Source organism: Melopsittacus undulatus, chromosome 9 (genome assembly GCF_012275295.1).
Source record: "Melopsittacus undulatus isolate bMelUnd1 chromosome 9, bMelUnd1.mat.Z, whole genome shotgun sequence".
Taxonomy (NCBI): domain Eukaryota; kingdom Metazoa; phylum Chordata; class Aves; order Psittaciformes; family Psittaculidae; genus Melopsittacus; species Melopsittacus undulatus.
Genome location: NC_047535.1, coordinates 8,877,940 through 8,938,887, shown reverse-complemented (window position 1 = coordinate 8,938,887; position 60,948 = coordinate 8,877,940). Strand labels below are relative to the sequence as shown.

The window sequence follows — 60,948 nt, the reverse complement described above, 5'->3', positions numbered from 1 at the left end:
TGAAAATGGGAAAATGAACCCTTCCTGCTTCATGAATTTTTAACATTCTGCAGGATTCATAAAATTCTGTTAGTTTTTGCCCACTGTATAACCATGATGAGATTGTGCAATATTACTTATGGTAGACTTTTATTTCCATTTTAAAACAAGCATCTCTAGAATCTGAACAGAAAACCCAAGAGTCAGAATCTCACTGACCTCTGTTTGCTGCAGGCTGGGATTTTTTTATTCTGTCTCTTCACAGGACTCATTCTTTGTGATCCACCCTACTGGGCGGTTGTGCCTATCAATCATTGTACTATCTTCATCACTGGGATCTCCTGTAATTATTTCCCAGTAATTCTTATCTTCTTCAGCTTTATGAATGTCCAGAAAAGTGTGACAAATTACTTCATACTCTCTTCCAAAATAAGACCTGCAAAGTCAAAGAAAAATGGGGATGGGTGGGGGCAATGAATACATATACAAATTCAGCAGATTTGCATTATCTGTAAATTGTTCAAGGTTTTCTCAAGTTTTTTGGCTTATTCAGAAATATCACCATCCAATTTTAAATATCAGACCCTTACAGGAAATGCAATAGCCCACTTGGTTTCCTATGAATAATTTAGGAATTTAAAGTCAGGAGGATATGACACTTTTCTAGCTTCAAAAGTAAAGCAGCCCCATCAGTGGGTACACCGACTCAGTATGTATAAGCTGGTTAAGTTCTCATCATCATTTCTCTCTGACTGAGGAAAACTCTGGCTATTTAACAGCTGTTTCAGACCTTATTTCATCCTCAAAAACCTGACAAAAATAGTCAGCTCTTGCCCTGAATTTAATAGGAAACAATTGGTATATTCCTTTACAATGCTTAATAAAAATAAAATTAAGTAAGAGAAACAAGAATATGCATTCTGCATTATTTTCCATTTCATCAATGTGTTCCTAAAGTACCTATCTTGCTTATAGTAATTCTTGATGTTGGCACATTGTTATAGACATCCCTGCCAGTTATAAATTATGCTTACCTTGTCCAAAAGTTCCTTGGAACAGCCAAGTTGCGATTAGTTTGGCAATGAGTAATAATAATTTTAGAGTTTGCCTAGAAAAGAAAAAAACAAAACCAAGGGAAGACACTTGACAGAAATTTTTATACAGATTTTAACTGTTCTTATTCAAGTCAAATGTTTTATTTACTGTTTAGTGTAAGCTGCATCACTCAAGAGTGCTTTATATTTATAGTGAGATGTTCTACACCCTATTAATTCTCAAGACAACTGGAGTTCTTAAGCCCTCTGGAGTTCTCAATCACACCCTTCTGCTGGGTACTTAAAAAGTAAAATGTCAAGGAAGTATTAGAGAGTCATTCCAATGGCCTCTGCCATCAGGGTGGTTCTTACAGTTGATATTTGGCATATGAAAGATCCAGATGGTTTGGGGATGCAGCCTAGAAATTGACCTTTCTATTTTACCAATTTGCAAATTTTTGTATATGTAACAGAACTGATTTTTAGTCACTTTTGCTTACCAATACTGTGAATAAAGAATGTTGTCTTTGACAGTTACATAATTTTGACTGTATTAGTCAAATATTAGTGAGCTTATTCACATAAATGAGTCACTGTTCAAGGCTGTAGGGGAACAGTTATATTTGTAGTATTTTGCCATGCTGCAACACTTCAGGAAGCCCAACAGGTATGTAGAACAGAAAAATGCTGCATCTGCTTAACTTATTTACAAAGGGTTGAAACCCGTATTTAGAAAGGCATCCACTTATCCAGGTGCTTTGAGGGGCTTTTCATACTTTTTAAATTTAATGTGCAGGAGTTCTTAATTGATCAGAGCTCCTAATACTGGAAATGGAATTTATTGCTCAGAAGTGCTGAAAAGCAGCTTCCAAGTACTGCGTTCTCGCAACTTGATAATGTCAACCTTTAAAAAAGATTCTGATGAGAAAAACTGAGCAAATCAGCCTCAAAATAAACACCAGAACCTCACAGTTGTATATGCCGATTCCCTGGTTAAAGAGAATGTTCCTTCCCTCTCCCCCTTCCTATAATTACAGATCAGAACTTACATAAATAAAACATGAATAAAATTGAAAAGAGGATAGGTTTGGATTAGATATTAGGAAGAAGTTCTTTACTGTAAGGGTGGTATGGTGCTGGCACAGGTTGTCCAGAGAAGCTGTGGCTGCCCCATTCCTGGCAATGTTCAAGACCAGGTTCAAGGGCGCTTGGAGCAACCTGGTCTAGTGGAAGGTGTCTCTGCCCATGGCAGGGAGTTGGAAATGAGCTTTAAGGTCCCTTCTTACCCAAACCATTCTACGAAAATGCACACAACTTGTTTCTGAGTACTCCATCTACTGTTTCAGTTAAATCTTCCCAACATTTTCTACAGTTTTAATTTCTTACAGGAATTGGAAATCCTTCATGTTCAAGACGCAGCTGTGGATCCAAGAAGGCAGCTTGCCAGCGGGTCAAATAGGAAAGCTCATCTGTCAAAAATACTTGCTGAAGGTGAGATTTTTTAGCAAATCTTAAAAATGATTTATGGTCACTTGCTAGATACAACTGTAAATAAAAATATATAATAAGGACAGTATAAATATAAAAGAAACAGGTCAGTAATTTAAGAAAATATTTTTCAACTCATGATTTTCTTTTGACTCCTGAAAAATCAGTCTGCCAAGCTAAAGATACACATGAAAAGCACGTAACATAGATCCTCTACTGTTGATAAACTCATTTAGTAGCTATTCTGTATGCAGACTGGTGAATAATAATTTAAACTTGAATTTACATTTCAAAGATTCTCTCTCACCAAAGTGGTTGCTGAGAGGAAAATTTTTTCAAAGTTTATTTTGAGTGAACATGTAACCCATAATGTCTTATTTGCTTCTAACTTGCTGAGGGGAACATGTTAACAATATGAATGATGAACAGAAATCTGCTCCCTCAGAATGGTGGAATATATTGTATACATTACCTCATATACCTGCTATAGATTTGTCTTCACAAGGAATGAAATCTCATTTTAGAATTAGTCAAAGTAAAAAAATAAAAGTCAAAATCTCCCTCTAATGATGGATTTCTTCATGATTCACAAGCTAATTTTAATTTTCTTTCTTTCTTTTTTTTTAAAAAAATCTCCTTCATCCACACATTCTGTCCGGCAGCCCCCTTGGCCTGCACACCTGATCTCAGGCAAGTTGCATACACTTTCTAAGCAGGTATTGCTTATCTTGAGCTATTTACACTTCTGAATCTGTTCGGTAAAGCTAAGATACTGAACCACTCTACAGCTTCATATATATAGTAATTAAATGCACACTATCAGTATATGCTGCCATTAGCAGCTTTATTGTCTTACCATTTGGCCAGAAAACCCTCCTGTTGTCCCAAGACCAAAGGCTTGCCCATATTTAATTGGTTCACCCAGTGCACTTCCATCTACACTGTTAGAATCATAAAAAGTAAGAAAGAAATTATTTTAAAAATCAGCTTTACTTAAAAAAAAAATTTGCTCTACAGTTAGGTCTTGTGGCAACCTTTTGTATGAAGTTTACCTTTAAAAATAGGCAAAATAACTCAAAAGACATTTCATACATGATTTACTGGTTAAAATATTTAACAGAATAGAAAGAGACTGTATTGATCACTTTTTATGATATATCCATTAACGTACAGGGTGGAGAGATAACAACCAATGAAAAACCAATAGGAATTCAGCACTGAAGCCCTCTTTAAAATATACTTACTAAGAGCATCTGAAGAATCATATACTAAAAGCAGAACAGCATGTGTTTGTGTTTGTATGTTACTTAACAGAAGTTGCTAATAACGTATGTAACTGATATTCAGTAATTTGGCTCATTATATCAGCATGCATGCTGGTATATCCCTATTTTCAGAATAATCTCTGCTTTTCACAGAAACATTAAGTGCTAAGCTCACTAAGTATTTTCAGCTACAGCTGATAAACTTTTTAATGAGGGACTCAATAGCATTCAGTCAGCAGCTAAGCAAAAACATTTTGGTTACAGTTCTAGAAGGCCTAAATTATGCTCTTAGCATCAAAATTCTTTCTTGGGTCTAACCCAAAGTGTTTTTCTCAATCAGGATTATATGGGTTAGTTTGTACTCTTATGTGCCATTGCTAACTGTATGCACTCAGAATTTTCAACTGCTGAGCAGGACCCTGTTCTTTTGTTTCTTCTCTCACAAACAGCTGGAATTAAATGTGTCTTTGAGAGAGGGAATATGCTGTTTGGTTAATGGGGTTTTTTTAGGAAAACAGTGTCCATATACAGAAAAAGCATCAACACAAATTTTCACTTCAGAGACGTTATTTGCAGAAGAGTAAATAATGATTCTAGGTCAAATATGGGCATGTTTTGTATTCTACAGCTGAAATATGACCACCTTCAAAACAGATACAGAGTTTATCAAATAATACCATGAACTCCATTCTGGCTTCACACCATTTCTAAGCTGGTTTAAATTTTCTTGGAATTATTCACATAGGTGGAACAGAATCAAATGTAATGCACAACCCAAGTTAAAGACTCTTAAATAAATTAATCTTCCTCAAATTCATTTGTATATTAGCAAACTTCATTGCATATTTCTCAAAACAAGGTACTGAAAGCTAAAGTAGTCATTGAAAACAACAAATAAAGTTCCAAACCTTAAAATACAGAAAGTATTTCTACCCACAGGGGCCACACTCTTGATTGCACTAACTCCATGAAGGGTTTGTAGTGATGGAGGTGAAAATATGGACAGTTCATCCAGATTAACTGCCAAGGTCAGACTGCCACACACACCATGGGGATTCTCCACTGAGGGTTTGTCGTCAGTATTCAAAAGCATCACTGTGTCTCCAAAATGAACAAATCCATCCGTAGACACTGACAGGTGTATCTAAATAGAAATACACATAAGTTTTTACAGAATTATCTGAAGTTAATATCAGAAGTATTTCAGCATCCAAAATGTTAATCCATAGCATCCTTAATGCATAAAGAATACTAATAACAGCTACTCCAGTCTATCTGGAGTCATTGAGGACTGACATAATCTTAAAAAAATTACCTTCCTTAAAAGATTATCTTGAAGTCTGTTTATTTTCTGTGTTAGAAGTTCTCCTCGTTCTCTTTTATGCAGAAAATCCCTCAAGAGGTCCTGGCAGAGAGGGGGGAGGTAGACAGGTTATCCATCACTCACAACCTCAGGTTTAAACTGAGCTGAAGATAGCTGAAGAGTCTGGCTAGGGGAGGGGGGCCCGGCTCCACCTCACCTCCCCCAAACACGAGTCCTCGTTCCAGTTGCCGACGAGCACCCCGGGTCTGTAAGTAGCCATGCTGCTGCTTGGGCCCTGCGGCGTCCTCCGTCGTCATGACGATCGCCATAGCTAGTGATTGGACCCTGGAGCGGCAGAGCCCGCCAATGAGCAGGAAGGAGGGGGCCGGCCCAAGTGCAGCGCGGGAGGGGCGGGTGTCGGGGGGGACGGGACGACGGCTGCCCTCCTCAGGCATGCCCAGCGGGGCTGGAGACGCTGCCGACGGCACACACAGACCGCAGCAAGACTCTGCTGCAGTTTGTACACTCCAGAGTATTCACTGTACCTCTGTAGCCCACCTGTAGAACAGTACATTATTCAAGATTGTAGTTTAAATCCCGTGTGGTTTAAATCACGTTCATTTTGGGGGCCATGGTCTTCCCCGGATGAGCGTGTTTCATGCTGTAGCCAGAGGTGTGTGTATCTGAACGATAAATTCTGTGAGCCACGTGGGAGAAGCTCTTCAGCCCCTGACAGCAAAGTGCTGGAGAAAATGTTCAGGCAAGGGAAGATGTAATTATTTCTGAAATAGAGTAGAGGTAGCTATTCTTTGAATGGAATATAGGTGGTTATTCCCTGAATGGTGTAGAGGTAGTCATTCTTGAAGCAATCTGCTGTAGTGGAAGGTGTCTATGTCCATAAGTGGGGGTTGGAAAACTAGATGAGCTTTCCCTTCCAACCAAAACCATTCTGTGATTCTCTCGCATTTATGCCCCTTAGGAGTACCTGCCAGACCAAGACGTAGCAGGGAAAGGCCTCTGCAAGTAAAATAATACTAATAGCTAAAAAATCCATTTGGATTCCTTGCAGTTTTGCCAAGTCTGGTAGGAGCTCTGAAAGAAGAGGCCTGCTATCTCATAAGGGGGTTTGTCAGGGCCTGGTGCCTTCCTCCAGTGATATGCTGAGGATGGCGATGCAGCTGGGCCCGGAGCAACTTATCCATCTCCTCATATTGCTTGAGGGGCTGCTGAGACCCTGCCTGCACGTTCTCAGGCACGCCAATATGTGAAAGTGCTTCTGTCCGGGTCCGGCTGTGCGATGATATAGTTGCACAAATAACAGTGGAGATGCCGAAATTCTAGTATTCAAGTCAAGGTACAGATTTAGTGTGGGACTTTATTTCCAGTCAGGTGGCCTTTTACACTCTGTATTCGTCAAGGAGGTGTATCGGCTCGATGCAACAAATGAGTCCATGACAGTAACATTACAGTAGCAGCGTATGTTGTGCATCATAGAATAGTTGGGATTGGAAAGGAAAGCTCACCTAGTTCCACAGGCAGAGACACCTTTTACTAGACCAGATTGCTTCAAGCAACGTAGCCTTTGAACACTTCCAGGGATGGGGCATCTGCTACCTCTCTGGGCAACTTCTTCCAGTGTTTTATCACCCTCAGTGTAAAAAAAAATTCTTTCTATCTAGTCTGAGTGTATGTATTAGGTGAATGTTTAGAATACAAACATTTTGCTTCATTATTATTTCAGTTTTGGCCCTACTAGGGCAAGGCAGGCTAAGTGAATGTGTTATCTATTTGCTTTCCAGATAGCTTAAGCCAATGATTTTCGATGATGGCATAGATCCTTGCACAGAACATTTAATCCCTTTACAACTGTCATGGTTTTCTTGCAAGCTTGCTATTTAAGGTTTCAATGCTAGGCAATTTAAAAAGCTTAAAATAAAGTGGGATTTTTTGTATAGACAGGTGGCCTACGTGTTATCATCGGTTACTTATGGCAACAAGTCACATGAAACCTGGCTCTGTTGTGTTTGTTTCTTTTTAAACCGAAACTTAGTACACAAAATGCTACCCAGCACATCTGAAACCTCTTTAGGGCCAAATATAACTCATTTCTGTTCAAATATCACCACCTCGTGGTCAGTTCTGGTAAGTGACGCTTTCCTACACCTAGCCGTGGTAGGAGCAATACTAAAGTTGTTTAATTGAAATAAGGAAGAAACTTTGCTCATTTTAACTTAACATAAAAAGCCAAGCAATTCTTGGAGGCATCAGATGTGATTTGAAATCTTAATTGTTTGAAGAAAAACTACATTTAATTAATTTCCTGTGTTGCTAGTAATTTCTGCTTAGCACTTAAAATTCTGTTCATGCATTTCACAGAGCTAAGGTTTTGATTAGGGTGACTGTTTAATCCAATTGATATGGAAATTATAAAGTTGATTTATCACACTTTTTTCAAAACTGTGTAATATAAGTCAACTTAATTAACTGTTACGTATCTCAATGTGCAATGTCTAAGAAATTTCAAATCTCTTTTTTTTTGTTTCAAAATTAACCCACTTTTAAATCAATATTCAATAATATGTATTTTTCTAAAATTATGTATTATACTAAGGCGTATTATTAAGAAACATGCACTCTGTCTCGCTGTGCATGGAACGGATACATAAAATCCCCAGAAAACTTCTGTAGTTTTGTAGGCTTATACACCACCTGTACCTAGTTGCTTATAGATTCTGATGCAGATATTATAAAGAAACAGGCATCTGCACTTAAGATGTAATTGTGTGCAGAAATATCTTCACCCATCTCTTAGTAGGATTACACCATGACGATCCTTGTCACCTGAAAGGCTTTAATTTTTGATTGCATAGTATTCCATGAAATCAGTCAAAAAGAGCTCCCTCTAAACATGTTTGTAAATTAAGTATCTTTCCTGCAGGAGAGGTTACAGGCCTATTCAACCCAGCCCAGTTTCATTTTGAGTGGATAAAATCTATGTTTACTCCTAACAGTTGTTTGCATTATTAAATGGTGTGAAGAAAAGCTGTACTTGTGAAAGAAGAGCTGGTCTGTGTTCCGTGTGTTAACTTAGCCAGCACACAAATTGACCAGACTTAAAGGTATATGTGCTTTATTAGAACCATTAGTACTTTCCTGGTACTTTTCTGTTAAATACTATTATAGTCAGTGTACTTTCAGAACCTCCTCCCCTACTGTTTTAGAATTAAAGCTTTTTCTCCTCTTTTTTTTTCTTTTTTTCTTTTTCTAATGAAAAAGAACTAAATGATTGAGAAGACCAAAGATAGCAGAGAGAGCTGTTTATACCATTAGTTTACATAAAAAGCTGTACTGGATAGGCTTTTAATTGCCTTAAAATTGTCAGTAATGTGTGAGATAGAGTTTTAAATACTTTAATATATAAATGAATTGGTATATATCAGTAGTACAAATTGCCATAGTTTACCCAAATCTGGCAAAAAGGGCCACATCTGAGTGGATGTGAACATAAATTAAATCCAAGAAAGAGGTATGCCATCTTTATTTAGAGATAGTGGTAGAGCATTACATTTTTCTCAGAGCTCTTTCACACATGTATCTTCTTATTTCATGGTGAAAAACATTTTTACTCATGTGACTGCTTTCTGGCAATTTATGAAATTTTATTCATATGGCAAAAAATATTACACCAATGTTTAATCATAGACAGGCTGAACAAGAACATTGTTAATACCTGCCTTTACTGCCTTGGGAGAATATCTGGGTTTTTTTTCCCAAGCTTTCTTTTGTTTTTCCTGTTGAAAATTATGAATGTGCCAAATTTGATTAACAATACAGACTAAATAATGCTGCACAGGAGTAAAGCATGTTCTTTGGAACAATTTGTCTTTGTTCATTTTATTATTTCACATGATCATTATTCTGACATGTGCCGTGAATCAAAGCATAGTTATAATTTTCTTTGATGTTATTAGGGTTTTGGCTATTAAAATGATTAATCTCCTTGTTAATAATATAACTACAGTTTCTTATTCTAAACAATTCCCCAAACAGTCATGTATTTGTGTTCACAGCACAAAATTAATTAGTTTATGTGATAAGATTTAAGGATTGTTGTTTTGCCAGACACCTGTACTGATGTTTCCCATTTTGACTATGAATTTCATTGTGGAGTTTTCCTGTAATGCTGGCTGCTGCTGAGGAGCAATAAACCTATCCATGGTATAGTTTGTGAAAGGCAGTAATCCATTAAACAAACCTTTCAGTCTACATTTTACAAGAAAGGGCAGTGGGATGCTTCTGCGTTGCATTGGCAGTGAGTTTGCTGATGAAACTTTCCACAAGTGGAAAGTTTCCTGATATCAGATCTGTTTGCAGACATGTGAAATCACTACGGTTGCTCATTTGGTGTTTTATAACCAAAAGATTCTGCTTGAGAAACAGGGAAGGAGGAGGAATCATTTGCAGTGCGTCTAAGACTGCCAAACACTTGCCTGTTAAAGTTTGGATTGTGTTATCCATATCTCCATGGTATTTTCATTCTACTGGTCTCTAATTTAGACTTGTACAGAGCATGCCTTTCAAGAAACTGTTGTATAATGGAATATTTTCGCTTCAAATGGAGCTGTTTCATCATGACTGATCACTCTAGCTGTTTGAAGATTTTCTCCTCTGCCTGGATGAATCATATTCAGGAGCTGGGCTTGAAAAACCACTAGAGCTCTAAATCTATCAGAAAAGATGTCATTTCAGGAGCAGTCGCTAATGAAAATAACATAGAAATATTAAGTATAACCCTGTATGTTGCAAGGAGATCCATGTTAACTCTGAAGAAGCTAGAATACTTTCACTGGCAAGAAATAGCTCAGCTGAGAATTATGGTGTTTATTAGCACAAGCAGAAGCATCATTAGCAAAGTTACATTGCTTCTTCCCTTGACAGGACTGTGCACTATGTATATCTACCCTCAGGCAATTAGAAATTCTTATTTTTCAGACTATGGGGTATTTGTCCAAGCTACCATGACCAGAACAATGGGGCTGGCCAGGTCATTGGCTAGGTGAAAGTTTCATATTTAATTTGCAGTATTTAAGGTACATGATAGGATCTCAGCTGACTTCTTTTAAGTACTTGCCAGGGACCTACTTGAAGAGACTTTTGTTAAGTCATGTTCTACCCTACTTCCAATATATTTAGTGCATTGCATTTAATGAACTACAAAGTTCTGTCATTACCCCCAGGCACTGACACAAAATCATTGTGAGTGAGGTGTGGTCCTATTTATAACAAGTGGAAATCAGGTCATTGTCTCTCTTGTTTACTGATCTGTTTAAACTTTGGTTTCCATGAATACTCACGCTTGAGATTTTGAAATTTGCTTTCTGTTAGCAATTTTTGCATATAAAAAGCAGTAACACAATTGTCTGTACGGAAAAAGAAAAAAAAAAGCCCTAAACTCCATGACTTTAGCTGACTGATTATGAGAGTTGTTCTCATGCAGCGCTGCCAGTGTGAACCTACTGCTCCTGAAACTGGAAAGCTGCATTTTTGCATGACCTTTTGTGAACCCAGATCATCCCTTTTCTTCCCACTTCAGAGCTAACTATAGATAATGCTAAGGACTGCTTTCCCTTCCCTGTTTAGTCTTGCCCACACTGTGATTTTTATCTTCTATTGTGGATTGTCTATGTGCATCAACCATGGCCTGGTTATGTCACTTCTTTACTTTTGGATTTTACTTCCTTGTGACAATAGTGTTAAGATGGAAAACGGTCTGTTCCTTTTGTTTTCCGTGGTGGAAATATCTGCTTCAGTCTCTTGAAGCAAAGTGATGATGTTTACAAATAACACTAGAGATGCACATAAGCCCATCTTCAAACCTGTGCTGAATTTGCTTGTTAGAAGCTGTATCCCACTGGGCCCACATCAGAAGTTTATTTGTGGTAGTTAAGGTTTAGAGCTAAATAAATGTTAGAGATCAGAAAGCTTTACTTTGGTTCAAATTAATCTGTATGGTACATAAAATGAACTCTTAAGAAATGGGAATAGAAAGTGACATATATTTATACTACAGAACACGAATCAGTTAAATATTTCTGGCATAACAAAAAGGAACATGATGAGAATCTTTTGTCCTGAGGAGAAAAGAACACGAGTATTGTGATTGTTTTTAACATTTTCTGCCACCATTCCACTATTTATGGTTTTGATTTGGATGACCTTACTCTGGCACTGTATTTATGTCAGACATCACGGCCTACAAAAAGTATTTTATATGTCTGAAGATGTTGGCAACTGTTCTAATTTGAGATTCTGAACATTTGGGTATTTCTTTGTTGCTATTGGTTAGTAAACTAGTACTTTTTAGTTGGTAGCTTTTTTTTTGAGCTGTGGGAGAGAAATGTTATTTCAGTATAATGCTGGGGACTCAAGGAACAGACAGCACACCAATAATGTAATAAATAATAAAATTACAAAAATGGTCATTGCATTGTACAGTGTATTTGCTAGTCCAAAATAAAAAGCTAAGCTCTTAATTCTTTGAACACCTCTTCTGGGAGAAATAACTTACTTGCTGAAGTATCCTTTGAGTATTGATGTGTCCTCCTGTCTGCTCTTTTCAGTGAAATGAAATGATATAGAATCACCTGTTTTTCACCAAGTTTTACCTGAATCCCACTGAAAAATTGCTAGAGCTCTGGATCTTAGAAAAATGTAATTTAAGGAGCAGTCTCTAATGAAAAGACTATAGAAATATTCAGTATGTCTCCAAGAAATGACAATGTATGTTGCAAAGAAATTCATTAGTGTAAAAGCAAGGGTGGGGCTTTTCAGAAAGGTGGTAGAATATCTGTCCACAGGAGTAGTATTTTTTTGCTGTGAGATGAGTGCTGGTTTGTTGGTGTGTGTATTGCTTATATAGAACACTGGGCAGCTTCCACAAGAGGGTGTCTGTACTCCCTGGTAAAGTGAGCCCCTGAAAGCACCTATGGATGTTTCTGTCTCATCAGAGGTAAGGAACTCTTTACTAAGGTTCACTTCAGAATAAAATGTGTTTGAAAGACGTTATTTATATTCATTGAGAAAATAAAGGAGCAGATCTTCCTCCTCCTTCAGCAATGTCTCTGATAGCAGGAAACTGTTTTCAATAATATATGCAGAGCTAATTAAAAGGCAAGGATTTCATATGGAGATCACACCAGGCCATTATTTAAACTTTTGGGAATCTGTCTGGGAGGGAGGAAGTAGACATACAAAAGAATGCAGAGAGTCGTTGTCATACATACAACTGGTTCATATCTTACATGGTCCCTAAGAAAATTTGTTTAAACTTTGTAGCAGTTCCTGAGGAGTAAGTAATGTCAAAGAAATGCAGAAGTTTCAGGGCCATTTAGCTTTTAACTGGTGCTTTCAAATGCAAAGTAAAACCTCAATTACCTTTGAGCATCCTTAAGCAGTAGTAGCTATAGGAAACAAGAAATGAAAGACAAAATTAGTGATATAAAATCTAATGGGCTTTATTCAATGAGCTAAAAGCTGATAGATTTTCAAGATACACCACTGATGTAAATGGACTTCTTTTTGCATGAAATGATAACCAAAGATGGAATACATTTGCATTTAGCTCCATTTTACGTTGTCTTTTGACATTAAAAACTGTTCTCTCTCTTACAGAAGTCATATGGGGATGGAGTTCTCTATGGAGAACAATCACTAAATCCACAAAGAACTTTTTAATCTCTGTTGATCCTGGCAGGAGTTTTTGGCAAAACTTATAGCAGCAATGGTGTCTGACAGAAGACTGGCATGATTTCCCATGATGTAACAGGGTATGCAAATGACTCAGTGCAGCTAACTTTGAGATAAAAAAATTCTGAATAGAGATGGTCATGCAGGAATGCAAATTCCAAGTCTTAAGAGTATAGATATGCAATCAGGGTGACGATTCAGGCTTTAATATTTTTGTCAAAATATTAGTGCATGTTCGAAATAAGAAACATCAAAGAACTCGTTAAGTTAACAAAGAAGTTTCATGTAATAATCTAGCCCACTTAGGGAAACAGAATAGATTCAGAGATGAAAAAGCTGAATTAACCTTGGGAGACTGGCTGGATCTGAACACTGGCAGTAAGGAGTGAGAAAATTTTGCCTCAGTGGCTGGATGGAGGAATAAGTAGCATTCTTGATTCCTTCAGACTCAGGACATGAAGAAAACATAAAATCTGACCATGGGGCTCTGGTTGATAAGGACTGCAATAGTGCTATCATCACAGAGAGGGAAGTTTTAGAATAAATATTTTTCTTTTCCTCCTCCTCTTTTCTTCCATTGTTCTACTGCTTTCAAATTCAATTTCATTTACTTCTGCTACCTCTCAAGTTGTTTTCTTCATCCATTTTGTTTCTTTTTTCCTAATCTTCTGTTTCACAGAATCTATAAAGGCTGCTTTGACCCTCGAGAGTTCATTGGCACTTCCCAAGAGACTGTACTGTTACAGGTATTTTTGCTGATATGAATTCCTGCAAGTACTTAACTGAGTGTCATGCATATTCTCATTTTATCCATTATTTTTTGTAACCACTGCTCTCTTTCCCTTCCCTCTTGTGCTATTTGTTATACACTGTCTAAAATGTAGACCACAATAAAATTAAAGAATGATGTCTTAATCAGTTCTGAAAGGTATAGTGAAAATCTTGGGGTTTCTTGCGTATTTTTATAAATGTGTCTCCTTTGGGAGTGTACTTATTATTTCTGTAGCAAGTGTTTTCTGCTGGCTGCATCTTACACAGTATGAAGTATGAAAGTGTCTAAAAAGGAAAATGAGTTGTTGAAATTAGGTGTGGCCTTCTGCAAATTGCAGGTGCATCCTCTGCTTAGGTGAAGTTGGCTAGGTTTTTTCATAGCAAGATTACTTACTTTCCTACTTTCAGCAGAAGTCTTTCTATTGTACAGTCTGTGCTGACTTTAAATAATGTTTTCTAAATCTGGTTTTCTTCCCCAAAAATGTTTGTGAAGTCACGCCAAAAAAAAAAAAAAAAAGAGAAAGAAATGAAGAAAGCAAACAAACTGAATAAACACTTATGTGAAAGGAGAAATAGCTGCAACATAGAATGTGCCTGATTCTTCTTTCTGTGTATACTCGGGAAGCTCAAAACCAAGATCTGCAAAGACATTGTTAGGAATAGCTCTGGCCATGGTAAACTTCTAGCAGAAGCTGATCAAAGTAGTGAGCTTCAGACTATAAAATCATGAGGGATTCTGTTCCCATCAGCAGGAAAATATTCTGGAAGCCTGACAGCATCTGTTACTTCTTAATTTTTTTTCGTGTCATATTTTGTGTCGTTAAGAATCCTTCAGGATTCTAGTTAAACTTGGAAACCTGGGGGACAGCTTTGTTGCTTTAATAATTTCTGAGGCTCCTGTAAAAGGTTTATATTTCCATGCCAACTTAGCATGCTTAATTTACTGCCAAGGTTTGCTGTTCTCATTGTTTCCTGTATCCTGGCATGGAACAGTCCCTCATTTAATTTATTCCTTTGTTAGCCTATGTACAGCTGGTGAACTAGTAATCCTAGCAAAAGCTATCAAATGTGCCAAAAATTAAACTAGGTTTTTCTTCAAGAAGCAGTAAAGAAGATATTTAACTGCTCTATGATACCCTTCTCACTTTAATGAGAGATTAATAATAACTGCTTATAGTGCATAGCTGTGTTTACTTCAAAGCATGCTTAAGGTTATCTAGAGGAATTTCAGTAGTTCAGGAAGGCAGTTATTTGTTCTTTACAGGTAGAGAAATTGAAACTGGGTGTCTGTGCTTTGCAGGTAGAGAAACTGAGGTGGGATGAGAAAGCCATAGGCCAATCATGAACTTTGAATGTCTGAGCCCCAGTAGGTTTTGAAGGCTCTCCAGCTAATAGAAATTCTCTGCCATCTCACTGTGTTAAGTAATAAAACCAGTCAGTAATAACTCTGTAGCAAAGCCTCACATAATTCTACCACACTCAGCTGTAGTTATAACAACTCTTCAATTGTCTGTGAAAATATAAGTATGTAAACAATATTTTAATCATTCCTTCTGTTCTTCCTTTCTCACTAATAATTACTTCACTTTAGTTCTCTGTTTGGTGTTCTTTTCTCTTTCCATGTCTTCCCAACCTTTTCCCCTATGTGTTTCATAACATGTCTTTCTTTATTGCATCTTCTTCTAACAATAACATACCAATGAGATGTGTAATCTTCCAGAGTGGGGAAATAGTTTTTATAGCCCAAAAATTACAAATTGGAAAACAGGGAGGAAATGTTATGCATATTAAAATCTCCAGGAGTTTGGGGACCACAGACCAAGCTACCAGGCTCCAATGAATGTTCTCTTAGCATTTCATCCATTTGGATGTTTTCAAACTGATGTCCAGCAGCATAAAGGACCAACTCTGGATCATCATGTTTACATTACCAGGTCAGCTCTTACAGCCATAAAAAATTTCTAGCTGGATCTTCAGCCTTCCTTACACCTGAGCTAAAAACAAGATATTGGCTACACTGGATAATACATAATATTCCAAGGAGGTATGTAAAAACATGGTATTTTCTGATTTTGTTTTCAATTATTACAATATCTATTGAGACAGGTTGATAAATTTTGCTTTTTTTGATCAACAGTAATAAATTAACTACTTCTTTGTTACCATCTTCATTGCAGGCCTGGAAAGAAAACTGGGCTTATGAGAAAAAAAGATCTCAAGGGCAGTTTTCTTCCAGTATAATTCATAATCACTTAATGATTTAAGGTAGGCATTTCAGTGCAGGCCAGCTAAGTGGTACCTGGAGCTGTCCAGTTTTTTTGTGTTGCAGCTGGAGTAGCACTGCCTATATGATTGTACCTGTCATTACTGCAAAAAAGGCAGGTCAAAGCACTGGAATTAAAAACCATCATCCCTACCTACAGTATTTTTTGTTGTCCTGTCTGTCATCCGTAGTGTTTTCATCCTTGTTGCTAGAAGCTTGCTGTTAGCAGATGGAATCTTGTAGTGCTCTTACCATTCTTTTCAGCAGCATGTTATTCTCAAGTATTCCTGTGTTGTCCTCATGCTCAGCCTTTGACATGGTAGTATCCTGAAAAATGTATTTGTATATTTTCTGAGAAAAGTACCAACATGTGTTTTTTACCTCAGTACAAAAGTCTGGAGATGAAACAGGCACTGGAGGCAGAGACAGAGGTGTTGTATGGACACAAAGGGTAAAGACAGGAAGTTTGGAAAGGGAAGTTGAAACCTGTAAATGAGATTCAAAGAGGAGATGAAATATGATGAGTATCAGGCAAAGCAAATGATAATTCCAGCAAGCTTCTGGATACATTGGAGAATAAGGCAAGGATTTCAGGAAGGAAGAGGAGGCAGTGAGACAAAATGGTTCTTCTCAACGTGGTTGAGAGCAAATAATGCCTTGGTCCTCTATTTTTTTTTTTTTAATAATAATAGATACTCTAAAGCACTCTGGTCTTTGAAAATTTATTTGTGCTGCAGGTTACACTGATTGTTTCTAGAGATTTGCTGAAGGTAGAAGAATACTATTTTCTAGTGGCACTAAGTCTGAAAATAAGTGTTATAGCACCACTATGTAATTAATGCCAAATGCGTCATCATGCTTTAGTCACTGAAAGGAATTTAGGATGGATGTCTGTTTTCTCAGTGAATAAAATACCATTTCACCCTAATTAGGCTTATTTTTACTGAGGACTGTGGTTAAATTAGATTAACAATACCTCCCTCTTCAATACTGCGACAAAGAGAAAAGAACGTATAATAAATTCTACACAAAAAAAAAAGAAGTGGCATCCATATGTGATGATTTTAGTTCTTTCTTGGATGGACAAATAAAAAACAAGTTCTGTTGAGTAGCTAGCACTGCAGATATTCAAAGTGCCATTGTCTTCAATGGATAACTGCTAGTTTTTTCAGTGATCATTATGGGTGAATGTTTCCCATCATTGTGAACACCAGGGCAGTTCCTGGTAGGAGGTCTACTAAAGTTAAAGCTTCTCTGACTGTGAATATTTTTGCTCTTGTGAAACATGTGCAGTTGCACAGTCTCCTCTCAGTTTGCACCAGATTTGGCTTCATTGAGGTTGGCAAGGTGCATAATGAAAAAGGTCTGAGATGCATGGAAGTTTTTGTTTCATATCTAAATAGTCTTCTGATAACACCATCCTTAGAATAAAAAGGTAAGCCTATTTGTTAATTCTGCATCCCTCCAACTTTTTCTCCCTCAAAAGTGTTAACTCATTCATTGCATCCAACAATTCTTAGAAATTTGGGCCATGGGGTATTTAGCATATTGTGTTTTCTGTATTTTGTGCATTGCTTTAAATGTGACATTTTATTTGGTGAAATTACCTAGAAACTTAGGCTGTACTGAAATAGTCAGTGAAATCACAAACAGTGAAAGAATACTAGCCAAATAAGATGTGAAGATAAATATCTTTAAAGCTTTTAGCCTTGCAAGTTTATGGAATAAACATTGGTTTCAAGAACTCCAAAAAGCAGAACTGAGACAGCTCTATGTGTGCTTTTCAGTTCACTCATTTCTCTTTATATCTGCTGACAATGAATTCACATATTACTATTATGTTAAGTCAATTTTTATGTAGAGTTTGGTTTCTTGTACTCATACAGCATCTTCAGGCTTTCCTTGTGGAAAAAAGATGTCATTCTTAAGGTCCTTTTGTAAGACCTGAATAGCCTTGGTCATTCAGAAAAAAAGAACAAAACCAGAAAACCTGCACATTCTGAATTGCATTATGTCTTTCTGGTTTTCTGTTTAAATTTTCACTTGTAATGTCAAAATCATACATTCTCAAAGTTGCAGAGGAAGGGAATACAAATAATTTAATTTGCTTGGTTTTTAAATAGATTTTAAAATGCTGGCATCAGTGACTCTTTGATACGCATGAGCACAGAACAAACGAAGGTTTTAAATCCAAGCTCTTGCTAAGTTTTGGTAAAACTTCCGTAACTGTTGAGCTTTCCCTAGAGTAATTCACTAACAGGCCTGTCCATTTTGCAGATCATTTTACTGTAGGATTGCTGAGCATTCTCAGCTGGTTTTAGTAATAATATAAGTTTAGTGAGAACAATATTTTCTCTTAAATCCTGCAGGTTCATTACTGCACTGCTTTTTTTCATGTAGGGGCATGAAGTATACTTCATCCACTAGCTGTATAACTATCAGCTAGCTCCAGTCCCCCATGTAACTTCTGTATTTTTCTTCCAGCTTTTGGAATAAAGTTCCTGTAGACTAATGAGCTAGACAGTAGGCCTATTATCCTGCTAGTGTAGTGTTTGTAATTACGCGAAATCCAGTTGTCACAGGTGATAAAGTGATATTTGGGCCAGTAAATTATACTATGGGACCATATCTAAAACCAAAGTGATTTGCAGGATTGACAGCAGACTACATGGTCAAAATACCAACTCCATGTTCTGTTCAGTTCCTTGCGACTGTTTTGTAGTCTTTGCATGGTCATTAGTTCAGATTTTGGTCCAGTCCAAAGACAGAATTCATGTTAATATGTGGGCTTGATAAAATGATTTCCTATGAACTTCCCAGAAAGGAACACTCCAACAAACAATATTGTTTTCTGCATGCTTGATGATAATCTCAGTGAAGAGGGGGAGAATGGATTGGGAGGTAAAATCCCATGAGGCCAGGACTGGAGGAGTTTTATAGACCAATGTTGTGGAAGAAACACAACACTGTCTTTTCTGCTTGTGTTAAAAGAATTGGCTTCTAATATTATACTGCCGTGAACCTGAAGTGGTTCCTAATTCATTTGGAAGGTTGAAACCACAGACAGATCTGAATAAAACACTTTTAAAAAATTACTTTACCATCCTGATATTATAAGGGCACAGATTTTGTAAAGCTGCACAGCAAGTTCTTTTTCTACTTTTAAAAATTAATTATAGTTTAGATTGAAAAAATAAGAGCAAGTGCTCATTCTTTATCCTGGAACCCTCAAAGGGAGCCCCTTGCAAGGGCTGGCAAGGTCTAACCAAGTTACAGCAAGAGACCTGTCAAGCAAGGACTTGCACTCCTGGGGTTTCCAACTGCCCAGGAAGAGGGTTACTGGAGAAGATGAAGGTGACAGCTGTGAGAGCATTCTGTGGGAAAGGATGTGGTAAGAGATAAACTGCTACAGACTTTTGAATGAAAATCAGAAGTCTGGAAACTGCCATTAGGTGATGATATAGTGTGTGAGAAGAAAGGAGTCTAAGTAGAGAGTTTATCTACATTAGCATTTTGGTTATTATGCAAGACATATGCATTATGGTTATTATGCAGGACATATGTCAATTATGCAAAACACAGGATTCTGGGGGCAAATCCCAGTGTGTTGGATTGGTTTGCAGTATAGTTTTAAGATAGACTGTTCTTGGAGAAAATTAAACAAGAAAATTTATTTTAAGTTTGCACCTCATTTCCTCTAAGCCCTGATGGGGACAATCCAGTCTGTATCAATGACTGATCTTATGTCTGATGTAAAACAGTGTGTGTGTGAGACATTTAATCTGAGGACCAGACTAAGTCTAGTCCAAAATTAAACCATAGAAAAGTAGATTGCGTAAGCATGAAGGTCTGAGAACAAATTGTTTTGATGTACTGATCCATTCCTATTGTGCCCAAAATTAATGGCTAATATAGACATAATATATATTGACAAACTGTCAATTATTCAACACTATTTTAATCTTTTATTCAGAGAATTACTCTGAACTTCTGCTTTGGTGCTTTCTGTTAGAAAAGCAACAGCTACATCTGTTTCTGTTAACCAGACTGTCCATGCATTTGCTCTTTAGCCGAAAGTCTCCACTAGAAAGATTTCTGAGTCTTCCACCCAACCACTGATTCAGAAAAGGACATACCGAACCTGCCCTGAAATCCTGGATTTAAGTGTTTCGTAATTTTACAGCTGGAAAGATAAACACCGGAAAGACACAGTGGAACTGTGTAATCCTCAAGATTCCCATACATATCACTCATTCCCCTACTCATCATTCCATTTTCCTTCACATTCTATGGTGTAAAGGTGATTCATTTAGACAGAAGAGAACAAAATAACCACTAGGCAGAAATCAATCTGTCTGCACAGAAGCTATTTTTAAAGCTGTTTAGAATAGCACACGCTTTTTCCTGAAATGTGTTCAAAGATCATCATTCATATGACAGAATGGTGTGTGTGCTCATGTAATTTCTGTTGGATATTTTGGATTGCAGAGAAAGCAGGAGCTGCTTGAGAGCTAACAATTGCTAAAATGATCAAGATGCTATCATTTCAAGTCTTGAAAATGCCCATAAAGATGGTATGTCAGTAGTGGATTAACATTAAAAACTCTGGTATATAACAGGAAATTATGCTTAAATCTGGGGAAAAAAAAAATCAATAGGCAGTAAGAGTTTTTTATCTCAGAAGGATTTCCTTATTTTATATTTTCTTGTAAACATGACATGAATTCTGCTGGAATGTGGGGCAGTTTTACTGATTTACATGTCTGAGAACTTTCCTTGGTGACAGAAATAGCAGGAATTTTATTTTAAATACTTACATTAAATGCTACCTAATGTGATTGCGGGGGCTACTGAAACTTCTATTTCAACCCACTGCATTCAGATGTATTAAACTGTGATATTCCCCCATCAGATGTGTAACAATGCTGCTGGTTTTCAAAGGTCAAAGAATCATAGAGGGGTGGCATACCAAACAGGTCTCAAGGGGCTGGCATTCTTTCTCGCTTCTGAAGAAAACTAATGATTATTTTAAATCTTACCCCTAAAATTAACCAGTGCATGTGACCTGTTTGTGTCAGAAGAGCAGTGGCATGAGCAGAAGTTCAAATTGTTAAATCTTAATTCCCTCTGTCTCTGGGTACTAACTGAAATACTTAGGATATGCCATGTATTTACATTAAAACTGTTCATCTGCAATCTGCTTACAGTTCTTTTCTAGTATAGCCTTGGATTCCCTGTTCATGACTATTTCCTGGTAGTGCTATATTGTTATTATCATTCTACCTTTTCTGTATCATTATTAACATTCAACCTTTTCTGTCACCTACTGCAGAAATAACTGAACTGGCCAAACCCCTCTGGGTGACAGGTGACAGCAACATGAAAAAAAAAAAGAAATTCTGAAATGAATGTACTGGAATGAGAAAATCCACAGATTGCCCAACATCACACCTAAGCCATGAACGGCTTCAACCAAAGGTCAGAAACCACAGTGTAACTGAGTTTTACTTAGGGGATCTTTTCTAAATATTCAGCTTTCCCATATTTATTGTTAGAAAGTAATGTTAATAAGAATTACTGTGGACAAGCCACAGTCTCCAGGACTATCAGTGGTTTTCTGTTTGCCATCTTTGTAAAAAAGAAAACTGGACTTCTCTTTTCAATTTTTCAGAATTAATGTTTTGTTACCCAGTGACACAAGTACTTCCAGCCTTTTAAACCTGCTTTGCAGTTTTAGCTTAGTTTCAAGAAGACGCTGATTTACTTATTAATGATTGAAGGCATTTAATCATGCAGGATTGCTTTGAATTTTGCCAGCTTGGATCCTACCACCTCATATAGTGAGACATTATATCATCTGAAAAATAATTTTTGCAACAAGTACTGGAAGTGAATTACCAATCTGAATTTCAAGGTCAATAGTACTTTTTGTGGCTAGACAACTATTAGTGCTTGGCACCGCTGGTCTCTGCAGGCCAGAACATGGGTTTAAAAAGATATACACATGGTGACTGAAGACATGGTACTACTGGGAAATTAATCAATTTTTTTAGTCCTTTCATAATTAGGTTTGCAGCCTTCAGGGAAGAGCTATGGTTAGGAAGATAGAGTACAAAAGCTTCTAGAAGGAGGAAAAAAAAAAGCCAGCCTTGAAATGTTTTCAAAATAGGAACAAAGGCAAAATAGCCATTAATTTATCAGCTTAATGAATATCTAAATGTAAAACCCAGCCTGGCTTCTCTCTGCAGTCTAAATACTCACTTCAATGTATTTTGTCTGCTGATAAGAACTGGAGGCCGTGGAGGCAGCTTGCTACACAGGCATTTTCATGCCACTCTTTCCAAGTGAGCGCTACTTTGTGTAACAGAACCTGAAAGCTTCCCAAAATGCTAAGCCCACTTCCATGGTGTGCTTTCACATGGAAGCAAAAAAAATCTCAGGAAAAAAAATCTCATCACAATGTCCAGTTTCTACATCTAAATCTGGACACACTATGAGAAGACACCATGGATCTGTTACACAGGTTCCTCTTCACACAGATCAGTTTCAAAGGATTTGTGCAAGGTAAGGGAGGGCTGATTAGTTCACGATGCAGTCCAGAGCAGTATGATTTGCATTGTTCCAGCAGATCAGGGTCAGCAGCCTAGCAAGCTTGCCAGACAGTATTTTCTTTTCCCAAGTTAGAAGTTGAGTGTGCCAATAGTGAGTTTCCTGGTTAATACTGAACTGTAAATTGAGAGAGAGCCAGGTGTCCTGGCCTCATCCAGAGTCAAGATAGAGCTAATCAGTGAGCCCATAGTATCTCACCACTGTCAAATTCAGTGGGAGCTGTGAACCACTGGTTGCCATACAAGGGGTTTGTCAGCCAGTCATTGATAAGAGTACTGTAGCAGTCAACCCCTCTATTACAGTATCTGGGTATGAAAAGAAATCTTTGTTTTTCAAAAATCTACATGGTTAAAAAAATGAACAAATGAAAGCTAAAAACCCAGCACTGTAGGTGGGTGTGTGCAATCTCAATGAGGAAAAATGTATGTCAGGTTTAAAAGTACCTTCTTACCCTGAGACCTCCTTCAGTGATGAAAAAAGAAGCAAATTAATTTGGATACTCCTCTGCTATTGGATGGAAACTTCAGCAAAGTTTCTTTTTCAGTTCTTGATAGTCCTTCAGTACTCATGCGACAGATATCCTGAGCCAAATCACTATCAGACACTCATTTTGTATGGGCACAAAATGATGGCTCACAATGTTTGGGGGTCTGGAATGAATGTTACGTGTTGCATTGCTTCAGTCTGCTGCTAAGATTAGAACAGAATGAACAGCTCACTTCCTGAGGGCATCTGCAAGCTTTATTTGCACATTTTTTCAGTGGTATCAGGCATGTGGAATAAATTATCATAAATTGCTTGTGATTAAATATAAAGTACCAGAAGGATTTGCAATAGTTAATCCTTTTATTTCTGGGATCTGTGAAGAGCAAATTAAGCTCAAGACTGATCTATAGCTGGTTTTCATTAAAACTAATGCTCTTATATTACATTATTGTTTTGTTTAATTATGGAACATAATTTTAGAAATTATAAGCTTTAGGAATAAGGCAGGTGACAATGTATTGGCCTATAACTGCTGCTAGTCTGTATAAACCACAAGCAGCAAAAGTGATAAAAACATTAAGACTCATTCCAACATAATAAACTAAATCTTACTTTGTGCTAATATATTACATGGCTATGGCCAAAAGCAGAATTTCCCCCTAAATTCTGCTGAAAGGTAATCTTCTATTTCCATATATTTTTATTTCAAACATTTGGGAGACAGTTCTGCTTTCCATTTAACTAAAATAGATGAATTCCTGATATCAGAAAGGATTTCCTGAGGTAAGTGTGAGCCTGTGTTATAAAACCCAAACACCTCAAACAAAATGAAGTGAGATTTTGTTAGCATGCAAATGAAATTACTCTCTTTTCTGGGAAGCCATGCTCCTTAATACTTTTTAAAGACATATTTGTTTTGGAATCAATCTTTCTGAAATGCTATATGCTACACATTAACATGACTTCATCTGAAAAATGGTTCACTGGAATTACTACATGTTGTGTGTCTAGTGTATGATGCAGAGCGAGACAAAGATGAAAGAGACCAGCAGAACCAGTATAGTGTAGAGATTATGTGCTATGGTGTTCTCAGGTGTGCACTTATTCATCCAGCTGTCAGGAGAACATCAATTTCCTGTGTTTTTAATTACAATTTCAGCTATTATTTACTTCTGAAGATCATGAAATACCAGTAGTTTCTTTATTGCCATCTCCATGTATTTTAGTTACTGCCTGTTTTGTGGGGAGACAGCTAAACGGAGTGGGCAAACTAGAGAGTTCAGCAATGTCTTACTCTAAACTAGCTCTGTTTCACTAATTGAGGCTATTTCTCAAATCCTTCTTGTTACTGAGAAGTGAAACCCCAAAGTAATCCTTTTACAATTTGTTTAAAGTAAATTTGCTTTTCTGTTACCACTTACAATGCTGAAATGTGAAGAAAGGATGAACAAAAAGAGAAGGCAAGCAGAGTAAAGGACATGCACTTAGTTTCTCATTTGCTTTCCTCTTTCTCCTCCTTCTCCTTTTAGGTATCTACCAAGGGAACAGTTGCTCCTGATGTTTGGAATACAAATACGGACATGTCTTGAGATCTGGACAAGAGGTGCTCTCAAGATGGTGTTCTCCTTCAGTAGCACATGAGGGAGTTTTGAATTGCTGGTAATTGCTCTGGGTCCATACAGCAGTCTGACCTTGTCAGCTAAGCACATTCTTTCTCCAGAGTCTCTTTAAGGATGCTGGGTTAAGTGGATTATCTACATGGCTACATGAGTTTAGAAGTACAAGAGTTTAGAAGTAAACCTCTAAGCCTGTGGTTCCATGGGACAAGGTGAGCTGATCTAGTAGCTTACAACTGCTGAAAGGATAACAGTTGTTCCTTTGCCACCAACTAACCACACCCAGTGCTTACCCTGTGTCTGGTCTAGCCCTTGACAGACTCCTCTGTGAGCCACTTCAACCTGCTCACCCAGGAAAAGGGCAGGGTTTTCCTAAGTTAATAAACTGAATTGTTTCATGCAAATACTTGATTAGTGCTATGGCTGAGGCAAGGAGCAAGGGCGGGACCATAGCAGAGAAGGGAGGAATGGCATATGAAAGGCCAAAACCAGAATCTTTGCTCAGTTTCTCATGAAACTGTACTGTGAGATACAGCTCTTCAGTTGTTTGTTTGATGGTTTGGTTTTTGTTTGTTTTTAATTGAGGAGGAAAATAGAAGGGTTAATTCCAGTAAGTGGAAAATACTCTCTTGTTAAAGAGAAAACAGAAGGTAATGAAAGAGCTCTGGGTTGGTAGTGTGTTTCTTGTTTGCCCTGTTTATAGTAAACATTCTTTTAAAAGTGGTGCCAAGATAATTAGGCAAAGTCTTCTCTTCAGTTCATTGGCATGATACCTTGGAAAGACTGACTTCTGTATCACAGGATCAGAAGTCTGACAGAAAAAGGGGAGGATGTGTGCTCACATCCTTCTTGACAAGGGAGAGGACTGGGATTGCGAGGAATCTCCCATTAGGGTCTAATTCGTCTGATTTCCATGTGTATGTCTTCTTTTTCCATCTGGAAATTTGTTTGCTGGAGAAATTTGAGCCTTTTTCTACATTTGTCCAAGATTTATGGATGTTCAGTAGATTAGGCAGAGACACTCTGCAGCTTGGAGATTCCAGATACATTCGTGTTACATGTTCAGAACACAAGAGCACATCTGCAGTAAGTCAGATGGGGTTTGGGTAGCATCACAGAGCTGGTTGTAGAGCTAATATGACTATTCTCAATAGTTCCAACATGATCCAGAACCACTGGACTGAAGTATTTTGTAATAAGCATGTAGTTTTCACTCTCTGTGAAATCTTGCAAAATACGACAGCCAAATCCTGCTGTAGAGAATTGTGGGAGTAGGGAAGAGTGGAAACAAACCTCCTAGTATCAGTATGTGCAGTGAGCCTGGCCGAAAACACAAAACATGCCACTTCTTGTGAACAGAACTTGCCAAGGGTATTTTGTAGGCAGAAAGTAACAGAAAGTAACTTTTCCTGGAAGGCAGGATTTTTCCTTCTTTTCCACAGGTTTTGCCCAGTTGTCTGTCCCTTCCTTTGAGCAGTTGCACCACATCTTCAGGCACTAGTATGCAGGTCAGTGTGTCTAAACCCTAGGGAACAGTACTGCTTACAGCTATTGCTGCACAGTTTCTGTTCCATGGCACTGCACACATCCTTCCCCCCAGGACCCACCCTGTCTTACTATTGAAGGTGGTATATAACCAGTAGCAGTCTCATTCAGTCAAATGGGTGTGCTAATAAGCTAAAGACAACAGGCAAAGGAAATACTATTCAGAGGCCTTGAGGTCCCTAGGGCTATGACTCAGATTTGGGACAGGGTGCAAAGAATTGCTTTATTTGGTATCTGTTGGCTTCTCAAGTGCAGTGTCATTGTTAAAAGTGAAAGACTGATGTACTTAATCCTCTCCTTGTTTTTGAGGGTGAGGTATCTGGATCATACTGTTTCATACAAGGTTTTTCATGTTCTAGATGTAACTTGGCAAAGGCTTAAGTAGCCAGTGTTAAGACTGCTGTTGCAGACATCATTATCTCCAGTGCCATTATGTGTAATATAGCTACACAGTTCCATATGGACCATCCAGCGCCTACCAAGTTCTGTGTATTTGGTGAAGAATATTAATATTAAAGTGCTCTGATTTAGGATGTGACTATATAAGTACTCCAAATGCCTGAAAAAAATCTAAGAATATGGCATTTACAACATAGCAAAGTAGATGTGGGTGCCCTAATTGCAAGTGTAGCAGAAATTACCAGAGTAATGTGGCATGAGAAGAAAATCATAGTAAAATGAAAATCATAATCTTCTGACCTGACACTGATTTGCAGAAGTACTGTGGCTCTTGTTCCTGGATTCCTGGCAAAGAATTCTGTGTATCCCAAAACCATTTCTTTTATCGGGTACTACATGCTTTTTTATGTTATGTAAAAGACTTCTTTATTTGTTTCAGTCTTGGGTTAATTTTATAATGAAGGAAAAAAGAGCTCATTAACAGTCAAAGCAATGTTTTTACACTCTCTGGTTTCCAGCTAGTAGCTTTTGTGGGAGATAAATCACTTATATGAATGCACTACTATCCACTGTAGAGCTTGTAACACACAGCAAGTTTTTACAATACATAAATTTAAGCTTTCTTCTGCTTTCAGTCAGGATGAGGTTTGCTAGTGTGTTGCTGTACTGTAATTAATTATGAACAGGAGTTACTAAACAAACCTGAGACACAGGCTGTGCATTCAGCTTCTTAGACTGCTCGCATGCACTAATGATCAAAATGGAATACTGGGAATGCTGCATTTAAACTGAGGCTGACAGGAAAGACTAACTGAGGCAAATGCTGAATTGCACTTGTCCTTGAATGTTTCTGAAATAGACAAGTAAGACAAGATAAATATTGAACCTGAGGGATGTCCTGATCCTTTTATCTGAGCTCACTACAGAGCAGGGAGGGTGGAAGTTACTTTTACTTTTTGTGAATGCCTAAGTATCTGAGCATGCTCTGTCGAGCAGGATACAGAGCAGACTGCAGTTCTGTTCTGTGTCTGTTAAGGAAATGAGCCCCACCTCAGCTAAAATGGGCAAAACATCCTTGGTAAACAGAGCATTGGGCAGAGCTTACACAATTAGCAATTACTCCATGAAACCCAGGCTGGCCGCTGCCCAACTTTTATCCTCCCACAACATTTTGTTTAGAAACTATTTTTATTTTTAAACAATAATGCTCACTAGCAACACCCATCCTGGAGGACATCAACTGCTCTGACAGTCGTCCCAACTCCTGCTTAAATTGGGAACAGCAGATGCCATCTCTTCTAACAGAAATGATGCAAAGTCAGTGACTAGTACTTCATGTCCTATACATCTTCATTAATGAAAGGGAAACAAATTGCTTCTTCAGCGCTCTATTGTTAAACTCAGCCCTGCAGAAAAGCGTCCTTACGCTTATTGTGACAATAAGTTCTTCATGATGGAAAGTTATGTTGGAAATCTGTCAATCAGGGAGCAGGCTGAAGCCCCTAAACTTGTCTGTTCTCAGACTGGATTCAAACTGTGTGTCAGAGACATGCAGTTTTCTAATTTTTGCTGATTCCAGTTTATGTGAGTAAGATTATGCCTTAGTCTTCTTCCATCAGTCTAATTTTGTAATTTGACAAAAAAATTTGAAACTTTAGGCCTTGGCTACTTCCAATAACAGCTTAGAGCAGCTCCTGGAGGTGGCCAGCGTGTATCAGTGTCCTGAGTTCAGCAATCGTAGTCATGTTTCTCTTCCTTAGTAGCTGGTGCAGTGCTGTGGTTTTGACTTTCAGCTTGGGAACAGCACTGATAACACCGATTTTTTAGTTGATGCTCAGTAATGTTTATTATGAACAAGGACTTTCTGAGTCTCATGCTGTGCCAGGGAGGAGGGGAAGCTGCAAGGAAGCAAAGGCAGGACACCTGACCCAAACCTAGCCAAAGAGGTATTCCATATCACAACACGTCATGCCCAGTATATAAACCAGGGGGAGTTACTGCAACATGACTGCCACTGCTGAACCCAGGACAATCAGCAAAATAACTGCTTGCTATGTGACAGTTGTGTAGTTCAGAGTAGCTGGGTACCTGTCCAGTGTTACTTGAAAATGTATTAACCACTGATATGTCTCCAAAACACGTACATTCTACCTTTCAAATCAGCATATTCTGCTCTTCACAGTCCACAGGCTTCACAGCACTATTAGCTATAAGGCTAGTTATATTGCAGCCGTGGCTTTACCTTTTTGAAAATAGAATGGAAAGCACCACATATCAATAGGAAGTGATGTAGAGAAAACATGAGGATTGAATTTATTTTTGTTTCATAATCCAATTACTTTGTATACTCTGAATCAATGGGGCTGTTCCAGCTCTGAAAATAAGGCATGCTCATATGAATATGTGCTTAGAATCCCAAGCTCTGCCAGTTCATGCTGGCATGACTAAAGAGATTCCTGCTTCCTGCTCTCTCCCTTATTCTCCTGCTAGATGCTATCAGGCCAGTGGGAGGGGTGGCTAGCTAGGCAGTGTTACTGTCCTGAGAAGCCACTGTCTAGTGTAGCACAGCAAGTTGCATAAAGTTCAGGTTTTATTTTCCTGTGAGCAGCAGTTACTGAAGAGTCTGATTCACAGCCCTTGATGGATTTTGACTTCAGCAGCTGAAAAGGTTATTATGCCACTGGCGCTCATAACTCCATGAAAAATTGTCATCAGAGCCTCCAATCTAATCACAGGCGGTTAAACTCAGTTCTTCAAGCTGTGAGCAGTATGGATCTGTCAAAATCTTTGATTACATCCAAGGTCAGTAAAATCAACTAGCCAATGTGTATTTATATACATAAACACACATGCTTTTAAATACACTGCTGCCAGATAATTACTATCTCCCAGTGAGTGTTTGATTCCTATATAGTTCTAAAATGAAGTTGGTTTTGTCAGCAGTTTGTCAAATCATATACTGACAGTTTTTCACACTGAGAGGAGAAGTAGCAGAGCAGCACCGTGGAAAAAGTGATTTATGGCACACATGTTATAAAGGAAGTTGCTCTGAAGAATATGTATAATTATAATTTAAATCTGATCTTCTGAGCTTTTTCCTCAAGAATGTAATAATAAAAATATATTGAATAGATGCAGTTTTGCATTCATGTGAGGAGCAATCTTGATTTCTTTGTGGGAAAGTATGAAAAAAACCCAACAAACTATTGGTCTGATTTAGAAAGATAATTTAAAAGCTATTCTGGGAGTATAGTCTCAAAATTCCTACCCTTTGGGTGTAAAGCAGACAAATGTCTGGATTTGCTGGATAAAAACGATGCCAGTAGATAACTGTTTGGAATTATTTTGACTGCAACCAGCAAATACATCTCATCACTATGGTTGCAAAAACAAACACCCACCAAAGAACTCTATCTGACACAGAGAAAATAATTAAGGGAAATGGAACAATTTGCAGCCTGTATTAAATTCTTCACATTCCCTCACACGAATCAGTAGTTAGAAGTGGGAACTCTGACCTTGAAGTGGATTCTGTTGAAGTTCTTGCCACTCTGACAGTAGCAAACAAGGCAAACATTACTTTAAAACAGAAAGGAACTTGAGATGAAATATAATTTCTACTCAAAATCATTCCACCCCACCCGACATTTTTGATGATGAATCTGAATTCAAGAGTATAGTTTTACTTTTGAGTCCAAATTTAAAATAATTTGCATTTTACCTCTCATTTGGATATAGTTAAACAGAACTTCCCAGAAGTGCCTTAATCTAAAGAGTTCTGTCAGTTCAAGTTTAATGGGATCAACCCATAGTTAAGTAATGCAGTTCTACACCAATAGCATAAGAAATTTCCTGTAAAATGTATTCAGATGGTTTTAATCCCAAATATTTCTAATTAAAAATAACAATAATAAAAGGGAGAAAATAAAGGATTATATATCCAGGGTTAGATATCCATAAATTCCATAGATTCCATAAATCCAAGATTCCATAAAAGGAATATAAATTCAGCACAGATTTTAGTATGAAGGGCACAGCTCACATTGGAATGGCTGCTGTCCTTCCTTGATGTGTGGTGCAGCTGCTGATCCATCAGCATTTACAGCCAGACTGAACATGAAATTGATGCTACTTTTTCATGGTTGGTTGTAAATAGCCACTCAGCATCATCTTTTCCAGGATCTGAGGTGACCTTTCTTAGCAGGGCAGTTTTGGAGGGAGCAGAAGCCAGAGTAAGAAATAGTACTTCTGTCCCAAAATAAGGCACCAGCTTTCACAAATCCAAGCTCTAAGATGAAGATGACACCCCTCCTCCCCAAGGCAAACAGAAAACCTCAAAGCACCCCAAAATAACAGCTGTTATAAGAACTTCAATCCACCAGTCTCTTATTTATAGTATTGTGCCTGAGACTGAGCTTAGTAAATCATTGTTCATTTTGCCATGAGTGATGAACACAAGCTGTACCAGAAATTGTAATAACCTTCCTTCTCTCCCTCTGGAAAGATCCAGTTTCCTTTAACAGTTCTGAAAGATAGTTCTCATCCATGGAACATGCATCCATTTCTTTGCTAAGAAGATGCAATGATGAAATAATACAGATAAAATTGAAAAATACTGTACTAATTCTTTCTTCAGAGAATGTGAGTGCTTCCTCCCCCTGACTTGGAGAAGTTGAATCAGGAAGGCTGAAAGACATGTGAATCCATATCAGCAGAAGAGCTGTCTATTATTTCCTGATAATATGCTTATTATTCCAAACTATGCTATCCAAAGAAAAACACTTTTACTTAACAGAGCTTGCACTGAAATTGAATGATACATGCATATTTACAAAGGTACTGTACAATTAAAAAACACAATGATACACTTCTAAAATCTTTTTTGGCATCAGCTTATTTAAATAAAAGATGGAGCTTAAATTTCAGTTCATGATAGCCAGAAACTTTATAGCAAACATTTCCTAGCTTGGAAGGGAGTGAGGATGTAGTTCTACCTTATCTCTTCTAATGTATTTTGCACCAGAAAATAGGTTGAAATTAACAATTTATGTACCTTGCCTATGTATTTTAGAAAAGTAAATCATATAAATGCATTCCCTCCTCCCCCAGTCAAGCAGTAAGAGTGACATCATCTAAAGGGAATGTACACAATGCCAAAAGTGTCCTGCTGGTTTGTATTAGCTTTTGTGGTCAGGCACATCTTGTGTAGCACTAGTTAAGCTTTACCAGTTTGAAAATAGACAGTCTATTTGAATGAAGAGTTCCCTGCAGAAAGAAGCTTTCCTGCACTGAGCAAGGCGAGAGCAGAGATGTTAGGAACGTTTCAAAGGTGGATGCATGTTTTTTTTCTCCAGGCACAAATAGGTAAGTGCCCTTTTGGTATAAATTTAAACCCTCCTCCTCCTCCAAAATAGTAATGACTGAACAAGGGGTAAAATGAGATGGAAATTATTATAAATAGTCTTTCTAAATGACCCTCTTCATCCGGACAAACACTGACATTCTTCCCAAAACAGATGGAGAAACTAACTGGGAACTAAGGCTAAAGTGGGTCTTTGGGCAAGGAGGGGGAAATAAGTGCTATTGTGTGTTTAGAACAAATAGTGGGCCATGTTCAGGCCTGGTAACAGAGACTTCTCACAATGTTTGTTTCTGTGGGACTTTGTTGGAGGTTCTCTGCAGCTGCTGCTACATTAATGTGAGCACTATAAACACCATTTCTTGTTATTAGTTGGAAAAAGTTAATTTTGTACTGAGAACGGAGCATGGGGTGTCATTTCTTCCCTGGATAAAAATTCAGCTTCTGATACAGTCAGTAACAGCTGTGTGTAACTGTGAAGCTGCAATGGATGAAATGAAAGGCAGCTTTAGTATATTTTCCTTTTCCTTCCTGAAGTCAAGCAGCTATAGAATCCTTTCTAAAATATATGTATGCTACAATGGCAGCTAACTTACTTTTTATTTCATGAGGTACTATTTGACTTGATGCTGGACACAGCCAGAAGAACTTTCTATTAAGTCCCTTACAGAATCCCTTCTTGAATCCTTTAAAAGATGTTTTTTGAGAACATAATCTTACCCTAAATTCCTAATGCTTTTGGCAAAATTTGAGCAATGCAATGTTTGTGTGTCTGTGGGTGAGAAAGGCAACAGCAGTTCAATGGAAACTCAATTAGTGTGTGTGTTTTACTTACATCTCTGCAGTAAAGTTAAAATGGAGCTGATGTCCAGCTGCTGGTGATAATAAAGGTAGTAGTGTCATTGTAGTTAATCAATGGTTGCTTTGAAAACTGAAATTCTAAAGAAGATCAGAGAACAGAAAAAAAAAAAGAAAGCAACCTTGTATTTGAGCTGTGTATTTACTGAAAGATCTCAACCCACTAGTAGGAGGTATATTGAGCAGATGGGTTGGCAGAGACACACAGACAGCTGATTTTGTCTGGCATACAGGTGTTTAACTTGGCTGCTTGTTGATTAGCTACTAGATGCCAGATTTTTTGAGGGGATCACCTTGTTTAAGAAAAACTGGCTCTTGTCCATTCCTACAGCAAGTTCAGTGAATGAAGCAGAGTGGCTATTTTCATTTCCTCCCTACTCACCCCTTCAACACAGTCCAAAAACCCCGTTCACCTTCTGCCAGAGTTGGATTTAGGTGGGAGAGAAAACAGTCTTTATAGTTATGGTAGCATGATTTTGCCTTTTCTTGTTGCAGAAACAAAAGAAGGAGTGAAACCAGATATTGCTGAAGTTCAATATTCAAACTATTGTTAATGTTTCAGCATTCTTTAGAGAATTCTTTTTGGTTTGTTTTTGATAAACTGACAAGCATTAGCTATATGTGCCTTTATTTGAAATAATGTTTTCCAGTAGTTCCAAGATGAGCTAGTACTTCATTGTAAGTATACTGGGATTCAGTGCTGTGAAATTTTTTGGGGTTTGTCCAAAAGTTAGACTGCAGAAATAGCTGTATAATATCAGCAAAGCCAGTTTTCTCTTTTCCAAGTTGTAGTGAGCCATAAAGTAAGTGCAGTTTGTGCACTGGTAATAGATGACATCTGAGATCTTCAACAATGCTGTCAGATACCCATGATTAATGAAATGCTGACTACCAGAACACTGAGTGTCGAATGCAGATTTGATATAAGTAGGTCAAACAAATCTGCCCTGAGCATAATATTGTCATTGGTGTACTTTTCTTCTGATGCTAAGTGTGATTGCAGCTAGAATGATCGGAGACTGCTATTGAAGCCAAAGTTCTCTGGTTGCATTTTTATCTGGTATTTCAACCTGACTGCCCTGTTAAGAGCAATCACTTGATTCCTTTTACAACATCTGTCTTTCTTGTATGGAATTAGATCTATAAGAGGCTGGACAACCTCACTTAAATTCACACATAAAGTCTGACCATTGTAAAAGGGCAACACTCAGAAGTTAATCTGGTTTTGTTATCTTTAATCAAGAAATATATGTAGAGTGTAACATTTTGTTCTTGCTCCACAAAAAAAAAAAGTCTGGTTTTCATTATTTTAAGTTATAAGCACTCAAAATATTATTAAAAAGCTCTAATATTGTGCTTTATCAATGCAAGCTGTGCAGTCAACTTCCCAAACAGTGCACTGAAAGTGTAATTCCTGCTATTAGAATGTACTTGGTCTGAAGAGCTTGTTGTAAGCTGTATTTTGTGTTAAAGAAGCCCATGTGAAGATTCAGCTTATCAACTTAATCTTTTAGCAGTAATTGTTGGCATGAGTTTGTAGCAGCAGCTACAGTCAGTTAAACAGGTAGCTCCTAATATACATGTGTGTGTGAATGATTCAATAAACGAATACATAAATGAATTTTCTGCATATAATGGAACGTTAATTCTGCAGTAAAGCTGTCAAATTACAACTTAAAATAAATCTACTGGACCACAGTGACAGCCACTCTTAAGTACTCTATTTCTATGGGTTTTCTTGGGTTTTTTAAAAGGAATCCTTTTTGGTTGGCTAGGGGTTTTTTGTTTGGGGTTTTTTTTAGAAAGGAGGAGGTGTCATATAACTGTAGGAAAAGAAATATGCTTATATTTGAGATGAGCCATCCTATTTCCAAGTTAGCTTTAATGCAGCATGTTTTCATTATGTTTCAGAGAGACGGCAGAAAGGGGAGGAAAAAAAAAATCAATGAAAGTGCAGACAGAGCCAACTAAGAGTGAAATAAAAATGAATCAAGAGAAGCCTCTGTGTAAAGAAGCAAAGTGGGAAAATGAAAATTTTAATGCAAATAAGTATCTGTGCCAGTCTGCTTTTTAGAGACTGCTCTGTTTCAATGGCAGTTCAGTTAGTAGAAAAACAAGATTATTAAAACTAAGAAAAGGGAGCCATTCTTTAAAAGTAGTATGAATTTACCTGATGGAAGAAACAGGTCCATGAACTGTAGCAAGTTTTATGAACTCTAAATATAGTTTGAGAAGTTTGAACTGCTCTTCTAACTCTTAAACATCTTGGTTCCTAAATCATGACAGTACTCTCATGAAATGTGTAACTTAGTGGATTCCTCCTAAAACTGCAATGCTGATTTTTTTTAATGTTCTGCATATTCATATTTATTCCCATGTGATATGATTAGCTAAAACCTGACCACTTAATGATGTGTCTCAAGAAGTCTTGACCTATTATGCAACAGTCCAGTAGTGTTAGCATATTTAACATATCTGAAGTATTTCAGCATCTGCATTTAGAACAGTCATTCACTGTAAACGAAATATGGTATATGAGTTGCATTTTAGACATGCATACTACTTGTTCTGAATTAATCAATCTGCTTATATCATGCTTAGTTACAATTATGTTACTGTTTTTTATAGGTGTGGTATTTGTGAAGCTGCCCACGAATCCAGAGCAGTCACTGGAATACCATGTGGAATCTGGACGGACTGGTAAAGATATTATACAAATGTACTGGATATTTCTGAGTGGATGTATTGATTTTTGTTTAGTAGATGGTTATTAGAAATGAAATTAGGAAAATACTCTGGTTCTGGACAAATAATCTCCCAAGTGAGCAGTGCTATTAGGACAGTGGCCTGCCTCCAGCCTGAATCTGTATGTGTGCCAGGAGTCAGCAAACCAGGGGCTCAGAAGAATCAAAGGGTAATTGTCCTTTGAAAGGCAAATTGTAAAACGATTGGCACCTTCTTTTCTCATCTGGCACTGGAGACTTACCCCAGCAAAGCCATCAGAAGACTGACATGCTGTCAAAAAAGTACAGCCCTGGGAGAGGATAAAGGAGAACCAGCTTTTCACCACAGTCCAGCACCTTGGAGGAGTTTGCAAGAGTCTGTCACAGCTGGAGCTTGTACTCTCAGCCTGAGGTAAACCATGAAAGTTTACTCCTGAACAGTCATTTTGCTGAGTGCTTCTAAATCAGTTTTTACAGTCATGCCAGTAACAAGTTGTCAGTCAGTTTAACTTAAAACAGAGAGTGCAAGTTTCACTGTCCTTAATCCTGTGAGGCTGGTTTGGAAGGGATGGTGTCTGCTCCACCCTCCCTCCCTGGGGTACTGCAGCTCCCCATAGACCCTTAACTGATGGCTGAATGCCACAAGTTACACTTCTGAATGTGTCATTGCTAGTGTTTTACTGTAGTGACTGATTTATTATGCAAGTCTGTGGTTGCACTGTAATCAAAGATCTGTGTGGCTTGCGGGAGACAGGATAGGGTAACCAGCATTAGTACAGAGTGGATTTGAACCCTTAGGTGTTGAGTTGTCACCAAAAATATTTGGCTTCCTTTTATGATATCATGCAGTAGATTGCCTTCTTATTGTAAGCAAAAAAAGATATTAAATTAAAAACTCTTGTTGTACATTAAAGAAACTCAAAAGTCTTGAAAGAGGGGAACAAAGGGGCAGTCATATAGAACATGATATCCGAAACAAGAGCCAAGTTAAAAAATTATTAGCTGTTTACTGGCCAAAGAAAACAAGACCCTGTTAGACCTAACCTGCCTACTCCTCTCCTAAGGCTCATATAGCAACAGATGGGAGCTGTACAGTGGAAATTTACATTTAATTCTGTTTAGTTTTACTTGGTGATTGTATTCCACTGACCTTATTGATTTCAGCATTCAATATTTTAATACTGTGTCTCAATTAAAGATACATAAGAGTACAGTCAATCAGTCCTGCAAAATAGTACAAATACCACTTCCAGTTAATGACATGAGACATTATTTCCAGTGATTGGAAGAAAAGGTTCTTTTCCACTGTACTTGACCCATGAAGATCTATTTTCATGTCTCCACAGTAGATACATGAAAAATGTAACAAATAACAGTCATTAACTGATTGTTACAACTACAATCTTAATTCTTGGTTTGGAACACATTCGCTAATGAACTTGTACAGCATTTTTGTATTTGCATTGTTTAGGGGTAAAATGGCACATGATTTAGTTTTATTAGAAAATAAGAATGGCTTTACAGCCCATGGGTTCAACTAGTCCAACATCCTGTCTCCAAAAGTGGAGCGTTACAGACAATTCTGTCATGATTCCTGGGTGAGCAAACCAGCAGTATCAAAAGCTGGCATAAAATCATTCTGCCATCCAAGGTAGTGGGCCAGTGGTACTGAGGAAAAGAGATTGACCTCACCAAGAGAGCAGGGGAGCTGACAGAAGATAAGGGGGAACATATTTTCACCAGTAAGCAGAACTCCTAGCAACACAAAATCTTATTCATACTTGTCCAAACTCACATGAATTTCTTGCATCCATGATATTCTTGTAAACATGCTAGTATGTAAGCATAAACAGTCAAGCTAGGTTTATCAAGTTAGCTTATTTAAGAGTAATAGTTTAGAAATGGGGTAAGAAGTTTGTCAAGCTACTTTCCACAGCAAATTACAGCATTGACTAGACCTTGACCAGCTCAATTTAGGACTGGCTTGGGTATGTCTACATTATTCTATGAATGTATATGAATGTTCTGTAGCTCTTTGAAAGTATGGCATCTGTTTTATAGAGTTCACTTTTTTTTCAGTTGTGGAAGCAGAAGAAAATGATCTAGCATTTACTTTGATCCTTCACATGCCAAGCATCTCAAAATGAAATGATTTCTGTATTGTAGTGCCTCAGTCAGGAAACGCAATGTACTTTACTCACATGAATGTTTTAACCATCATACTACTTCTGTGAACTAGCAAAGTGTTATTAACATCACTTTATAGCTGAAAAACACAGAGATAAAAGAGACTAAAAACCACACTTTCAAAAATTCCCTTTAAAAACATAAGTGCAGATATTCAGTAGCCACTTTTTCAATTTGGATGTTATAGTCATTTTAGCAGTGCCACCTGGTAAATTTAGCAGTTTTGGCAAATCATCTTCTGAATCTTGCATTTCAAGTTTATTTGCACCTTAATTTATGATTTCAAAATGAAAATAAAGGCATACTTTACTTTGGTAGCAGTCAGATCTACCAAGAATAAATAATACAATACTGATTTCATCAAGCCAGTAAGTGCTGTGCTCCAGTCACTTATTTAATAGTGAGGTTATTTATAGCAATCTCCTTCACGTGATGATGTTGCCAGGAACACAGATGTCCCTTGAATGCACTCTATTTTAAATAAAGGTGAAAGGCTAAGGAAAATATAAAAGAACCCACCTTTAATATTTCAGTTCAACAATAACAAGCAGGGTGTGGCCAATCTGAAACTGTGGCTTGTCGGATGCCTGGGAGAAGGGAAGGGTGGGAAAGCTCTCTGCTTAGCAGTTCCACAGTCCCGTTAGTAAAAACATATCTGACACCAGCGATTGTGGCCTGAAAGATACAGTGAGAATGGGTGGTGCTTTCGGTTATTGCAATGAATAAGTGTCTTGCTAGTATTTGGAATGTAGCCATGGAATAAGCAGTGTTAGGGGCATTAATATACTTAATGTTTGAGACGCTGTGAATGAATGAAAACATAGGAATTGTCACCTGTATATTTAAAGACAAAAAAAAAGTTACTTTCTTTATACTGCTTCCCCTCACAGAAGGAGGCTGTGGGATCTTCATATAAACCTTATACTGAAAATTCCTTCTTCATGCTCCGTTTGCTGTACTTAAACTGGACATTTATATTTTCAGTGTTTAAAATGAGACTTACAGGTTGTTATTTACAGAAAATGCTGTCTCTCCCGTTTGACAGTGGTTTGAAAGTAAATGAAATTCACTGGAATGTGGGCAGATAGAGACAAGAAAACACACATTTTACACATGGATAATCCTGGAATAACACAAAGCTTTTGTTGTTTGTTTGTTGTGGGGTGGGTGTGGATTTGTGTTATTGTTGTTTTGGGTGAGTATTTTTGGTTTTGTTTGTTTTTTTATTAGAAAGCAAAAATCTGAAGCTCCTTGAACTGGAATTTTGAGGTTTAAATAGTCTGTATTTAGTTGAAATCAACTTAATAGAAGCTTAGAGCCATCCTAGTCCTGGAAAAAAAAAATCGCGTATACTTCTAACCAGAATAGACTTCCAGTAACCCACAATCACCCAGAAGCTGCTCTCCAACATATGAGGTCACCTGGAACAGGCACTTGGTTTTTTTGAATTCTCTTTTTTTTATTGGGGTTTATTCATTTCGTTCTGATTCAAGAGGGGTTAGAAAATAAGAAAAAAATATTAGTGCTGTATAAATCACAGCCAGTGTTTGCTATTCCAGAAGACTCTACCAAATGACTTCCAGTCTGTCTTATCTAGCTATGAAGAATTTTATTCTCAGAAAAGGGAGTATTTTTCAGTGTGTTGCATGGTTGAGTGTCTGTCATAAAACAGACCGTTCACTCCTCCAAAAAATGATACAAGCAGGTTGTAGTGAGCCTAGTATCTAGACAAATTTTGTCTGGGCTCATTCAGCACATGGAAAAAAATATTTCATCCCATTTCTTCACAAGCTAACACCACAAAGCCATTTCATTTATTTTCCCCGACATGATGTGGTATTCAATACTGCATGCAGTCTCCCCTGACTTTGGAACAAGCTGCTAGGATTTAGCAAAACCTTTTCATTTTCACAGTTACAAGGGAAAATGAGATCATAAAAGAGAAAGTTAACTACCAAATAATGATTGGGCTCCCTGTACAGCAACACCAAGCACACCTGATGTACATGACTTTGTTAAGGTTTGCTAGCCAGGCACTATGCAGCTGTTTCTGATGCTTTCTGTGCCTTGCACAGGTATGGGGGGGGGAGGAATGCAAAAAAGGAAAACCAGAGATAAGCAGTACCAAGAAACTTGGAGGGAAACTAAATATTACAATATTTTGTTCCTGCAGCTCCCAACAGGAAATAAAAATAAAAAGCTTCAGCCAGCTTAGAGAACTTGGTATTGATTCTGGATTGGATTATAAGTGCAGGGGTATAAAACCTATTGCTATCCGAGACAGGAGCCAGGCTTTACTTGAACAAGAAGAGACCTGTTTCAGAAGTCAATTTCAGTTGAACTATGAAGGTAAAAGGAGAGCAAGTTGCATTTCAAACATGTTCAAAAGCTGTGAAAAGCTTGACTTACCACTCCCTTTTTTCTGTGTGGTTCTCTTCAGTCCATCATCCATGTTAACAGGTAGGAATCAAGCAAACCATTTTTACAGTGATCGAGCAAATGTTTGCTTATCAGTTTGCTCAAATCACTTCATAAGCAGCAGCTGAGAAACGAAGTTGGGACACATCTGAGTAAAAAAATAAATCAGTGATGGGAATGTTCAGGAAATGCAATGATGACTGAGGATCCTGATTAAATGAGAGCAGAAAACCTGCAAGCAGAAGTCCATCTTAAAGGTGGGACCACCAGGGCTCCCCCTTCCAATGCAGTCTACTTTAAGGGTGTTAGCAAATAATTTTTTTTAAGACTGTAGCTCTTACCCTTGTCAAGGACTAACCACAAGTGATCGCAGTTCCCACGAATTTACAGCTAGCAAAGCAAAGGTCCTGTCAAATGTATCTTATCAGAACTGGGACTGCTACTTGCTGGGACTGACTCAGATGAGTGACATGGAATTACAGATCTTATGTCTTTTATTGTCTTTTGTGAACTGAGTTGTCTGCAGATGCTTAGGTATCTGGGCCTCAAAAGTAATTTCTACAAACCAAAGTGCCAGTGAAATGTGACCACTTACATGATCCTAGAAAATTTATGCAAAGGGGAGAGGAGATGGGTAATCTGTGGTAACTGAAATGTACACTATCGCTAATCAACCATGAGTTAGCTGTGAGTCACAGCACATCAGGGGTGCAACCATGGGCCTCAAGAGACCTGAACTGTTTCCTGCTCTACCACAGATTTTGCTCTCTGAAGCTGGGCAAGTAATTTAATCACTTTTGGCCATCTCCAGCATGGTAATGTCTGACCTTTTGTCTCTGTTCTCTCCAGACTAAAGGCTCCTAAAAAGTGGCAGTCTGTCAGTACAGTGCCTGAACTCTGAATAGCCTGATTAAACATGGGGCCCCTTGCACACTGTCATCTGGCAAACACCATAACGCAGTTCATAAATAATTATGTTTTACAATAGTCCGTTTCTTCAGTTCCCAAGGAGAAGATATAACATATTGTGTTAAAGGAACAACTCTCATCTGGTTATATTAAAACTGTTCTGAACTACTCTCTGGTCACCCCAGAAGTCAGATAAAGCTGTAAAATCCCTTTCAACAAGTTGGTGTGATTTTACATGAGTTAAGGTCTGACCTTGGAAATGCCTCCTCGGGAGAGAATTCCTTTGAATGACTATGGTGTGAAATTAACTTCTCAAAATTATAGTGAGCCTTTCAGGGTTTCAGGTTTTGTTCCAGTATTTATCAATGCCTTTTGGCTTGCTAAAGCCTATCTAGCTTGAGTTCATCATTTAAGAAGGGAGTTAAAAATCAGCTATTGCAAGTACGTTAATGCAAGGTGATTTATTGCATATGCACTGCAAAATGACAGCAATGACTCTCCGATCTGTCCAAGCACAGTGAGCTGTTTCTTTCAGATGCTTAGGGTATGACTGGACACATGCTCAGACTAAGATCTTTGTTTAGTAAATATTGAATATTCCCTAGTCCTTTATATCCTGTCGTCATTTCCTTTGTACAGCTTGCAGCTGTACTTTCAAGTCAATGTACAAAAGTCACTGGTTAGGCAGTGTTTCGTAAGTGTGTTTAATTGTGTAACAGAGTGATTTTTCTGGTGGTTTTTCCTCTCAACAAAGTCCTTGGAGTTCTGTAGTCTGCATCCAGAGCAGCCCACACCAACATTTGCTGTGTGTAAGTTGTAATCAGTAGCTTCATTCATTATCCATTTAAGAAGTATGAATATACTATAATGCAAATATAAATTTATAAATATATCTATACGTATAGATATATATTAAAAGTAAGGACAGTAGCTGCCATGTAGTCACTTGATGGTTTTGAAAAATCACAAGCTTTAGGGTGGAGATAGCCATTGTATTACAGTAGTTATTTTCTCACAGCTTAAGAAGCAGCAGCTGGAAACACTGGTCCAGACATTAAAATACCCAACAGTAAAGCAGTTCCTCCACATAGGCCCATGTCTCTCAGCAGCCCTCTGAAAAGAGGAGGGTGGAAGGGGATAACGGCTAGCTCATGAGTGGTCACTGGGCCCTGTGAGTTGGGCAGGAATGGGGAACGGGGGAAATGATTTAGTGCTGAAGCCTTGTGGTAAGGAGCATACACTGAGATGTGTGACATGAGGGAAGGGTAGAAGAACTGTTTACCCTGTGTTTTCACAGAACTTGCTCCACGGTAATACCTATGTATGGGTTTGTTTTCAGTGCAAAGAGGGAAGCCAGCAATATTGTGAGGCGTTTTTGTCAGTTTTGAAGTGGGGGCAGAGTTTTGGAGTCAAAATTCCGTTCTTATTCCCCTCCTAATTAATATTGAAATACATTTTTTCCTGTGTATTTTTGTCCTGTTACATTCTCCTCCTCTTGTATGTTTCTCTTCTCTGGGTTCAATGTGCAAGTGTTTAATGCCAAAACGGAGTTAATTAATTGAATAGTAAGCATCTGTGTTAGGGCTGCTGTCCCTCTAAGTTCTCACTTGCTTTTTAAAGCTTTGCCTGAGGGCTTTGGCTGTGTAGGGCTAGACAGGAGAGGAGTTTGGACGTTGACATCTCTAAGTTAGGAGATGTATTGAAACTGTAAGCACTACTCAAGTATGCCACTGAACAACTCTTACAAGGTAGCATGATTCAGCTCAGTGGCCTAGAGCTGGAAGGCAAGCCATTATTTTCACTTTTTCTGTCTTGTAGAATTTATATGTGCTTCAAAGCCACAGGGTGAAACCAGCCAATTTTGGAAATATTTAAACTCAGCACCTCCTGTGAGTTGTTCTGTAAGTGATGCCAGAAAGGCCACAGAAATCATAAAGGGAAAAAAAGAACCAAACATCTTAGATAAGGTAGAAATCATGCTCAATTCTCTGGAAAGATTCACAGCCTAAGCAAAGCTATCCTGAGCAGGTAATGTTCAGCAGGCAGCATCCTATTTTCCACCCTTACTCACTCAGATTGTTGTGATCCTTACAGAGATGTTTTTTTTCCAGTGTTAAGACAATGGAGCAGTCAAGCTTTCATGAATATGGAAGTCAGAACCTCTGTCTGAAACAAAAATGATTCTTTTGACAGAGTAGCAGAGGAAAGATGACAGCTAACGTTATCACACCATGGGAGGCAATGCATTTGCAGTGTCCAGGGTATCAAACCAATGATTAGCTCATTCACTTTCAAATTAACCTCATTAGATTTTGTAAATGTAAGACCTCTTTTGAAAAATTACTTCAAAACTGAACTTTACTCCAGAGAAATGGCTGGAATTTGACCTCTTTAATTTTTTTTCACTTTTACTTTAATTTGCTCTGCTGTCACCAACAAATATGTCTTCTGCCAAAATACTTCATAAAATATTATCTGTCTTCCAGGGTGAGTGGGGAGGGGAGCTTGTTTCAAAATGAAACTAATTAAAAGATAAAATGAAGATTATGTAGAACATGTATTTTATGATTATATAATCTTAGAGGCCACGTTAAGGATCAAGAATAATTTTATTGGCCTTTCATGCAAAAGGGTTCTTGCCAATTCATTTACACTGCTAATTACCTTGCCGAAACAAAACTGCTTAATGAAGGCTCAGATCCTGGATGACAGCCTGCAGCTTCACAGTCGTGTCTGCTCATGGGAATTTTAGCACAATATTCCCCCAGGTGTTAAATTGGGTCAGCAGCTCCACTGGGAGCTCGAGCGCAGACATGGCTCTGTGGGAGTTGGACAGCTTTAGCACTGCTCACAGCAGATGCCATCCAGGGTACAGAAAGGGAATGTGTATTTATTTTCTCCAGGCAGTTTATGGAGTAGGAGTAGACCCATATAATGACTTTTCTGCTCCATAGTTCCCAAGACTGTTGCTCAGGTGGAAGCAAGTATGCATCAGTCAGCATTCTGTCACTGTCCTGTGGTGTCAGTATCCTGTACACTGTCTGGATGATTTTGCATTCAGTTTCATACGTGGTGGTGAACACACTTCACTGCCATTTCCAGAACAAAGTTTTGTCCGTGTAGCAAGAAGGGCAGCTCTAACTGCACAGATCTTGAGGAGCCATGTTCTCTGTCTTAGGACACCATGGATTGAGCTGTTCCTGTGTTATCTGTCTCTCCCACCTGCTTCAGCTGCACTAGCAGGGTTGTATTTAGTTTGCATGGTTCAAGGTTAGCCTGAAAGTTGGGCTCAGACTATGGTAAACAAATGTAAACATGTAAAAGGCATGTGATGTGAACACAGTTGGGAAATGCCATATGGTGTTCTTCCTCCTCCCTATACTTCCTAATGAAAGCTCACTGATACTTTTTTGCAGTGACTTCTCTAGGAGAGAACAAATAAACACCTAGACAAAACTGCAGTACAGCAAGGCTCAAACTCAGATGAGTTTATCCCTTGCCTGAAACCCTTAATCAGGTGATGCTTAAATGGGACTGGTGTTTGCAAACTTACTGTTCCTATCTTTTGTGAATCATGGTAAGAAACATCATAGTTCTCTCAGAGAGGCATCCAGTCTGCTTTAACCTGTTTATAGCATCTCTTAGGGTATGTCTGCATTGCTTAGTAGATATATAAGTAGATGCTTGTGTATATATATATATAAGAAAGCTTTCCTCAAGCCAGAAGCAACACAGCTGTGTCAGTGGTGCTTTGCATAAGACTAATTGTCATGTGCTGATATGTGTGTGGCCATGCTCTGGGCGATACAGTTGTTCTGCCTTGTTCAGGCAAATGGTGGTAGCACTCAAAGTTCTGCCTTGTGGAGCACAAAGCTTTGCTATTCTCATGCATTCTGAGGATTTCTCCTAAATTCATTTTCTTCAAATGCTCCAATTAATTGTTGCCTTTCATTTCAACAGGAGACAAACTCTAATTTGTCCCACTGGAGAAATCAACCCTCAATGTTGCTAGCAGTGCTGAACTATGGTCATGAAGTGGAAGTGCTAGGGATCTCCTGGTAATTCAATTTCCAATAAAAGAGACTATTGTCCTACAGTCAGGTATGGTGCAGTGCTCATGATCTTGCTCTAGAGGTCCTGTTCTGAAAGCCTCCGAAGCCCAACATCATGCCAGATTGCCCTGGAAGCCCCAGCATTTGCTGGGAATTACTGCTCTCAGTCCTTTTCTCCCCAGGTACCCTACTAATCCAAAACTTCCTCCTTTTTGCCTTACCACTTTCCAGAGAGTATCTGCTCTCTATCCATAGTGTGTTGTATGGGCTCTAAAAAGGGCAAGAGGTGAATGTTGCAAATCTATTAGAAGTACAGAATTCTCAGGACTGTTTTGTTACATCTTCCACTGAGTTCAGCTCGAGTTGTATTGCAGTGCCCGATTTCCAAAGCCATTTTACTTATTTAAGGGACTCAGTTCCACAACCAAGTCTCCTGTGCAGCGTGTGACTGGCTGGATGGTACCCACACATGTAAATTTTCCTTCTAAGAACTGTGCACCCATCTGTAAATTCTAAAAGTTTAAATTTAGTTTGCTATCTTTTCTTTGGTTTCTCTTGCCTAAAAATTCCCCTAGTAAAAGCAGTGCTTGCTCTTCCCTCCTTTCCTGCTTCCTCAAGTGTAGTGGGGACACACAGGCCATTTGCTGCTCTCCGCTTTCCCCAGTCCATTTATGTTGTACATCTCGCCACCCTGGTACGTGTGGGAAGTCACAGAGGAGATCCACAGTCACCTAAGTCAAGGGTAAAATGTCTGTTTGTAGTCAGACAGTGCCTAAGGTAAAGCTCATTGCCTTTTTCCCTCATTTCTGTCCCTGCTTCTTTTCTTTTCACACTTCCAGGCACAGCTCTCTGAGAAGCTGGTTTCAATGTTGATATAAACTTATACAGTTTGCATTTGGTCTCACTCGCACTCTGCACTTCTCTGTTTCTTTAGGTGTGATCTTACAGCTGTGTGTGGGCTCGTGTTAGAAACTCAGTCACTGACATGATACAACAGCTATGCAGGTGGAGATGGGGGAAGGAAGGAAGAGAGCAGAAACTTGTTAAGTTGGCTGCACCAAGTTCTTTCATAGCATACATCTTCCTTCTCTCTAAGCATGGAGTTCCCTCCCTCTTTCTCTGCCTTTGCCTACCTGTGTGGTCTCACCTGCCACTTATAGGTCATGTTTCTTCTAATCAGCTTTTCACACCTTGTGTGTACAGGTGTATATATATCATGTGAACAGAGCAAAGTCTTCAGTCTTTTCACCAGTGCAGAGAAAAGTATACTTGTATTACTGGATACGGTCAGTGAGCTGTATGTCAGGTTAAACCAGTTACAGTTCTGATTGTAAGGATGATGTGTTCATGGGGATTTTCAGGCAGGTGACTTAGCCTCTGAATGCTTATGGGGATGCTGTGTGGTATAATGATAGAATTTTCAGTTGACCAGAATTTCATTACATCATTTGTTACTTTATATAGAATATGGCAAGGGAGTTCTACTTTATTTAACATAGTAACAATGAACATCTGTCTGCATTACAGTCCTCTGTGTCAGCGAGGATACAGTCAAAATATATTAGTGTAGTTTAAAACATTCAAACTACATTTTTGTAGGTTGGCCAGCATACACTGTCAATGAGCAGAACAAGGAACAGACAATTCAATAGTGGAAATAAAATGTCAAACACAATGAGAGCCTGAGCACTACACAGAAGAAATGTTGGCATGAAAGGTGTTAGAAGGATTTAACCTATTTAAGGGGCATAGATCATAAAGGTATCTAGTTTCCAAGACTGCTCTGTTGTCTACCAGGACTTTAGGCCAAAAGTTATATATGATACAATGTTTATAACATTATTCTGGTAAAATTATGATTTTACTTGCCTGAAAGTTCCAGTGTTAAAAATGTCAGCTATTAGCTCCTTTCATGCCTCTGTGAGTTTAGCAGGGACATTTGATCATTCCCAGCTACTGGCACTGCCTGCTCTATGAGGCTGTTCTGCCCCACCTCTCTTCCCATCCCTCCAGGCATATCAGAGAATACTATTGCTGCTGCAGTGAGGAGGCTATACTTCTCTGACGATTTTTATGTGTATAGTATAAAGCAGTCTAGAACCATCTGCACACTAGAACTGTGTGATGGGTCACAGAAGCTGGTACGTGCAGTTGCAGTCTGTAATGACTAACAGACTATGCTATGTTTGCCTCTTCTTTCTCATTCATTCCTGTGTGGTCTTCATCAAGTTTCCTAATTTTCCTGGGTCTCAGCTCACCAGCTAGAGAATTAGGTTTAAGCATGATTTACTCTTGTGTTTTGACAGATGGACAATGTTCTGTGATGTATTCCATAGCAAAATATAAATACTCCAATTCTTGTGGGATTTGTAGTGAAGTTTACAGAAGTACATACAGTATTATACAAGTTAATAATAGGAGGAAGGGGATTTAGATGACACTTCTTGCCAGTTTGTGGTATTACTCACAGGCCTTCTCAGAGCATTTTGCAAATGTAGTTTTACAAGCTCAAAAGGACATTGTGTTCCCACAGTTGCTATAAGAAATGCTTCTGGGATATTAAAACATGGGATTAACAGGAAGCTTTCTCTGATGATTGTCCTGACTTTTTTTTTCCTTAAGTATGCATGTCTGTACCTTGGTATTTGTATTTCTCTAATAGCCAATAGAATAACAGTTGTTAGGTTTTCTTTCCATTAGGCACAACTAGACATGTTCAGCATGCCCAGTCTTACAGTAGCTGATTTCTTTGGGCAGCAGTTGTTTGCATTGTTTTCTCAGAACATCCTCCAGCTCACCTGTTACTGTGCTGTGGAGACACATGGCCAGAACAAAGGGTTTCCAGATTTGGCCCTACAAATCTGGAAACCCCCAATGAACAACCAGTTGGGATTTTGTTACACAGTTTAATGTAGCTGAGCCATACGCAAATGCACAGATGAAAAGGGATTCAAAACTGGGAAGGGAAAATAGAAAAGCAAGATGCAGCAATAGCCTTGGGATATCATCTCAAAGAATGTTTTCAGCAAGATGTCTCAGATTAAGGCTGAACAATTAGAAAAAGACTGAATGATATTTTACAGGTTGGTTTTTCTTTTTTTCTTCAGAAACAGTTTCTTATCTGAAAGAGACACTAAGGGCAAAACACCCACACACCAACAAAATTCATCTTCACAGTTCCTCTGAAACAAATATAAAGAGACTGACAGCTCACATCTTAGTCACTGACAGGGAAAGTGAGAACTGGAAGGTGGTAAGGGTGTATGATATCTGCTGAGCGCAGAGACTCTCTGCTGCTTGGGTCCATAACTGACAGTAGTACTTCTGGAAATGAACTGGAAAACATGATATGCAAAGGTCCCACTAACCTTCAGCAAGGAAATCACATGCCTGCCTTTTAAGTAAGAGACATTGAAACACAAAGCTGCTGTGAACACACTTTCTAGTGAAGAGATGTTAAAATTGTTTATTTAGCTAACACAAACATGAATAGAATTTCTGTGAGGAAGGTGCCTACTACCTGTGGCATCCCAGCTGAGGGGGCATTCCCAACAGTAGGAAATGCATGTAGTGCCTGTTAAAGGAGGGAAGAAAACAGTACATTGACTCTGCTTGGCATCTTGAGAGGAACAAGTGAATTAGAGACACAGTATTTAATGTTGGCTCAAACATTTCAAATGACAAACACACAGAGGACACATGTAATAAATTTTATTGTCTTCAGAATAATAAAGAGATCTATTATGGCTTTTGTGTGACAGCAAATGATGTAATTAAGACTGCACTATAATAACAACTGTGACAAGAGCTATTTCAAAGGTCCTCAAACTCGTTGACAAATTCTCCTTTTAAGCTTTCTTGCTTTATGCAACAGGTGATAAAAAAATCATATAAGCCCTTATTAAGCTTTTTAAAAAAATGTAGAAAAATAAATAACTTGATTCTAGGTCTCATCATTTAACAAAACTATTAAATGTAGGGTTTAATGGAAAAAAGTAGCGATTTCTATGCCTACTTTGTTTGGATAAAGAATAGTTTAACACATTTTTTGCCTAAAATTATGCATCCTAAATATCCCTAGATGTTCCAGCACTGAAAAGCTGTGCATTGTTTGATAATTCCAATTTTAACAATTTAGCATTGCTATTATATTAAGGCTTTGATATAGCATATTACTTAAAGTCACTCTTCGGTATTTGCTTAAATGAATGTTTTGCTATACAGGGATGAAGTTAAGCATGTGCTTACTTGATGTGTTTTGTTCCTGAGACAGTTTCTCAATCTGCAGTACTCCTGTACATGCAGTGCCAAATGGACTTTTTAGTATGGGGCTTTTCTGGTGCTCTGCAAAAGTTTACACCAGATGGTCTCTCCTGTTTGCTGGGAGGATATGCAGTAGTCAGAGCTGTAGCACTAAACAACCTGCAAGTACAACATTTAATAAAGCAGACTGTCTTTAGCCTTCACGTTTTCATTATAGTGATTTTCTGGATACCAAAAGTTCAGTTTATGTTTTGAAGAGGCACCACAAGTATAAACTCCAGCGTAATTTTTTACTGTTTGTAAATGTTATGTGTTTCATTGCTGAGGAGCAGTATCAAACTTTACACAGGATATTGAATCTAATGCTGTTAAGGGAAAATGATCCATCTTCCTTGTGCAGAAAGCATTACGTCACGAAGGGATGGAAACAAAGAGCTCTGAGGGACTGGGATAGGCAAACTTCCCTCCTTTCACAGGAAATGGGTGAAGCCTTGCTTGAAATTATTATTCAGACGTTTTGTGCTGTGAAGGAAATGTCTCCTGATAGCACAAGCTATTGGTTTCCTGTTGTGAACTAACACTTTTGGCATAACCAAGAATGGACAGGAAGGGCAAATGATTGGGGGTCATTTGAAGAATGTGTTTTAATGAGAAGACCAGCCCAAGTAAGCAGGAAGAAATTTGGCCTGAAAAAAATTGAATTGAAACGGGGAAGGGAAGAGAAAGGAGATCATTGCTCATTGCTGTGGTATCCTTGTGGAAATAAGTAACACAAAAAATCCGACATCAAATTTTATCAGGATTCACAGAATGCAGGGGGAAAGCTGTTGTCAAGCAGGAAGTATCACAGGGGGAGAAAGGCCTTTGTATCCTACCTAATTAAGAGCCTGATTCAACAAATATATATCCGGTTTCTGCACTAAGGAAAACAATTTTTGGAAGTTTTCACAGATGCGGAATTGGGTTTTTTCAACCAAGACCTTTTAACAGAGGCACTCTCAAGTGCTATTTTTCAACCATGGTGTATAAATAGTACTGCCAGCAGGTCCCTGAAACTGCCATAGCATTGGGCCATCTGACTGCTCATCTTCCACTGTAAGTTAAAGCAAGCCAAGTGAAAGGCACAATGACATTTTCCTTCCTCAGGCCTTCTTCCCAACCTATTGTGAGAGCAGCAAGGAGGTGGCTTGCCTTGTCTTTTCCTGAGGTCCCTGGGGATCTGTACCACTTTCATGGCTTGCTAATGCAGCACCAGGATTGCCCTCACATTTGCATCATTGTCTTGATCATTTTGGCTCTTGCTCTTGATGGGTCTGTACAAAACTGGCTGGTGTCTGATGCCTGGTTATAGCTCCAGGGGTCATTCTGCAACATGTAATGAATGATGACTGCATTGCAGCCTGTGCCCTCCTTTGCTGTGACAGGCAACGCTCCCTAAAGCAATCTGTTCTGCTGCAAGGCAGTTGCAGTTTCCTAGAGAACTTCATTTTCAGGAAAAAAAGAAAAAGTAAATTTAACAAGCTCCCATCAGTGTTGCAGACTCCTCTTTAAAATGGCAAAGAAAATTTCATTTTAGGCATTCAAAATGTTTAAAGGCTATTTCTCAAGTAAATAAAACCTTCTTGGATTTTTGTGGTACATACTTTTGGAAGCAATCACTTTCACCCTTGCAAAGATTATTTTGTTTGTATGGAAATTCAAGTTGTAGAAAACATCTGCCTGTTTCAGAAAACAAAACATGAAAGGAGACACTTCATGTTTGCAGATTCTTAAAAGCCCTTTCTTAAAGTGTTCCTTATGATGCCAAACCCACAACAGTTTGTAAAACTGGGCCTGAATTTGTCTGTGGATTTCATTTAGATCAAAATTTTAAAACCATAGGCAAAAACATTCTACTTTCTACTCTTAGAAAAATACAAACTTCAGTCACATTCAAATCACACTTCTTTTTCTTTTTTTTCATCTCCTTTTAAACATTTTTGTTTCCATTCAGGAAGCCAACATTTCCATGGAAACTCCCAAAAATAAAGACTTTGCCAGCCTTGTGAGAACATACCTGCAAGAGCAAGAATTACCTGTCAAAAGTGCTTCTCCCCCTTCACTGGTGTCACCTAAGGACATTTTTGTGGTCAGTATGATTTGTTATCTCAGAATTTGTTTCAAAGTATATTCTGAATTGATACAATTGGGAATCTTTTCACAGACCAGTAACAAATGAATGTTGGTACCCAGCAGCCTTCTCTTGAATATTATGTTTCAAGAAAAAAAAAAACAACTGTTCACAGACTGTACAGTTGAGATTGGAAACCTTGAAAAAGCCAAGATGAAATAAACACTTAGTGAGACAAACACATGTAAAACAAAGCCCTAATAAGCTGTCTTAATATAAATCTTTCCACTGGCTTCAGAAGCACTTGGATCAGAATTACAAAGGGAATTGCAAGAATTCATCTGCTGCTTCTTAGCAGAAAGGTGGAGCATACTTCCTAGTGAACAATTGGCTACTATGCAAACTGATCTGCTTCAGCTTTTCAACATTGCAAATTTTGCACATGTGTAATTTTTAGTTACAGAATTAAGTTTTAAGTAGTTTGATCTGAAATTTTGTAATTGCAACTCATTCTGTGAGTTTTTTCAATTACAAAATTAATAATTTAGATAATTACAATGCTTTAACATGTATTTTTTTTCCAAGCAGAAGGCAGCTTTAGCGGTAGAACTGAATTCAGATAATCTGGCCATACATATGAATAATATTTCATATGTATAATGTTCTTACATTTCTTAAGTTAGATTAAAACCCCTCAAACTGACAAGATATTTTCAATTTTTTGGTGCTTACTCTCTGTTCTTAGCTATATGAATTGTATATTCTGTTTGCTAAATTGTTAAACTTCCAGTATATGAAGGCTTTTGATTTGTGTATCTTTCTGCAGGGCAGTCGCAATTTGACAGCAAGTCTGCATCAGTAATGAGCACCACTGGGAAAACAGAGATTTTCTGTTTCTCTCTTTTTATTAGGGAAGGACTTTCCAGAGACCTCAAACCTAATGAAAAACTGAATTTTAAATAATGTTAGAAATACACCTTTGTGTTATTAACAATAATGCAGGAAAATTACCTACTTTTTTGTTGTTGTTATTTAAGCAACTGAAAAACTTAATTTAAATGTATTCAGGTCTCACCCATATTTGCTTTTCAATGCTGTTTAATGAGCAAACTCCTTGGCAGAATTGTTTGTCAGCACAGACAAACCTCAGAAATGCTCATTGAAACATTTGCATGTTGTTTCTAATGCCAAATTATCCTGTTCAAATTAATAGGGGTGTCTGGGAAAATAGATGCGATTTCACATGAACAGGCATATCAGATCTCACCTCTCCAGGAGGTATTAAAGAACAAAAGGAAAGAACAAATTCAGACCTCAAAGTGTTTTCACTATGGAGCCAAGTCTAAAGAGAAACTAATTCAGGTAGAATGTAGAAACTGTATGTGATAAATCAGTGTCATGACTGTTGTACCATCTCAGACTACAGTCTCACCAGAAAATACATATTTTGCAGGACTGAAGCTTCCTGTTGTACACATGACAAATTTTCACAGAGAAGTAGGCTGGTGTTCATGAGAAGAAATCTTCCCAGAAGTGCACAGGTACTGTCAGCAGGAAAAATGGTCGTTCTCATGTGACTAGCTCTCTCAAGCTGTTAGCAAAATCTCTGTCTTAATCCTACTGCTGAAGTTATTTTTGCTGAATATACCAGCTTTAAGTACAGTACCATCAAAGTTCTGGATATTTGCAGTCAATAAGGTTTCTGTGTCACAAGAGAAATGTTTTCCCAACAAATGCTGATTCAAATGCTGTACATTCCCACTGCTCCAATTTTTGCTCTGGGCCAAGCAGATGATCATGTAGTGTTGCTACAAGCTGTCATATTACTTACACTGCTAACTGAAGAGGTGGTTGTGTTTCAGCTTTAGGTGGGGAGTATTCCTATGCATGCATCCATGCTTGACCATTTCAGAAGATTTATTTCATGTGTTCATTGATACTCTTCAAGGTGGATTGGTGTTGCAGATGGGAGTAAAAGCTATATCTCCATGTGAAAGTGGGTAGGAGCCCTAGTGGCAATCATATTGAACTAGAAAAGCATTATAAGTAGAGTTCTTAAGTGGCAAATACTGTGAAAACTGCAGATAGATGAAATGCATGAGGGTTATCATGTGAGGTTAGTTTTTCAGGAATGAAGTAAAGAAATCAAATTAATTGTAGCAGAAATTGTGAACTGGCATAGATTTTAGCCCAGTCATCATAAAATTATTCCTGTTCCTTTGCTGGATGCTCTCTGCAAGTTGCAGTTCCCCTCCTAAAGTGTTAAAGTCACTCCTTTTCATTTGTGCATGCTCTCTCGAATTGATGAGATTAAAGAAGCTTAATACCACTTCAACTCAATAAGGAATGATTGCAACTGAAATGCATTTATTTACCTGGTATGAATCATTCTGTAGTACAGAGATTTCTCTGTCTTTTAAAGGTTTACTTAAAGAGGAGAGGAAGTGAGAAATAGTCCCTGGCACCTTTACTTTGTCAATGCAGCTGACACATGCCTCGCTTTATAGTGCTGATCTATTGCAGATGGACACACTTTCGAAATTCTGGTGTTTATTGTTACCACATCAAGTCTTTGCAATTGGTTATCGGGATGTTGGTCAGTGTAAACAAGACATAATATTGCAATATGAGTATCACAGAAAAGGTTTTACTGCAATGTCAGTGTCTATTGGTTTTACCCTAATAGTAGTTTTTAAAATGAACTAGACATTTAATAACCACAGTTTTGTCTAAAAATAAGGCAGATGTCTTATGGAGAAAGTTGTCTCTTTAAGAGAACTGGTGAATTGTGGAGAGAATAACTTAGTATTATGGTAACCAGCTGGATCTCACTTTGAACTGTATTAAAAAATAGTGCCACATAATGACAACTTTAGTGCCAAATGACAACTTTCAAAAGAACTTAACCATAGCTGTTACAAAAGTAAAAAAGAAAAACAAAGCAACACTTTCAGTATTTATTTCCATCTCTGACTTTTTAAGCTTAAACTCTGCCTGTTAATCTCATCCTAGAGACATGAGTAGAAGCTTCATTTTTCTATGTTTATTGAGTTTCCTTTACCTGCTGCTTAATCTGACTATCCTCCATCAGGTTGGCTTGTCAGTGTGAACTAGTGATTTTCATATTATGACTCCAGGACCCCTCTCTTATCTTGTTGACTTTTGCCTCTGAAGGAGAATCAGGTTTGCTTCCACACCATAGGAGTCAGGTACTGTTCTTGATGCTGGTCTGAAGGGCAGAAATGGTCACAAAACCCTGAAAATTCCATTACATTTGTAGCAGTGGACTGACTTATGGGAAAGGACAGATGCTCCATTGTGCTCCCATTTCCTGTGTGTGACAGTGACTTCAGGCTCACAACCCTAATGCTCAGTTACTGGGAAGCGGGTTTCTTCCTCAATCAGCTGGCCAAGGGCTCTCACATTAACATAGAGCAGCTTTGTTTTTTTTTAAACTTAGCTAAAAGTTCGAGTCAGATTATTTTATCCTGATTTATATATGTGCCGATCACTCCAGGATGGAAATAGTAATTGTTCTGTAGGAAGAGAATGTACATCTAAAATTGTTATTAGATCAATTACTATCATTGGAAGGAACAAGCAGGCTTTTGCACTCAAACACCTTTCTCTGGGCCTGAACAGGAGTCTCAGAATCCAAGGTTGGCCGAATTCCTCTTAGTTTAATCTAATGTTAGTTAGGCCACTTGACAGATAAGGATACTTAGCATGTGTAGAGCAAAGCTCCCTTCCATATGACAGCGATCATACTCTGCTGGGGAAAAGTTATGTTGCAAGGCGAGCTAAACAATCTTGTACATCAGTTTTCAGAGAGACCTCCTGGGGTCCTTAATTGCTGACACACATTTAGCCATACTGGCAGCATACACAGCGTTTAAGCCCAGCCACATGGAATACAGGATGTGCAGTGTTCAAAAATAATGTCTGTTAACATCACGATGTAATTTTGTACATAGGGCTCCACTGAACCTGTGGCTTCATCTGTGGTTGTCTAACTGCTGAGGAGGCTGAGTCTCCCTCAACAGGCTGAGAGGAGCTCAGCACCTGTGATTTTGGGATTCCCTTTGGGGCTACGCTGGAATCTGTCTCTGAGCTGGTGGGTGGATGAGATTCTAATCAGGCAAACGGATGGATTACCAGTAAGTCTTGTTCAGCCATCTGGATGTACTGCCACCAGGCTCATTTCTCAGCCTAATGACCATAGTGATTTTGGCAATGGTTGTGGCTGCTACCATTCATTCTTTAAACAATTTCCATTACCCTGGCCAATTATTTTTGGGGTCCTGGCCTCTTTGAGAGCTATGTGTTTTTCTGCTTCAAGATCTCTGAATAGTGATTTACACGACTGCGTCCCTTTGTGGCTGTTTGTCATCTTCTTGGAGCAGTTTTACATACAGCATATGCCTTTTGAACTAGCTTGTGACAAAGTGACTTGGACATCGCTGCTCTAAATAACCTTCCAGCAGACAGTGAGTAAAAAGGAGACAAGTATCAGCTCTCCATTTTGCTGGACAGGGCATGCAAAATAAGCATACATTCAGACGGGAAAAAATGTGGATTTAGTAGTGTTGTCAGTAGTAGATCCCAGCTGTTCCCTCTGATACAGCACACATAGGGACTCTCCATAAACGACTGGTTCAGCTGCATTTGCTCTATGGTTTTGTTGATCTTTAGTATTTTGTCAGCCCCAACAGGCTGAAAGATGCATCATCTTGCATATTTTAAGCTGAAAGAAAAGTCAGCAAACAAATACTGAGAGAGTCTATACAGACACCCAGAGACAAAGCTAGCATTATAGGATATGCAATCTCTTTTTGTGAATCAGTTAAGTCTTATTGTCTCAGATCCATACACGCTGTCCATACACACTGTCTTGCATCTTACCTCTCTGGGGGAAAAGAAGTTCCCAAACGTGCTTGAAATACTAAACTAGTCCCAGGAGGGAAAACCCAAACAAACACTATTCCCCTGCTGAACACACTCGATCCTTCCCTAATCTACATAGCCACTGACACCACTTTCTGCCAGTAACCCTGTTTTATTGTTAGGAAGTAAGGCTTATACTGCTTGTACAGGTTTTTACCACCTTTGTACACTGCCAGCTGTGTGCTGCTGATTCTTACAAGGGCACTTACACACAGAAAGGGATTCTGTATAAGAACTCTGCAGGATTAGGACTAGGTGGTGACTAGTGGGGACTGGCCATTAGGTCACCACCGGTGACTTGTGGTGACTGGTGCCATCCATTACACAAGGGGACAAAGAGCAGAGATTTTGGCAGAATGGCTTCTGAATGACACACTTCCTGTTATCAATGTATGCTAGCATGTGTACATATGGGAACAGAATAGACCAGGCATCTCTAATTCACAAAAGTAGGGTTGGCTAGATTAGACTCTTGATACAAGAATTTGTAAGAATCAAAGTTGTACATGGTGAAAATCATCAGTTATCACTAGAAATAAAAGCATTTCAGATGCCATTTCCTTGCATATATGCTTAATAGTTTCAAATCATTGACAGCATGTATCAACTCCTCCCCATCACACAGCTGCACCAACTCCACAGCCTTTGGATTCAGTTCAAATCTTGTTTTCAGTATGACAAGAACTTTTGTCAACACTGTAGTTAAGCAGCAAGAAGAATGCCAGTAACAAGACTGGCAACCAGAAATAACTTAGTAAGTAGGTGAAGATCTAAAGCCTTAGAAAGGCTGGCTAAGTTTTCAGCACAAACGAGACCATAGCTATAGCTCTGGATTGCTTAAACTGTGCCTGAGACAGCCACTTCTAGAAACAGCTTTTGAGACACAACCCAACTTCTCTTCCAGGCAGCCCCTGCAGACAGCATGAATCCAGACTGCCTAAAGTGCCATGTGTCTTCACATGACACTATGTTGGTCCTTATCAGAAAGGCCACAGGACATCTTGTCTTTCTAGCCTCAAACATATGGTCTCATCACAAGGGCAGATGGAACACAGGGAGGTGATGGGGACAGGTAAGGCTTAGAGCCTGCTATCACTTCAGGGTAAAGGTCAGGTGCTTGAGGCAAGCTCAAGTTTTATCTGAGTATGCCAGCTAGCTCATCAGTCCCAGATCTGATCCTGGGACCTGACTGAGAATTTAATTCAAAGCAGTGTGAAGTTGTTCTTCAGGCTGTACTCATCTCATTGAGCTTCCCTACAACACTGGATCAAGGCAACTCCAAAAAATTGCACATCAGGTATGCACAATTTCATAGCAAATGCAAATACAGACTTGAAGTGTCATATCAGTATAGTGGATTGCATTCACAGCATGCTGGCAGCCTACTTAAATACCAGCATTTTGTTTTCCTAAGCACATATGTAGTTTATAATGGCCAGCTAACTTCAGGAAGTTCCTTATGCTCTAAGGCTGAAATACTTGTATATACACCACTACCCCAAAGACTAATAGTAAAATAGGAAAATTCATTCCCTGCAGAGAAGACTCCTAGACTCCTCTAGGCTTTAAGGACATATAACTTCCAATTAAAGCTTTACAAAAGGGTTGATGCATGGAACAGCTCAATACTACCACAACATATGTCTGTCTGATAAGTTGCCTATGGCACTGCCATAGCATTACAAACAGGTACCAGTAAATCCACCTGTGAATGCAGTTCACCTGTCTTGGGAATGAAGTTCATCTTTCACAGTACAATATCATCTTCTGGACAAAAGAAGAAAGAAAAAAACATTTATCATTCCTATGCCAGGCAGAGTTCAACTTGAAAGAAATCAGATGAAATGTGTATCATTTAGAATAATGAATCTAAGGAACAAACCCACATTACAGATTTGTCTGAGAGACATGTGAATGCAACCCAAAAAAGCTATCAATTTCAGAATGGGAAGCTTGAATTCAGTCCAACCAGAAAATGCATGCTGAGTAGCATCCATTTATTCAGGGCAGTAATGGTTTTTCTAAAAGCATGCTGCCTTGTGTTAAACATGGCATATGTACCAAAAGAAATCCCCATCTTTGTGAATGCAGGCTATCTGCCAGTTCCACAAAGGGAATTTTTCTTTTTAAATAGCTACTGCAGTGGGGCTGTTGCCTGCAGAGCAGGTTTTGTATGTTCAGCCTACTGCAATCATCAGGTCTGAGTGCACAGTAAATGGAATCCACAAGCCTTTCCAAGTCACCTCCTGTGTAAAGCCCTGAACAGACAGTCCCAGAAGTGAAGTAAGGAACAACTTCTCTCTCCGCCCCTTTGGGCAGCTCACATACATGCTTTTAGCAATACCCAAAACAAGAAAAACACCTAGCTCCACTTCGATGGGATTGACAGAAATAGAAAGGAAATGAGAAACTGATTAAGTGGCGAGCCAGCTTCACATGCAGAGAAACTTCCAACTTTCCTTCCTAATGACTTTTTTTAAAGCGCTTCATTTTTGCCTGTACTTCACTTTAAAAAAAAGAATCTTGGCTCATGAGTTCTCAGTGCCTACACAGATGAAAGCTGTGAGAGGCCTTAAATGACTTCAGCAGGAAACTACTGGGAAGGGGAGTGGTCTGTTTTCTGACAGTCCCATTACACATTTCTAGGAAAAATCTTTTCAAGTTCTGTGTACGAAAATGAAACAGGATTACAGCACTGCCTCTCTCCTGGAGACAATCGCAACAACACTTTTCTTGCTCCCATGCTGGAGCGATGCAAAGTAATACCCTTCTTTTTCCTCTCTCCTTCTCTTTACCTCAGGATCTTAGACACAGGAATAGCACTTCAGATTGCAGAATTTTTTAGCATTGATGCATTTAAAGTCTGCTCAAATAGGACCTGTATCTACTTCAGGTAACCCTGATGAATACTTTGTTCTGCAATTGCATTCATAAACCCTTCTGCCATTACACAACCCCCTCACAAACTGTTCAGTGAGCTCAGGAGTTCTCCACTTAGTAGCAATGACAAAGCACTGGACTACTGCAAAACCCATGACGGAGAAGCTGAGCAATAACAGACACCAGCCAAATAGATCACTGGGGTGGAAGGTCATCCTCAACAGTATTTCCATTTTTCCCCTCTTGGTAAATTGCTCTGGGAACAATCCTCTTTTCTAGCATAATGTAATCAAGAATTAAAAGTCACCACCACTTACACAGAGCTGCAATTCCTGGCCTGACTGGCCGTGTTGGGAATTTTAACTCATGTCTCCACCCAAGCAGCATGTGGAACCAATGTAATGGCTAACACAATTCAGAGCTTAAAATGGAGTGATGTTGCAGTTCCAGCTGGTTTTGTAAGTGAGTACAAGAGATTTTTGGAAGCATTAGAGGAGAATCAGAGGTGAGGAATGGCTCCTAGCCTGATGATGTGCACTAAGGAGTATGTGAGTGACAATGCAAAAAGCAAGACAGGAGTAAAGCATCAGTATTACATTGTGAAATGCTCAGGACCAGAAGAGCAGTGACTGGTGGGACATATTTCATGGAAAAGAGATGCATTATTTTTTATCTCTGTTTCCAGAAAAGGCAGGGCCCTCTGCATATGGAGAGGTGAAGATATGTAACAGCCTACAGGTAGACAATAAAGCTTTCATTCTGATGAAGAAGAAAGGATCACTGTAGGTAGACTTGGCCCAAATGCCCTTAACAGGTACTGTGACTCACAGTGCTCCACAAATCCCTTAATTATCAGAGCTGCATCTCCCTATCCACTAGCTTAATCCAAGCTAATTCTAGAAGGACCTTTTTCTTTCCTAACAACTGATACATACTTTTTAACCAAACAAGTTTCCACCTTCTTCCCTAGTCTTAACATGCAGAGACCCAAAATCATTGGCAAGGCATGAGGATGACAAACATTTACCTTATTACTAAATATATTTCCATGTAGGTCCCTGCTTATAAGCAGTTCTCAGCTAGCTGCTAATTCTGATGTAGTTCTTTTAGCAATTTATTTAAGTAGCATTTAGTAGATCTGCTGTCTATCTAGGGCCCTTGTTTAATGATTAACTGTCCTTCAAGCAAACTATTCCCAACAGTACTTACTGTTCTTTGAAGGCAAGAATCATACTATTTTGTAGAGGAGTGTGTGGGGAAGAAAGGTCAAGTCTTAGGAAGGAGTCCCCTTTGTATGTAAGTTTATACCTGTATACCTCATACCCGCACCTACCACACCTGATCCCTATCTGTCTGAAAAAATCCCTTTGGCTGCATCATTTACTGAGATCAAGGCAAAGTTCATTGTTTCTGGGGCTTTCACCCATAAAAACAAATTTAAAAGGCTGCTTCTAAAAAATGAAAATCTACGTTTCCTTGAAAAGTCACAGATACCCCAATCTCAGACAGTGTAGTTCTTAACTAGCATTAAAACCACCCCCTTACAACATGCTCAACCTGTACATCCCGGTTTTGTATCTGCAGGTAGAACCCACCCTGCAAAGTAGATCTAACTAGGAGCATTTTTGCTATGTATAGTCTAAAAGGTTTTAATTCCCAAATAACCTGGTCTGAGAGAGGTAATTCTGTACTCTCTGGAACAGTGATAAAATTAAACAGTTCGAAAATAGTATGCTTCAGG

At 38.4% G+C, this 60,948-nt stretch overlaps 1 protein-coding gene across 1 annotated transcript; it reads right to left on the bottom strand.

The window, feature by feature from the left end:
- Positions 1–225: 225 nt before the first annotated feature.
- On the bottom strand, positions 226–5,349 carry CFAP161 (cilia and flagella associated protein 161). The gene is made up of 7 exons (XM_005148735.2): positions 5,287–5,349; positions 5,082–5,171; positions 4,675–4,910; positions 3,358–3,442; positions 2,400–2,558; positions 1,014–1,087; positions 226–415 (listed from the first exon to the last, which is right to left on the bottom strand). Exons 1-7 carry the CDS (start codon positions 5,347–5,349, stop codon positions 226–228), a joined length of 897 nt encoding a protein of 298 aa, XP_005148792.2.
- Positions 5,350–60,948: the final 55,599 nt, after the last annotated feature.

Bases quoted from the DNA above. Each gene is read 5' to 3' on its own strand.
- CFAP161 (XM_005148735.2), bottom strand. From the start codon at position 5,349: ATGGCTACTTACAGACCCGGGGTGCTCGTCGGCAACTGGAACGAGGAC. The intron at 3,443-4,674 runs GTTTGGAACTTT...TGATTCTAACAG, and splicing joins AATACTTTCTGTATTTTAAG to TGTAGATGGAAGTGCACTGG. The intron at 1,088-2,399 runs GTAAGAAATTAA...TTTCTTTTCTAG, and splicing joins ATGAAGGATTTCCAATTCCT to GCAAACTCTAAAATTATTAT.